Below are 72,089 nucleotides of genomic sequence, written 5' to 3'. Positions count from 1 at the left end.
TCATTCTTTTTACTTCAGACATGCTTATAATTTAAAACCATGTAATATTTTTAATATTCATGATGATTCACAATAATTTATTTTAAAATTTTATGTGTTTTTTTTTTTTTACTTTTTATAAATATAATTATTCTTTTTAATAGGGTATGCTTTATCTTTAATTTTTTTCTCCAGTTTTTCTTATTTAACTTATAGAAATTAATAATTCTTTTTGATTAGGACGAGGGCGAGGTGGAAGTGGTCATAAGGGTCAGCGTCGACATTTTACAAATCCTGATGAGTTAGCCCAAAATTTAGAGAAGAAAGAAAAAGAAAGGCAATGGAGGGTATAAAAAACTATTTACTTCAGATTGTTTTTTTATTATTTTGACATTTTAACTGGACAAATTCTTTTTTTATTACTTTGCTATATTATGATGTATAAATATTGTATGTATATCACTTGATTAAAAGTGATTCATCTAGTGTATGGGTCATTTTGTACAGCTTATTTTCCATTTCAGGACTATTTTCAGGTAATAATAGCAAGAAAATAAATTGTGTCAGAAATTTCTTAATTTTATAGTAATGAGATACAGAAAAAGGTAACGAGGAGAAAAGCAGCAGTCACACTTTATGTTTAGAAAAACCTTTTTATTAATATGAGTTAATAATAACATAATATGAGAATAATAATTTTAGTTATAATTATGTTTAAAGTAATAATTTTACTGAAAATATTTCAGTATATGTCCATCCTCAACTGCTTTAAAATATTAGTTCCTGGAACAAAGTATCGTTTTTCGACTAGTCTTTAAAAATATTAGAATCAATTTCTAACAAAAGTGTCATTCTCTCATAGTGGGGGAATGAGAAAATATTTATTTGCTTTTGAAATTTTATAAGTGAAATTAATATAACTCTTTAAATATCCCGTAAGAGAAAACAAGTTAACTTCATTCACACATTTTAAAACAAGTTAACTTCTTTAATTACAAAACTGCCATTCTCTCATAATGGGAAAATGCAGCATTATTAATAAATATTATTATTCATTCCCATAAATTAAATAAAAATTACATTTTATCAGGGTTCTTACTGGGCAGCATTTGCGAGGTGGGTTGCCCTGTTTGCCCTCTGTCTGTTGCTCTGCTTTGTCTATTTGCGCTTGTCCTATGAACCTGATTACGGGCTCTGACATCTTAATTTCGCATTGTTTGATGAAAATTTTCCGAAAGCTATAATTTTTCGGCCTTCTCACTGTTTTTCAAATGTAAATTTTTATTTTTTATTTTAGCGTTGTTACACAATGTGAATTTTGAATTCGCGTTATCACTTTTTCACTTGTTGGATTTGTGACGATTCTATTGCAAGCCTTTGATGTTAACTTTTTGGAATTTATTCATAAGTTTTTCAATCTTTTTTCAGGGTTTTTTAAACATTGATATGTTTAATAGGATGTTCAAAATTCAAATTTGACCACTATTTGATGTGTTTGATTCGTGACGATTCTTCCCTAATTTCTCGCTGTTATCATTTTAAAGGCCCCTTTGGCTTGATTTTTCGAAATCAGATATTTTTGATACGATGTTTGGTTTGTGATGATTCTATTGTCATTTCCTGTCATTCTAAAAGTACGATTTTATGATACTAGATAATGTATCAGCATGAACTTTACAAGCAACCTAATAGTTCTTTCGTCAGTTATGTATAATTTTTCACATTTCGACGAGTCTGTCATAATTGGCATTCATTGTTTGGTGATTGAATTGGCATTCATTGTTTGGTCTGTAACATATGGTTTTTCAAACACTGATGTATTTAATACAGTATTACATCACATAAATTTCAAATTTGAGTTATCAAAGTGGTTAAGTGGTTTGTTTCACAATGAATACTATAAAGCCATGTTGTTTAAGGCCGTTTCCATTTATTTTTTCTTATTCTGATAATTTTTAACATATGGTTTTTCAAACTCTGATATATTTGATACGTTTTTACGACATAGAATTTCGAATTTAAGTTCTACCATTTTTTCACAATAAACTACTAATTTTTTATAGAAAACATTGGAAACTTATTTGTACTATTAATATATTATTTCTCATAATATGATTAATTTAAATATAAATTTTTGTTTATAAATTTCTTGTTAGGTTTTTCCTTATTTAGTTTATACTACCTGGTTTAATTAAAAGTAATTTTAACTTTATATGAACCTGTATGGTTATTGTGTCTAAGTTAATAATCTTTATTTCTGACATTCTTCATTTGTAACTTGGCAACTTTTTCTGTTGGGAATACAAAAGATCTGTTAAGCATTTATCTAAAGATAAAGGTGAATAATCATCTCTGCAAACTCTGCAACCAAAAATATGCTAATGGAACAAGGTTTGAAAATATCAAATTATTTTAGAAAACCTCAACATCAGAAATAAAAAGTGTTGGAAACACTCTAAAGCTTGTTAGTGAAACTTTAACATCTAAGCACAAAATGTGTAGAAATTATTTCAAAACCTATTAAATTAGTAACCAAGTATATGGTATGCAGGGGTAGCATTCCCCCTATAATTCATAAAATTCCTAAAACTATGTGCAAACCCTAAAATTCCTAAAAATCTGATAAAATTTTGTTGGTGTTCCTAAAAAATTAGAGTTATAGGCTAAATATAAATAAAAAAGCAATAATCTAAAATATAAGAATTTAACTACATTAATTAAAACTGTTTTAATTTTGCCACATGGGAATTCTGATCCTGAGAGAGGTTTTTCGATAAATAAAGCAATGCTTAATGTGAGTCACCATGAGAATACTATTATGTCTCTTAGACTAATCAAAGATACCATTCAAAATTATGGAGGAGTGTTGAAGATCACCACAACACTATTGAGGGCAGTAAAAGAATCTCACAAATCATATCAAGAATATATTAGAAAAATGATCATGATTAATTTGTTTTTCTCTAACTTCTAATATAAATTGCTGATTTGAAATCTAATAATATCACACAATAGTTTTTCTTAATAAAGTAAGGTAAAGGGTAATAATACAGTTTTGATTAAGAAGGTAAAAATTAAATAAAAATTCAATTTGGTGTTAATTTATTTTTCTCTTGATTTATTCTCACTTTTGCCTGTTCCTGAATTATGCACTTAATTTCTGATAGGTAATATGTGAAGTTGAAATTTCATTTTTACACTTTAGAGATTTCATTCTTGACTTAATAAATTTCAGAGCTTTATTTTATGGCTTGCAATTATTTATGATATGTGTTGATGATTTGTAATAATCTTCTGTTATGTAATAAACTACCGTGTGATCTGTTTTTATCCTAACAAAATCATATATTACCCCTAAAATTTTTGAAAAAAGTTCCTAAAATTACCCTAAAATTTTAAAAAACTTTGCTGCTACCCCCTGGGTATGTAATACATATTTTCAGGAGTTATTACATTAGTCCTTGACATTACTAGTTTCATCTTGTCTATTGAAATAATTAAATCCTAATAACCAGTGATTAGATGGGAGTTTTCTTGTGTGAAATAATATAGGGAGTATTTTGTTTATATCTTTGTTTCAATTTTTTAGCAACAACGGGGAGAATTGAGCAGTAGTGAGGATGAAGAAGGTGCAGAAAAAAAAGAATCTTCAGAATCTAGCTCAGAAGAAGAGGAATCTTCTGAAGAAGAAGAAAGTGGAACTGAAGAAGAAAAGGCGGTATGAAATTGTTTATTTTTCACTTATAAATCAAATGTAGAAACAATTTTATAATGCTCTAAGTAATAAAAAATGTAAATGTACTAATTTTTTTAAATAAGTATTAAAGTAGACTATGAAATCTGCTCAGTTAAGGAATGATTTGGATGTTTTTTATATTTTGGAATTTTATAAGCTAAATATTTCTGAATATGAGGAAAAGCTTATCCTTAATTTTTCCGAATGTCATCTACTTAAATTTTTAGGCTATCAGATGTGCCTTTTTTTTCCCACGCAATTCCTAATTTTTTCAACTTAATTTTAATTATAAACTTAATAATTTTGAAATTGTAAAAATTTTATATGTTAAATGAGATGAACTATTCACAAATCGTATAAAAGTGGTTAAAATATCTTATCTGTTCTATCTGATATGTTTGTTCTGAATTTTTTTGTTTCTTGAATAATAAATAAAGAAATTTTCTTTAAAAATTTTATAAGAGTGACATCTTTACTGTTATTAGGTTGATTAACTATTTTCTATAGAAGATTACTATTTTCATATCTTTTTTGTTAAATATTAGTTGTTTAAAAAAAATGGAATTGTTTCCTTTTCTTTCTTCATTTTAGTTAAAAGGATTTTAGTCCATTTAACATTTTAATCAGGGTTGCCACTCCACAGGGAAAACGTGGAAAATGCAGGGAATTAAAAAATCATCTAAAATAACAGGGAAAATGCTGGGAATTTCTTTACACACTGATAAAATACTTGGAATTTTTTTTCTTCCTGTCTTTATAAAGAAATAGTCATTACTCAAAGTGCAAATTATTTCATGTACTAATGGCATCATTTAAGTATGTTCAGCTGATCATTTTTTCTCTAGGTTTTTGCAGCAATTAAAACTAGTACAGTTACAGTGTTTTCATTACAGAAAAAAAATGGGAGAGAATTTCTCACTCTTTCTCAAAAACAGGGTGAGATTTCAAAAAGTTAAGTGAGATTTCTAAAAATGAAAGAAACACGAATAGACTTGGAAAAAAAAATTCTTTAATTATAGTACATTTTAAACATCTAATTGCATATTTTTGCTGCATCATCATATGGAAAATATTCTATATCTACTTTTTCATCAGCTATTATATTTATTTGGCTGAAAAAATATCCGTATTTGTTTCGTTTTGACCGTTTCTACCGACATTTGTTTAATTTTCATTTGTCCATGACGGAGTAGAAGATGTTGCCTTAACAAAGTATTTGTCCATTTTACATTCATGCACAAAAAATGTAAACGTCTTACATGAAGAAACCTTAACTACGGTGAACACGTGGTTGCAGAGAAATGTGTTCTAAAATTGGTTCAGTTTCGGGGGGTGGTCTGCTGTTCGCACCGGTTCTGAATACTACTGGTAAATAGGGAAGCTAGATAACAAAGACTGATGATCAAAATAAAGAAAGATCAAGGAAGAAAAGTGAAACGGATTTTATTCAAAATGGCAAAAGACTAAATTTTTTCCAAAATTCGAGCATTTTGAAATTGATCAATAGAGTGCACGAACTTCTCGCGTTAATAATTTTTTGTTGCGAGAAAAGAAAAAAATATGCGAGGTTCTCGCGTTGTATTGAAAACACTGCAGTTAGTTCAATATAGCTTATGCAAGAGCACAGTGATTGTGTTTCATGTTAATATATTGTGCATAATGTGTACAGGGAAAGCACAGGGAATTTTTTTTCCAGATTTGAGCAACCTTGTTAATATACCAAATCTTAAAAATGATATACTGAGGACATTCATTAATTGTTTTTTCTTCTTTTTTAATTAAAATCTTCATTTGGATTAAAAGCCCGTGAAATACTTTAATTAATAATAAGCCGTATTCTACTTTCCAAAGGAATATTAAATCTTTAGATTGGCTTTCAGTAAAAAAACTATTCTAATTGTGATAAGTAATGGTATTTTGAAATGACTAACAGAAAAATCTTTTAATTTTGAAGTGAATTAACTCAAAATTTCTGTAAAAAAACTATTTTCTTTAATAAAATTTATATTTTATTTAATAAAATAATTATTTTAAATTGCAGTTTTTAGTGCAGTTTAATCTGTAACTGTAAAGACCTGTTTCTAATATAATGTTAATACGCAATGTTCAGCTTTTTTTCTTTTCGAAACTGCCATGGTATATACCCTCAGAACATTTTGTAGTTGTCAGAAGTCTTCTTGCAAAATGTTATATATTATTCTGCTCTTGGTTATTAGTTTTTTTTTACTCTTTCCTTAAATGCATCAACATATTGTAGAAAAAACACTCGGTCATTTTGAAAATGCAAGTGTGAAATCCAAAGAAAAACATTGTTTTTAGTGATTTAGATTGTGGTGGTGTATATTATAGGTGTGTGCCACTATTATCTTCAAATTATTGTCAATAGTGCATTAGTGTAATTCTAGTGCAAAATTATATACACAAACCAAACTATCGTTTGAAAATTATTCATAAACCATTATTGCAGTTTGTATTTTTAACTGTATAACCTAACTTTTAGAATGGAGCTATAATCCACAATTGTTTGTGTTCCTAAATTATTGCAGATTTTAAGAATCTATTTGAGTTTACACATATTTATAATAATTTCCTTTTGATGTAAAGACATTTAATATTTTATAAACAGGTACAATACGCAAATTAAACTTGGTGTTGGTGATAGGAAAACACATTAGTCCGCAATTTCCCATAGTTCAATAGTACAAACTGACATTCTTTCATGAAAGTCTGTGTTTAATTTTATTAATTTTCATTAGATAATAATTTTCCTTAATGATTATTTAAAACCATTAATTTATTTATGGGTTTTGTTTTGAAATTATTTATTTTTTATTGATTTTAAATTTTTTTAGATTGCTGTATAAATTTTATTTAGCAAAATTATAATTGTGTACAATAAATAAATTTGTACATTTTGGACTGTTATTTTGAATACTGTTTAATGCCTTCTTATTTTTTAGAATGCAATTATAGAATAAAATGAAATTCTACTGTTTTTTAATTTGTATGTAACTGTAAGTGCATTTATTGTGGAATTGCATTATGATTTGCATTTATTTTTGAGCTCTTTGTTTAAATAGAACAAATATTTCACTATATAATAAAGTCTACCTACCTATGTCTACCTTTTATATTTATGCTAGAATAACCTCATAACTTTTCTTAGTTATATAGAAAGGTTAATTGAAAGGGGTTACTCTTGTTACCTGAAAAAGACATAAGGTATTTGCTGATTTACATTGTTGATTATATTTTCAAAACTATGCAATAAAATCTTATTTTAAATTGTGGGAAGGGAAGCATTACATATTAAATGATAATCATTAAAACATTTTAAATTAAAACACATTATTTTAAACAGGTTACACTTATACAAAATAAATTGGTTACTCTTGTTTCATTCCTTTTTGAATGTTAAAAAAAGCTATAAAAAAGGTAGTCTAACTAAGTATATAAATGGTACATTTATTGAATTTGATTGTAAGAGGTCCAGAGGGATTTTTTGAAAGAATATATATTAAGACCTTTTTTATTCTGGGCAATTACAACAAAAATTCTGTAACCCACACACTGAAAAGTTTTGTCTTTAAACCTCTTTTTTTCTTAATTCAGAGTTTTTCACATGTAAGACAAGATTGGTATTTAACAGACTTAGCCCCTATGTAGAAAACATCATTGGTGAATACCAGTGCGGTTTTAGGGCAGGTCTACAACTGACCAAATATTTTGCATAAGACAGATTCTGGAAAAGACCAGGGAATTTGGAATTTGTACCCACCACCTATTTGTGGATTTCAAAACTGCTTACGACAGTGTAAACCGGAAGCGACTCATTGAAGCTATGCGAGAATTCAATATTTTGGACAAGCTTGTACGACTCACCACACTTACAATGTGTAAGACCATGCAGAAAGTTAAAATCCAAAATGACTTCTCGGAACCAATGGAGGTAAAAAATGGTGTAAGGCAAGGTGATGCATTGGCATGCCTGCTCTTCAATTTGGCATTAGAAAAAATTATCAGAGATTCAGGAATCAATACCAGAGGACATATCTTTCATAAGTCTGTACAAATTTTTGCATTTGCCGATGACATTGACATCATAGCGCGAACACAATCTGACTTAAAGCAAGCTTTTCTATCCATGGAAAAAGAGGCAGAAAAAATGCATCTCACTATTAACCAGGAGTAAACCAAGTATATGCAATGCACCAAAATAACTTATTCTACAACTCACTTGCAAATTGGTGAATACAAGTTTGAAAAAGTAAACAGTTTTGTCTATCTTGGTTCTGAAGTCAACGTTAATGGCAATATCGCACCCGAAATACAAAGAAGAATCAATAGTGCAAGTAAATGTTTTTATGGATTAAAAAAATATTTAAAATCAAACCTACTAAAAAGAGATACTAAACTGTTAATTTATAAATGCTTAATCAGACCTATCCTAACATATGCCTCAGAAACTTGGACAACAACACAGAAAGATGAGAATTCCTTGGGAATCTTCGAACGTCGGATCCTAAGATCCATTTTTGGGGGCACACAAGTTGATGGTACTTGGTACAGACGTTCAAACTCAGAACTCAATCGGGCTTTTAGAGAGCCTGATGTTGTCAAGTATGTAAAAATCCAAAGAATTAAATGGGCTGGTCACATCATTCGAATGAACAGAGCGTTCGACAAGCATAATCTTTTTGGCTCAGCCCATCGGATCAAGGCCCAGAGGTCGACCAAAACTGAGATGGGCCGACTGCGTGGAAAGATACTTTTCAGTCTTGAAAGTCTCAAACTGGAAGACAACTGCCAGGCGGAGGCAGGCCTGGAGGAAGTTGATTGAGAGGGCCAGGGCCCACCCGGGGCTGTCGTGCCATTGAGGAAGGAAGACAAGATTGGTCAAATTTTAATACATCTATAGAATCAAAACTTTTTAATTGGTTTGGATATGCAATATTGGTACTTATTTTATATAGATTATAGATCAGTTAAAATAAATTTGTTTTTAAAAATCTTTAAAAAATTTTTTTAATTTAAAATATATATTTTTAACTTTTTAATTTCTTTGAACTAGAATGTTTTTGACTGCTTATTAAAAGTTGTTTCAAGTCATTTACATGTTTTTATTATTTTTATCATGTCTGCAGGACATCATAGTATCTGTTTTTCTTCAAATTTTAGTTCTTAAAAAAATTAAATTTTAAAAGTTTTTTTCATTGTTTCACAAAAGGGTTTTACGTATAAATAATATCTGCTTACATTGAACTCTATTAAAAAATTCAGAATTCTATGTTAAAATTTAGATAAGAGGTGGATTATAAATTTTTTTTTAGGTGCCTTGAGGCTTTCTCAATGAGATCAAAAGCACCTAGATACTTTTAAAATAAAAGAAAAAATGATTTGTAGAAAGCCAATTTAATTTCTTTTATATTAGTATATTTTTCATAGAAACAAATGTGAAATGGATTTTTTTGACCATTTCCAGATTTTACTCGCAGAAACTATAACATTTAGGCAGTAAAAGGTATCCATTTTGTTTCATCTAGACAAAATTTTGCCTAATATTCTCCTCCGACCCATTCTCAAGTACAGTGTTTCCCAAATTTATGACTTTTGTGCACCCTTTCTAAATTTTTCGTAACGCTGTGTAATTTTTCGTAACGCTGCACACTGTTGGGGAACACTGCTCTAATATATTAATCGTCTATCTACAGGAGTGTCATTAGTCGTTACCATAAAGCCTGCGGATTTCCCATTTACTACTAAAGAACAGCGAATTTTGCTTGTGCTTGTAATTGGAAAACTTACATTGAAAATAGATCTACGTTCAAAAAACCTGTTTCTTTCATAAATAATTCAGGCTACTTATTTATTTATTAAATCAATCTTCATTGAATCATTTTCTTTGGTAAAATTAGAATCATAATGGAAAACAGATCACCAGCTCTTCAATTTAATTTAGATTCTGTCCCATTTATTATGTTTGGCACTGTATACTGTAGGAATCTTGAAATGTAAAAATTGTTAGATTTCATATATTTTTGGTGTATAAAAAGTTATTTTGTAACCGTTTTATCCATTCCCTTGCACAAAAAAAAAAAAAAAAAATAGTATTCTATTATGAAAAATCATTTTATTTTTCTTCAGAATTTGTATCTAACATCTATTTGTTATGATTAATTCATTATGTTTTATCTAAAATGTTTGTTTAATTAAAAATATTTGTCTAACTGTTGTGAAAGTAAGTTATCACTTTTGTTTAGCAACACAATTTTATTTTTTTAAAAGTTGAAAAACGAAAAGATTTATTAAATTAACTCGTTTTTTAGTTGTTAATAATGCCAGATGTATTTCTCTTTCATTTGCAGGCATTAATTATGTTTTGTTATAATTTTTTTTTTATTGAACTCTGGTTGTTATTATAAATTGAACATAAATGTGAATTTTAAAATAACTGATTTGAAGAATCAAAAGTTTTACATTTTTAATGTCTTTTTATTTCAATTATTAATCCTTCTGAAGATTGCAAATTCTATAGTTAAGGCTTTGGAACTATCAAATAATTGCTTTTCCCACAGTATTCCTTGTTTTAAACTTTCAGTCATTTTTATGAAAAAGAAACTCAATTAACAATTTTATGTAAGGCAACGATATAAATATTTTCTAATTACATAAAGTGATCTCGAGCTATTATGAGTTGTTCTGTGCTAAATTAATAAAATTGCATTTAAGATATTATCGGTTCTAAATGAAAGTAATTCTTAAAATTCTGATTTTAAAAAAAATTTCTTGATATTTTCTTTAGCCCACTACGAAGCTTGTTTTCATGTCTTCTCCCTATTAATCATTCTTTTTTTTCTAGGCTAAAGCAAAAGGTGTACAGCATTTAATAGAAGTAGAAAACCCCAATCGTATTGTCAAAAAAGAGAAAAAAGTTGAAACAATTAAGCTGGATGAAACGCCGACTGCACAACTGTCTCGTCGAGAAAGGTAACTAGCCTTCATTAGTTGAATTTAGTCTTGACTCAATTAATAAGAATTTTGAAATTTTTTCCTTTGCAGCAAATGTTACACTATTAAAATGTTTAATATTAAACTTCCATAATCAGAGGTATTAATTTCAGATTAATTGCATTTTTAATATATTAAATTGCATTTTTAATATATAAGAGAATGGTTATTCAAAAGCTTCTCAACTCAAAAAGATGATACATAAAATGCTTTATTTTAGGGAAGAGTTGGATAAACAAAGGGCCAAGGTGCATTATCAAAAAATGCATGCTGCAGGAAAGACGAATGAAGCAAAAGCAGATTTGGCGAGATTGGCTATCATCAAAAAGCAAAGGGAAGACGCTGCCAAGCGCCGAGAAGAAGAAGCAAAAGGTTATTAAAAATCATTTGATTGACACTTGTCACACTTTTTTTTATTGTATTATTAGATAATTCATTTTTTAATTTAAGATATTTCATAATTGAACCTGATATTGATTGATTAATGAGTTGTGCAATTGTCATGATAGTAAAATTTCAAGTTTAATTATTTCCCATTTTATTGATCCATTATAAGTCCTGTTGCAAGAAAAATTTTAATTTGAATTTTTTAGTCTAAATGAAAAAGGAGTTAACTATGAGTGCGTATTAAGCATTTTTCATCTTTTGTTGTTATTTTAATTGAGCTGAAATTCACAGGCAGCTTATAGTTAGAAAAGTCTAAGAAAATTAAAATAGTCCAAAAGAAAGGTCCCTTAAAAAAAAAAAGGAATTTTTAAAAAATATATATGTGCTTTACTTACGCATGCATTGTTTTCCTTACTACTGGTAATATTTTAATTTATTATTTTACCTGATGCGAATATTTTGTAATATTACTATTGCTGTCTACTTGTAGAATCTTGAAAAAACCCAACCCAGATATTCTTGTGGCCACCAGAGACTCGCATTATTAAAATATTGGTGGGAGAACTTAGCAGAATACGCATCGTACAATAGTACTCATGGCCTGAAAGAGATTTCCCTGTTATTACGTGCGGCAATCGACGTCACGTGTTAAATGATAAAAAAATTAATAAATATATAAGATGTATTGATACACTTAATTTTTCATGATATTAAACATTGAAAATATTTATTTTCTTAATTTTGTTTTATTGCTTACCACAAAGGGAGTTCTTTTTAGGATAGTTAATCATAACTATACACTAGACGAGTGGTGCAATTAACACCCGAAAATAGTAAACTATAATTTAAGCACATTTTATGCAAAAGGTTTGTTATCTCTGATCTAGATTATTTATATTGATAATTAATTTAATTCAAAACTTCACAAAGTTGGATGCCTTCCTGAACATCACCATATTTATATTATTCTTCACCAAGATATCTTCTTTATCTATAGTATGAATATCATAATTAACCTACTATTAAAATTTTTTCCTTTCTTTAGCTAAAGAAGCCGCTGAAGCAGCCAAAGCCTCTTTGACAAAAAAAGCTCTCGGAAAGAAAACATGACATTTCTACTTTATTTACAAATATCTTCCACAAATGATGGGTCAAACAAAAGTGGAAGATTTACACAACTTGAGTTTCATGTAATTTATGTTTCTTTTTTCACATACTGTATTTAAAACTGTTTGTTTGTAGAGCGAGCTGTAAAAATTCATTAAGCTAAATTATCAATGATAAAATGCCTTTTTGTTAACATTGGTAAAGTTGTGAAACTGGAACTATGATGAAATAATAAAATTGTTTGCTTTTAATTCTGTTAAGATTTTCGTTGTATGCAATTTTGAACAAAATACATTTTAATTTAAAGGTTTAGAAGACTTATGATCACCATCTTGAATTTTCTGCTAAGTTGATTTTCGTCTTGATATATTTTTTCTTCTTTTTTGTACTTAGCAAAACTTTTGATGCTATAGCCTTTTTTGAGAGAGAGCACAATACTTTTCAAAACAGGTGACATTTATTAGATTTGAAGAAATAGCTTTTGATAATTTTTAGGCCTATGAAATTTTCTCAAAACTATGAAAACAAGCAATTTGTGAATTTTAAACTACACGCCCTTGGCAGTTTTTTAATTTTAATATAGTGTAAATTGATAAAAACAGATTTAGATGATTCTAAAAAATTACATTAACGTAAATTGCACAGAAACAAAGATAAATTGCACAGTAACAATGTCAATCTAAAAGCAGACAAATGAAATGTATACTATTCAACAATCTTTCGAAAATTTCTGATTGTAGAACTTGATAATCTAAAATACCACATGCTCAAATTCTGATTTGGTTGCAACCTTGTATTTTACATATATAGAAAGGTACTTCCAAATAGAGTAAATATCCAGTGTTTATTTTCTTTATATACGTTGTTGAACAGTTCCTCATCCGTTGTTGCTCCTCAACAGATTTAACGTGCATCAGTTACCATTTTACTGCAGAGGGTCTTTGGTCGGCCTGGGATCGAACCCACAGATTCTTGGACATGGGTCAAATGCCCTACCAACCTGCCACTGTTTAAAAAAAAGCATATATAGGATTTATTTAGGCCTTCACCTTTTCCCAGTTTGGTTGGATAGACGCTTGTTACGAAAATAAGTTGTAAGCCATATTTCTACATCTAACCATCCCTTTGTATTGTTTTCAACAGGTACGTCACATATTCCTAACACACACAAACCTACATGGAAATCTTAGTACTTTTTTTACCAAAAATGTTTTAAATAAATTTAAAATATGGCTTGTTATTATATTGTCACATCCACTTTGATTATAATTGGGACATTATCATTAAAAGTATGAAATTCCACAATGGGCTGCGGATCAAGCTTCTGTTTGATTTTGAGAGATGCGTAGTAATGGCCTTTTTTAAGTAACACATACAAATCTACATTTTTTATAAACCTTGGCATTTTTATATTAATTACTTATCTTTTTATGATTAGCTCTCTCCTTATAGTACTAAAAACTACTGGTAGCTTAGTTAACATACTCCTGACAACTAAAAATTAATAATTTTGGAAAACATTAAACCTATTAATGCTTGAGTCACAATTCTTTCATTGTTATAAAAATTAAAAAGAACATTGAAACAAATTGACGGACATTAAAAAAAAATTACTAAAAAGAAAATGTATTAAGTTAAGAAATGTTACGATAATAACACTGGTAACATAAATCCTTGATGTTTCTTTCGATGAAGAGGATTAATACACATCAGATATTGATCGTTTATATTGTAAAAATGCATTTTCTAATTATTTTCTTTAAAAAAAGGTAGATCAAAGGAAGATCTAAAAAAAAAGGTAGATCCAATGCAATGGAATGTGCTTTTGCTGGATTCATAAAAGCTGCAGTATTTTCAATATTTCTATTTTTTTTTGTAAAATTAAAATGTCTACTTTTTTTAAATTTTTCTGAGTAATTTTTAAGTTTTCCAGTGCATGTGATCCTAACTAGTGAAGACTTTTTCTAGGAAAAAAATAATGCATTGAAAAAGTAATGCATCTATGAACTTCAATGTAAGGTATTCAACTAAACAATCTTAGAAGAAGAAAAAAAAGAGAATGGGGCTGGGAAGCAATAGTTGTAACAAGTTTTAAAAAAATATCAAATCTTTTTTTTTTAAAAAAAGAGTTTTATTTTAATTAACAGAGGTTGGAACGAATGCAACTGCATAACACCATTTTTCAAAATGCATAAAATATATGCATTTTCAATTCTTATTGGAATATAATGTGCTACAAGTGGAATATAGCTTTTAAAAACAAGCTGCTTAAATAAATTCAAAATATATCGAAAACATCTATTCTTAGAATATCAATGAAGAAGTGCTTAGTATCTTATTACATCAATAAATGACCTAAGTTTAGTAAGTCAGTTATAACTAAACTGCATTTTTGTGTTATCACTATTAGAATTAGATTTAAAGATGAACAATTATCTTTCATACATAAAATTTGTTTAGGGCAATTAAGTCACAACCAAATACAAAATGATTACATTTTTCTACAATATTCGATATTTTATCAGCAAAATTTAAAAATTATTTTATGCTGTTTTGATTTCTTTAAGGCATAAAAAGACAATTAGTCATTAAACAGGGTTTCCACTTATTCAACAAAGCAAAAATTAAGTACTTTTTTAAATATTAAGGACTTAATAGCATGATTGTTTATCATCGAATATACATATGCCACCAATGCAAATTATTTTAACTTCCTAAAAAAATCAAGAAATAAAAAAAATACTAAAAAACAATTTGATTATAATGTAAGCACTTATATAATTGTATTAATTAGCTGGGCTCACCAAAGAATTATGACGTAATTTTTGCAAACCCAAAACGGCATTTTTTTAAAAAACATTTTCAAATTGTTTAAAGTTAACATCATTCAGATTGTATAAGTTAATGTATAAAACTAATCTGCATTCCATTTTTAATGATTTCATTGAAATTGAATTGTAAAATTAAGTGCAGAAATTAAGATTCACAATTTTTCTCATGTATATTAAAAAAAAAAGTAAATAAAAAAAATTGTCTAAAACATTGAAAAAATTATTTCAATAAACAAATTCATTTCCAGCCAAACCTGTTATTACGGATTAACTTTACATAATGTAATGTAACTAAACATTTTGACGAAAAACATGTACAAAATTTAAAAACAGTACATGACTATCAAAATCTATGGATCTTTTTAGTTGAGTAGACTTAAACTTTTATGTAACAATTTGATTATCCTTAAGAAGTAAAATTAACAGCCTAACAATCTAAAAATTAAAATAGTTACCAAATTTTTAACTTTACAGTACTTTAAATCTAGGTGGGCTGGGATTTTTCAAACCCTGTTTCTTACATATCTGCTTAATTTTTTAATGTAATCATGAATTTTTAAAAATGTTATGCTCTCTATAAATTTACAGTTGCTTATTACATATTGAAATATTGTACAAATTTATTTAATTCTTCAATACTTTTTTCTGATACATACTTCTTCTCTTAGCATTTTACTTAATTCCTATAAGCAGATGCATTACAAGTAGAACTGAATTTCTTGAAATCTGTCAGTTTTGAAGTTTGGTCTTCTACTTAGATATTTTAAAACTTCACCCCTCCCCCCCACAAAAGCACAATCTCTGCCATACGCAGTATCCCCTTTGTCCACTATGTTCTAGAATGCTTCACTCTCCTCATAGAGTATTATTCAAGGGCAAAGAGCAGAATAAACTAAAGAAAGGACATGCTTCCTTTGCTTTACCCTCGATGCATGGTTTAATTCTAAGTGATAAAAGAACATTTTGTTTCAAAAAATTGTTCCTATCAACCATAGTGATGCTAAAAAAAAAAGGACTTAAAAACCTTGAATCAAAATTAAGTACTTTTATTTTCCAAAATAAAAATTTAGCAGTTTTTAAGGACCATGGGAACCTTGTTAAAATATTTTGTGTTTTCCCTCAAAGTTAAAAAAATGTTTCTTTTCTTTAAAAATATGTGGTTTTTAATATTTTAAAACTGTTTAATACACCCAAAATTATTGCTATTGATCTATTTAATTTTTTTTGTTTTGATATAAAGTTGCATTCAATTAATTTGTTTTTCAAATGATAGAATAGTAAATCACTGAATCATGCTTTGAAATTTCAAGGAAATTGAATTAGATCAAAGATTTAATTTATAGAATCAATATTTAAAACTACTCAAATTTATGTGATCAAACTTACACCTTCTTTCTTTCCCTTTGAAATCTAGTTCAAATTTCTTTTTTATTTGATGGAATATAATCAGGGCCAGATTAACCTATAGGCACGTGCCTAGGGCCTACGAAAAACTTGGGAGAAAAAAATTTAAAAAAAAAAAAAATCTAACGTAGTGGAATCAGAAAAACAGTTTTGTTTTTCTGATTCCACTACGTTTGATTTTTTTTCTTCTTTTCACGATAAATTTCGCACTCAATAAATTCTTTTTATTCAGTAACTTTATCATTAGGTTTTTTTTTTTCAAATTCCGTTGATCTTGCCTTGTACCGGGTTTTAATATTTATGCTAGTGCCTTTTTTAACTAACGTTTCGATAATTTTCAAGTGTTTTTATTTAGTTTTCCTTTTATTTTATTGTTCCCCCCCCGTTTAATTAGGTATGAAATATATTGCGTTATTTAATCATTGGTTTTGTTTATATAAGTTAATTTAGGAATTGTGATTATTTTTAAAAAGTAAATATGAGAATTTTGTATTTTTTAAACTTGTTTTTCTTGTCTAAACTTGAAAATTTTTTTATTCTTTTAAATGTTATATTTCTACCATTTTTTTTCTCTTTAAAGTTAGGAGTACCTTTCTTTTTTCTCTTACTTTATGCATTACTCTTGTCGGTATTGCAGATAAAGTCCGATAAACAAATTCGTAAATTAAAATCCATATTAATAAAAATGTAAAAAAAATATGCAAGAAAATTTTAGCATATATTTTGAAAAGAGGGGAGGAGTGGGGAGGGCCCAAAAACGGCTATGCCTAGGGCCTACGAAAGGTATAATCCGGCTCTGAATATAATATTTAAGTTATCAAATTAATATATTTCACCATTGTACCCAATTTGTAATGAAAAAATTCCATGCTTTTAATTATTATAATTCATTATTGTTTCTTTTCTTTGCTTCAAACATGTGCAGATGAAAAGAGACTACAATTTATAATAAAACTGTGGGCCCTTTAAATATATATAAACCAACATTTTAGGATCTATATATAAATCTCAAGATAATAAAAATGAAGCTTTAACTAACATTTAAGGTATCAATTAGAATTGCAATATATAAATTTACAACACTTTTAAATATTTTTTGTACATTAGTTAAAAATTTTTTAAGAAATCTAAAGCAGAGAGTAAATTATAAATAATCCGACCAAAATAGTCAATCAAGGTCAAACCTTGCCAACTAAAGAAGCAATAAATAACACTTCAAGGAAACAAGCGTTGTGAAACACTAAGTTGGAAAGTTCACTGAAGCATGCCTCACCCAGACTTCAATTGGTATTAAACAGGTTTTCCTGCACCTCAACAACAACAGGGATAACTTATTATTCTGGCTGAACTTTAAATTTCTCTACAATAGCTTAAAAACTCAGATATTAATGTGCAATATCTTGTTTACTAGTATAAACTTTAAACCCATGATAAAATAGAGGAAGCTTGTCATTTCATTAGCCAAATTTGGGTATAATATCTGTAAAGAATTTTTATCTTCAACCCTTACTGAAGAACTTTAAATGAAAGGGCACATCATTTCTTAAGAATAAAAATAGCTTTCATGAGATCACAGTACTAAGCATATTATTTAACTAACAGGGACCCAAAGAGAGCTGTATCATCCTTGAAGCTTTAAAATGCTCTATGCCTCTAGTTTTTAAGTAATAATTTTTTCATTCTAATATATTACAACATACTAATCACACAAATATTTATATTTCTTTATAAATACTGTTTACTTTAAACAAGAATTAATGCTGATTAAAACTTTTGCATTTCTACTGGACACTTAACTTGTTAAAACTTAAAAATTTGCCAATGACTGGCTTGCTTCAGCTAGAATTTTAAATTGATAAAAAAAAAAAAAAAATGAATAATAATTCTGGAATCACATAAATTTAAAAAATACTTCGCTCTAGAAATGTTTTTCTTTCATTTTTCAAAACAGAATTTTTAAAGAAAACGATAAAAACTATTTATATTTTTATAAAATATGACTCAAGAGTGGGGATCTTGTTACAAATTCAGAACACCATACAGATACCCTGTAAATTGTGATTAAAATCTAGATGTCTTTTAAAGCCAGTAGTTTGAACTATATAAATATATATTTAGAGATATGGCATGAAGTCGCATGGCGAAACTACTCTAGTCTTCCTTTTTTTCCATAATTAGTAGTATAAGTATTATTTTTAGTTTATCAAAGTAGTAGTCTAACGACTCCCTGCAGGAAATAAAGTCAGTGCAGGAATGAAGAGTGTCATGAACTTTTAAATTATAACATTCCATCAAAACAATATAAATTTATAAAATTTAAATAAATACAGTGAGAAAAGTTACATATTGCTACATCATTGTTGTTTAAAATAAAGTACTTCTGTTTCGTGAGTTAACATAAAAATAAATAAAACTTTATTTCAATCAAATAAAATATTTTCCCTGCTTAGCTTTCAATAAAACTTCACCCCCTTAAGATTTACAGATCATAGTACCTCTAATCAGCAGAAATAAAAATTACTCAATTGATTTTGTTTTTAAAAAAAATAAAAACATACAAAATGAAAAATCTAATGTTCCATTAAAATATAAAATTTATTTCTACAAAGAGATGCATTCTTTCATAATCAACTAACAGTTAATTGTGACCAAATCCACTTCTATATGTAATAAGTGCAAAGAAAACATTTAATCACTGAAACCTTAGCTTAAATAAAACAAAATATAACACTTGTTTACAGCACACACTAGATACATTTCTCACCGGATAAAACAATTATAGACTCAGTGGAAGAAAAGCATAACTTGTTTTTCACGAAAAAAGTCACATAATCACAATACGATAGCAAGATACACAAGTTTATTAATTAGCCTATTTACACAAGCATAGAATAACAAGAAAAAAAATTTAATAGCTCATTTCCGATATTTTTAAATCCAGTTTAAGAAGTAAAATAATTAAAAATTTAGAGACCTTTTAATTTTAAATCCAGCTGTTAAGAAATGTTTTTTCTTGTGCGTTTAATAAATGACACTGTAACCTGTTAATTAAAAAAAGCAACAACATCGGAATGTAATCATTTATTTGACCACAAACTAATTATGCCTACGAAAAAAAAAAAAAACAAATACTGCCATTACATATGAATTTTTAAAAACCACAATGGTAGTTAAGAACATGAGATGGAGTGACTAATGTTGTGAAAATAAATGGGCTATGAACACAAATCATGCTGGCAGTGTATGCAGTAAACATGGACTGTCACAACTCCTTTTGTGGCACACATTCCTTTGTAAAAGAAAAGAAAACAAGCAGCTGAGATTAGGGGACTTAAAAGCCACACACAATATGACGAAGTGAAAATGAAAACGCTGGTTAAAAACAGATTATATGTGACACATCTACACACAATCTAATAATACCAAACTAACACATTGATCCCGCTTTTCGGCTGCTTGTAACAAACAAATAAGTAAATAACTTAAAGATTATCTGAAACATGATTTTGTGATGTTTTAAAATAATAACCAGTCAGTATATATAAAAGGCTATAGTTCATGAAAGTTATACACTTGAGATGAAAGTGGATATATGCAAAATGTCTTTTCAAAGTTTATGCACGTTCACCACGGATTCGCCGAGCCAACTGGATGTCTTTAGGCATGATGGTTACACGTTTGGCATGGATGGCGCACAGATTTGTGTCTTCAAAGAGACCAACCAAGTACGCTTCACTAGCTTCCTATATAAGGACAGAAAAACTGACATTAGATCTGACTTCATATAAGATATACTCTTATCAATGAAATTTGAAAATGAGATTACCTGCAGAGCTCCAATAGCTGCACTCTGGAAACGAAGATCAGTTTTGAAATCCTGAGCAATTTCTCTTACAAGCCTTTGGAAAGGCAACTTCCTGATTAGCAACTCAGTAGATTTCTGATAACGACGAATTTCACGAAGAGCTACAGTACCGGGCCTGTATCTGTGAGGTTTCTTCACACCACCTGTAGAAGGAGCACTTTTCCTAGCGGCTTTGGTTGCCAGCTGCTTACGAGGAGCTTTACCTCCAGTAGATTTACGAGCTGTTTGCTTGGTACGAGCCATCTCACTTAGATTTTATCTAAAATGGACAAATAAAATTGTGCTTCAGGAAATCAGTGATTTAAGCAAGAACTAAATAGCTTAAACCTAGTTATAAATCATTGCCAACCTTTTCACAATTAACAAAAAAAAAATTATAGGGATTCCTATAAAAAAAAAATTATAGGGATTCCTATAGTCTTACTATCAATTATTGTATCAGATCAGTGTAATATCAATTATTGTATTCATTCATTCAGGATTTGAAATGTAATTAAAAAGATTTGAAGTAATCTAGCATTGAGGTGGGGATTTTTTTTCCTATTTACAATCTATTTCTTCAGCAATGCACAGTATACTAATTTTTTTTAAACTTAAAAACATAATTTTTGCTTTAAAACCTATTCAACTTGGAAATTTATTCTTAATCTTCATTACGAACGAATATATGATAAGAAAATATATATATTTTTACATTGTATAAATTTATTCAATGACATTTGCTAACATAAAGTGACAATCAAAAAGTCTAAAATTTCAAAGCACAAATTTCATTTTACTAAGTGACACAAGGACATGGTTAATTTTTCCGATTAAACATTTCAGAATAGACCAACTACATTTATAACATCACACTGTAATTATTATTTTAACTAATGCATTATCTTCACACACGTATGTGGATGGCAAACAAATTAGGCACAAAAACAGAAAAATTTCCGAATCCTGAACAGACTAATACATAAAATGCCAAAGGCTTCTTTCTCATTCAGCAAATTTTTCACAGAGACCAATTATAAAGTAAGGTGTAGTTAAAACATATAAGGTCTGAAGGTGGATATATATGTATTGAGTAAATGTTTGGTATTTCCTAGAACTCTAAGACTATTATAGTATAAAAAATACGTATTTAAAATCCAACAAAAATTTAACTCAAAATAAATTTATACTTGATAATTTTTATGCCATAAAAAACTGAAGAAAATTAATCTCCTTCAAAAAAGTATATACACAGGTGAAATCATTAGTGAAACAGGAAATGCAAGGTATTTAATAAAAATCTACTTCGCAGTTGTATTCCGTAATAAAATTATAAACAAATAGCATGCATAGTTTCTAAATAAAGAACAGAAATGCTACACCTGGAATTTACGTGTAACGGTACCTGACAAAGGAAAAAATGGCGGAGTAACGCTTTCCGGGTTCACAAAACTTTTGAGCGTTATAACAAGTACCTACATTTGAACAACAGCAGATTAAAGATTCATTTGTCAAACATAGAAACTTAATAAATCAACTTACTCGGTTTAAAATCTAGAAATCAAATTTCAATAGGTAAAAATAAACCCCAATATTTTAGCAAATTTTTCACGATAAAACAAAATACTGCACTGACCACAAGCGACTCAGAAACCTTGCACATTACGTCACGATGACCCGTTTTAGTATTGGCTCTTTGTCATTTTTCCTTTCTCCCCATTGGATCTCAGAACGAGTTTTCCTATTGGCCAATATTGAGGACATACGCTTTTGTCATTGGTCAACGCACTGTCTTCTGATTGGCTAAAAAATATCTCAGAAAATTCACAACAAACGCACGTTTTTACTTTGATTTCAAAATAAAAACACTAGAAGTGCATTTAGTCTAGAATCCTCAAATGCAAAAATTAAGTGTAAATTTTTAGTTTAAAAAATTAGCAGAAAGGTTCCATTTTCCAATTCTATATCGCCCTTATATAATTATAAAAAATTTTTTGAAGGAAAAAAAAACATTGAAAAGTAAGGTCGTGTATTAACTATATTAAGATGCAAAATAATCTGCATTAAATAAAATATATAACAAAACGTTTATTTTGATCCAATCTAACTAGTTAAAATACTAAGTTAATTAGAAATTTAAGAACATTGTTTCTAAAAAAAAGATAAAAAAATAATTGGCAATAGCAGTTAAATTTGATATTTTTAAAAACAAACAAACATTTGATATTCTCAGTGAAACTAAAGACAAGGTTTAAAACTAACTTCATAAAGAATTTTCTTTTACATAGGAGTGTGTATATCACTGGACTCGTTTAATAAAAAATATAATTAAATACATTGTACAAACATAACAGAAAATATACAGTATATACTTTACTAAGTGTAAAAAATTTACATTTTAATAAAATTTATAGAATTAATACTTACTGACTTTATGAACACTAATTTATGACTGAGATTAAATTTAAAAGAAATTTCAATAACTTTTATTATGAATGAAATAATCTTAAGATGCATTTTTATTTAAATAAACTTAGTCACATATTTTCACTGACATGTAATAAGTAGTGATGCAACGAATAGTGATGGGGCCCGAATATTCGGCCAAATTTTAGGCCGAATACTTACTTTTTAAAAATTTAAATTAAAAATGAAATAAATATTAACAAAATTGCTTTTTTAATCTTTGTATATTTAAAAAATTTTAACTTTATTTTTTGTAATAATTTAAATATCTTGATGCCAATAACAAGGTAATATTGCTTTTATAAATCTAAATAATTAATAGCATATTTTAGTTACAGTTATACTTGTAATTTATATGCTATTTTATTTAAGATAAGAACTCATTACTTACTACTGTTAAATGTATTCTTAACTTTCTTTTTCGTCAGAAAATTTATTAAAACTCAGAAAATTAAGAACTTTTTAAAAAGTTTCACTTTTGAAATTTTAATTTTGTAATTAAATAATTTTCAAATTTGAAATTAAAAATGAAATAAATATTAACAAATTTTCTTTTTTAAACTTTCTATATTTTAAAAAAAGATCTAACAACTAGATGTATTTTTTATAACATTTTAAATATCTTGATGCCAACAATAAGGCTTTCACAAATCTAAATAATTAATAATAGCATATACTTCATTATTCGGCTGAATAACTTCAGTATTCGGCAAAAGGGCCGAATATTCGTTACATCTCTAGTAATAAGTACAACAAAAAAAATAGAAGTGGAGGAGGGGGAGGAAACAGACTCCTGATCACCACCAGTCTGAACTGTCTACTAAAGTGATGCATTGCAAGCTGCAAGTAGTTGTTAACTTACATAGGTTATACTGTATTTTTCAATTTTAAATTCAAAAATTAAATATATTAAGAAATGTTGAAAACATACCAGACTTTAAGTAAAATTGTTTTGCTACAAATTTTGGGCACTATTTTAAAGACAGAGCATCATATTTTGATAAAATTACTGTCTTATGAATTTCTCTTAAATTCATTTAAAAATTTGGTTAAGTGTGTCAACTATTGTATTTAGTATTTCTAATATTAAAATTTTATTTTTAATACAGCTAGACTTCTTTTTTTTTAAAAAAAAAAACTAATTAAAAGGTAAATTTTTACATTTGGCATTTAATGTGCCAAACTTAAGATAAAAATAAATATGGTCTACTAGATTTTAAACTAGACGTTGGTTACAAATTCAACATTTAATTAATTCAGTGAATGTAAAGAAAGCAAGGTGCTTTGTTTATTTAAACTCTCAAAGAAAATCTTTCTGATGGTGCTTTCTATTATATATACAGTATAATTTCGATATCTAAAAACATTGAGATAATAAGTTCAGAATTAAAATAGTCAACTATAAGTTTAAATACAACAACGATAATTTTATTTTTAAAAGTAAGAAAAAAATAATTATGCATTAAATTGAAAAGAATTTGTTTACAATGAACTTTATTATTGTAATTAATTGTGATTTTATCGAAAAAACTTATTATCTACTTTGAAAAAAATTTGACATGAAGGTTTTGAGAAGAAACTCTTAGAAATATAAATTTAAATTAACATTAAGTAAAAATGTAATGCAAAGGTGAAAAAAATTTTTTTTTTGGCATAACAAGGTTTTAGAGATATCAACTCTTTACATATATTATATATATACTCTTTACATTATTTATACTTTAACATATTTATAATTAAAAAAAAAACTGCATTTGATCCTTCAACGAATTTGCGGAAACAATTGCTGAAACTGATTTTGATAGATGCCCCAAAACAAAATAAGGGTACGGCATACTAAGAATCAATATATAGCTGTGGGTAGTTGAGAAAGTTAGTTCAGAGAAAAAGACTTACGATACCCAATGCGAACTTATATGTCAATTAAATTAACAATCAAAGAACAGGAACTTTTAAAGTCTTTTGGCTAGAGCCAGATTTGGTAATTCTTTTGACAAACACGAGTTCTCATTTTGCGGGATTGTCATTTTTAAAACTCAAGAGCAATTTATTCATTAAGTAGTACAAAAACAAATCTTTATCATGAAAATTGGTATAGACCCTGCTTTTGTTTAAACTAGTGCCCTAAATGTAAATTTTACATCAAAAAGTGATACATGCACTTCAGACATTTTACATAAAATGAAAAACTTATAACTTGTTATGTTAGTTACATTATAATTAATTTGCACTTAGAATGAAACAAAGATTCAATTAAAACAAGTTGTTTTTATTTAATTAAATCATGAATTGGGAGAGTCACTAGTCCTTGAAAAGTTAAGTGTCACTGCTTGAACCAACACTCATAAGAACTCCATCTTCTTCAATCTGAAGAGTCATTTCATAAATATCAAATTCTTTAGAAATTTTCTGCACGGATTTTTTTAAGACACAAGTTGGATTTGTACCTTCTCTAATGACGATATGAGCAGCAAGAGCCACTTTATCCATTGTTAATGACCACAATCTCAGATTATGAACTTTGACTATTTCTGGTATAGAAAAAAGCACCTTGCGAATATCATTAAAGCTGATGTGGCTGGGCACGCCTTCCATTAAAACCGTCAAGATGTCTTTTAAAATTTTTAAAGTTGTACAAAGCACAACAAAAGAAAATATAAATGTACAAATTGGATCTGCAATTTTATATTCTGGTTTAAAATAAATAATAAGGCTAGCAATTAAAACACCTATCCCATGCAATAGATCACCAAATACATGAATGACAGCAGATTTCACATTGATGCCAAATTTTCTAGGAGTTACTAGAGATTTTAAGCAATCCTTATGACAAAGTAGAGCAAAAGCTAAAATTAAATTAGCAACTATAGCTAACACAGCTACAATGAGCATTAAAAAAGCATCAATTTCAAAATTCTGATATCTAAGTCTTTCTATAGCTAAATATAGTAATATTCCAGTAATTAACCAAATAGATAGTACTGATATCAATGCACCAATAACTTCAGCACGGTGATATCCAAAATTCATTTTTTGCGTACGGGATTTCGTGGATATCCAGATCGAGAGCAAACTAACCATAAAAGCACCAAAATCAGTAAGCAAGTGTGCAGCATCTGTAATAACTGCAAGACTATTAGAGACAATACCTCCAACCATTTCTGTTATCATAATGGCTAGACATACTATAGAAGCAATAATTAATCTATTTTTATCAGAATTTTTTACGGAATCGGATGAATCTTTTTTTCTAGGAGGACAACGTTCACTTAAAATAATCGGCAGATAATTATCATTATTTTGAGTATTTTCCATAGTTCTAACTAAGATTTTCAATTTAATGACACAAATTTCTATGAAACCTTAAAATCATAATTATGTCAGCTTGTTACATTTTAAATGAAGCGATTTTTTTAAAAAAAAGTTTCATGAGCCTTGTATCTATAAAGTGGTATTGGATCACGCTCAATTATTTGAATAATTAGCTGATTATTTAAATAACTTTGATTATTTCTCATAGCACACTTCAATTTTTTGGCAGAAATTAAATTATTAAGAATTTCTAAATAAATCTTTCTTTTGGTAGCTTATGAAAGCTTTTAGTAATACAAAATTTTATGCTATACAATAATTGCAAGGCAAAAAATAAATAGAAGAAAGAATACCTGAATTCCACAAATTGAAGTAATCTGCCGCTCAAATACGAACTCTTTCGCGAGGGCAAAGGCAACAATTCACAAAACGTACAACAATCGTTTGAATGAAAAATTGAAATAAAAATGGCTTTTCTCCTTTTCGCTTTTTATTCGAATTTCAATTTTGTTGCCAAATTAGAAGTCAAAAACGAATTTTTACTTTTAAAAATTTAACTTGCTTTAAACATATCGACTGAATAAGTTATCAAGTTGTTTTATTTTTTTCCTTAATTAAAAATACATCATTTTTAGTAAATTAATTCAATTTAATTCGACAAATTCCAAATTTCAGTAACTACATATAGAAGCGAATCTGGCAATGGGGAAATTACCGTCTGTATTTTGTAGGTAATTTGATGCGCTTTTTGAATCTAAAATTATCACAAAAGGATAGTGTTTCTTATCCTTTTTTTATTGCTTTATTTAATTGTTTCAGCGAAGAAATATTAACAATGACTTAATTTATGGGACGATTCCAGTCTCTTTTCAAAAATTCTTTATATAAAAATAAATTATGTAAAACAATATGACTAGAACTCCTGCTGAATTACATACCGCTATAACTTTTAAAAACTTTCTCTCTGTTTCTCAGATTGTTGAATCAGGCACAAACATGGATAAGCTGTGGAGAGGTAACACAGCTATTAGTTGTGCTGTTTACAAAAGAGCATACGGTATTTTAGATTATTTAGTAAGGAAAGGTGCAAATGTAAACATACGCACTCGAGATGACAGAATGGAACCACCCCTATTTGCAGCTTGTAGGCTTGGACAATTAGAGGCTATAAAAATTTTATTGAAATCAACAAATGTTGATGTGAACCAAAGAGACTTTTTCAACCACACACCTCTTTGGGCAGCAGCAAGAATAAATTCTTATGAAATAGTTGAGCTATTATTAAATAATGGAGCTGATATTTGTGCAGCTCAGCGCCTTGTAGAGTGCCCACTAATTGTAGCTCTTATTAGACGATATACGTCTGTTGCTCACCTTTTAATACGTAGAGGATACAGAGTAGATATAGATTTTGATTCTGCTGAATTACACAGGAAGCCACTTTACATAACAGTTCAACATGCTGATTTGGAAACATTTGTTTTGCTCATAAATGCTGGTTGTCAAATAAAAAAAGCAGAGTGGCTTTCACCAAATCAATTACCGCATGACTGGAAAAATGACAAAAAATTGTGTAAATGGATTGATACCTTACAAAATACTCCAAGAACATTGCTCACTTTAACATCCTGTTCCATTCGTCAAATTCTAGTCAAGTGTCACAAGAATATTTTTTCGGAACATGTAGGAGAATTACCGATTCCTAAGGAATTAATTAAATTAATCTTGCTTGTTTAGTAATTTTTCTTATATTTATACTTGTTTTATGTTAAAAAGCCTTTTATATTTAGTTCGTTTTAATTTGTTACATTTATACACAGAATGTTATTTTTCTGTCTTTATGTTTCATGATGAGGAAATATAGAAAATTAATATATTTGCCTCGTTTCTTTATTTGAATGTTTAGTGAATGTCTTAAAATTTTGAGTTAATTGTAAAATGAATGGGTATTTATTTTTCTTTAATCCTAGTTTAAATTAAGCTCTAATGTGACAACTTTCATTTTTCTTATTGAGAATTTTCCAAAAAACGTATAAAACTGTAAAATTTTCTGAAAAAGGGATATTTTTCTAAAAAATTTTCAGTATTCGTAACTGTCCCAATAAAGTGTTTTGTCCTTAATTTAAGCTTTTTGTGCTGCTATTTCAAATTTTTGCTTATTTTCAGAACATTTTTGATTTTTTAAGATTGCAACTACAGATTTTAAAATCGATTTCAAGAATCAAAAGATTTTGAAATCAATTGTTTTAAAAATCAAAGATTTCGATTTTAAAATAATCGATTATCAAAAGAATCTAAGATTCCAAGATTTTGATTTTCATTCCAACAATTTAATTATTGATAGTAAAAATCACAAATTTTGCATATCAGGCATATAGCCTTTCCTGCTGGATTCATTATTTCTAACTTTTTGGTAATTCACTCATTTTATGTCAGAAGCTCAATAATTTTACATTAACAAATTTTTAGTGTGTTGAATTCAGGAGTCCTGCTTTTTTATTAGTATCCAGCAAATTGTGCAACCAAACAAATTGTGCATTGTGGAATTTTGTAGTTTCACAATTATTGAAATATCTCTTTATTTTGATTTAAAAATCACAGATTCCAATCAATATGTTATAGAAATTTTAAATGGGTAAATTGAGGAAATTATATCTTACCTTTTAAATTAATTTTTCTCAAAAATTTTAAGTGGAGCCTATTTACTGTATTTTTGTTCTGAAATTATTGAAACCATATTTTATAATTATTTATTAATTTTATAATTACCCTATTTTGTAACTATGTCTTAAACTTATTTACAAAATTTTAATTATTTATAGGTATGAAGGAATATTAACTAATTATATTTTAATGTAAACTTATTATAAAAATTTTCAAATTTTTGATCTCAAACTATTAAGAGTTGTCCAGTATTACACAAAAAATATTATACTGAAAATTGTTATAACTTTGAAAGAAAGTATGAAATAAAAAAATTTATTAGTCTTTTACTGTAAAATTCACCTTTATGCAGCCAAAGTATAAAAAGTTTTTTTCCCTTCTTTTTGTCTCACCTTTATGCATACGATTTCAAAAAATGTTCCGACTTCTTTGATCCACTATGAAGCCAGAGTTCTTTCTTTTCTTACAACCAAACAATGTATATAATTTTAAAAATAAATTTAATTCCTGTTTGAGCTTGTATTCTACATTCAAAATTAAGTTTGCCATTGAACTAGTGTGGAAAATATCAAATTAATAGATTTGCGATGAAATTAATTTCTTGCTTGAAAATGCATTCTAGATTTTAAGAAAGTATTTATATTTTGTCTCAATATTTGCGTGTGGTAAAATACCATATCTGAGTGAGTATCTGCATGTTAATTCATAGAAGGTTAACCGAGTGTAACAAATAAAAAGATTCTCCAACCGAAATGTGAAAACTTTGTTGTGTATCTCGGCTTATGTTAAAAAAAATGTGTGCTAAGAAGCTTGAGACTGTATTAAAATTTGCATGTAATTTTTACCACTCATAAGGTTCTTCCGCATTTTACAAATTTTTAAGGGTGAAGATTGTGAGCGAGGAAATTATTGAGATTAATTACGTGTAAGGATTGCCATGTTTCGAGTTATCTTTAGTTTGCTATGTTTTTAGTTAGAGTTTATTACATTTACTAATAAAGTCATTGTAAGCATCATAAAAGTAATAAAGGATGGTGAGTTTTCTTAAGCTTAGACAGGAAGATAAAACAGAATTAAAAAACCTAGAATTCTTATTAATAATTTATTCGCAAGTGATTAGCTTTATATGGTTAACCATCCATGGTAGCAGTCATAGCTATGAAATATGATATGAAGGTAAATTTGGTCCTTGAAATTTTGCACCTCATTGTGGCAAATTTTTTACTAGAAACTTTTAATAGTTTTTTTTTTATCACGCGAAGAACATTGTCAGAAACTGAATATTGATATTTTTTATTTAAAATAACACCAGGACAGATAACTTAACTTATGCCATTAACCATTTATTTGTTATTTCATACTGAAATTAGGTACAACTAAGATACTTCAATATTTTTTCCTGCATTGAAAAGAAACAAAGAAAAGCATGTGTAAGAGTTAATAAGTTGAATTATATCATTGTTTGTTTTAAAATATTCTGTTCCCCCACAGCAAAATTAAAATCCATAAAGTGTACAGGACATCAACAAAATGGTAACTTTGAAATAAACAAAATTTGTAAATTTAATTACCCCTTTTCAATTGAAAAGTTACTTAAAATTAACTTTTAAAGCAATTTTTGAAAGCATCAAGAATAAAGAAAAATTGGTAGCAATAAAATATTTATTTACAAAAACTTCATGCATTTTTTCATTTCTTTAGTTTGTCAAATATAAAGTCAACACAAATATGTATTTTACAACTCATTTTAGCATCATTGTGCAGTGTTCTCTTCATCTGTTTCAGAATCTTCACCAGAGGAAGGCCAGTCAATTTCTCCTAATAATAAATAAATTTGTATATAAAAATAAAATAACAATAGTTTTGATTTATAATTATTATATATAACTGATAAATAGAAATATTACAACATGTTTAAGTTCGAACTAAAACATATTTAAAATAAAATCTTTAAAAATCTTAAAATAATCTAATTAAAAAAATTAATATAATATACATAAAGTATCACCAAGATGCCCCTACTCCTACTTGTTATGCTCTTCTAACCCCAAAACAGTTCCCAGTTCCCTTCAGATTGTTTCGCAATTCAATCTAGCTTTTTCGCTCATTGGATACTTATTACTTATCTATTTAAATTGAGCTTTGTATGTATGCTGGTACTCCTCTTAAAATGAAGTCCGAAAACTATGCATCACATACATTCAGAGAAATTTTGATTTATATACATTTCATTCAATTTATATAGTTTGCAAATAACATACACACTATCAAATTTGAAACAAAACTACTACTTACAATCAATACTCGGAAATCACGCTTGAAACAAACAAATTTCTCCATATATGCAATTACAAATTTCAGTGTTTAGATATTAGTTTTAAGCCCTTTATTCTAACATAAGCTAATACAGTCAAACCCCGCTATAGTGAACCTTCAAGGGATCTAAATTTCGGTTCACTATAACCGGGAGTTCACTATATCCGCTACGCAGGCAATTTAACTGATGGTTCCCAAACTCCTCCCTTTTATTACACACTATTCAAATAAATGGCTGAAAAATATTATTTAGTAGCAAAATATGTGCTATTTTTCATTACTCTTCGTCTTGCGTACAAAAAAAAAAAAAAAAAAATAGTAATCTTTAATTGATGAGCAATCCTCAACATCAGGTATGGAAACACTTCCAGACTCTCAGATAATTTTTCCTGAATTTCTGTTATTCCACTTTTTAAACCTGTCTAACCTGCCATTCGAGCACATGAAAGTAGTCTCATAAAATCACGTAGCAAATTCAACGACATTTGTCCAGACACTGGAAGATTGCAGCTTCTTCTATTGGTGAACCACTTCAGTAATGCTTCTTCATCCTTGTGATCTGCTTTTCTCATCTATCTAAATTTTTTTTCATAAGCAGAAATTATTAATTGCCTGTTTTTCCATATGTTACAAACTGCAGATTTGGATAGTTTATATTCCCTGCAAATATCAGCTTGATTGCATCAATTTTTCTGATAATGCCTATATTATTATCAATGGAGAACGTTTTAAGTTTACTGCTCGCCATAGTTAAATTAGAGACACTTGTTAGCAGGATTTTTTTAACTGAATTGAGAGCAAAAAGGAGTTGAAATGAGGGCCTTATCAATACATATTAGTGTACAACCCTTTGACCAATAATGAATAATTACTCATTCCCTCTGACAGAAAATGCATATTGATCTGACACCTTACAGTAGCATTGTCTGCCTGGGTTGGAAACATCTGCTTGGTTTGTTTAGGGATGGGAAAGTGAGATAAAAGAAGCAAACAAGAAAAAATGCTCATCGCTACATTCCCCTCTATAGAGAGTTTTGAAAATTGGTATATGTATTTATTTTGTAGTAGAAATTTAAAAATTCTTACAAATTTTTTTAAAACAAATCAGTTGAAGACAGAAAAAAGTTCATTATATACAACTTACTCACTTTTTTGGTTAACTAAATAAACAAAAAATAACATTATACATGTATAGCAAGGCTCGGGACCGAACATTTCGTTCACTATATCCGGGAGTTCACTATAGCGGGGTTCGACTGTGTATAAAAAATATAAGAACATTCGCCATAATCGAGAGGCATAATTTGTATTGATTTCAACCTTTCATTTTTGCCCAACTTATCATTGAAGCCCAGTTAGTTTCAGGTATTTGTTGTCACCCTGAGAAAATAATTTTTATTCAGACATTTTCAAATATGAGTTCTTAAGAGTTCATGATTATGACTGCTTTCTCACTCAATATTTCAGGTCTCAACACAAAAAAAAAAAAAAAAAAAAAGTTTCTTTTACATTATATATGCATTAGTATAGTATATCATACAAGGAAGCCCACATCCTGCTTGCCAAGAAAATTGCATCAGAAAAATGGTGTAAAAAATAAATTCATATATAGCATAAAAACTATATTATAGCTCTTATTTCTGTACAGTATAATGCAAAATTAATAAATTTTGATACTGGCCAGATGTAGCATTTTTAACAGAGGCTACTTTTTAAAGCATATGGCCACGTTTTTGAAGATTGAAAATTTTAAAGGATTTTTTTTAAAAAACGAAGAGAGAGTCATGTAAAGCACTTCTCAAAAAGATTCATTCTAAACATTCCTTTTTTAAATTGAAGAAAAATGTTAAACAGTTTAAAAGAAATTTTTTTTAAAAATATTCATACTAATTCCATATTTATTAAAAAAAGTAATAATAACACATAACTTGAGAGCACATAAATTGCATTTATATATATATATATATAAAAAATGGCGATTCGCAGACAATTTTTTTAATCACTATTTGTCATGTTTAGTCGCCCTGTTGTGGCTGGTGTAGCAGCCATTAATTTTGCGCTATACCATATAGTACAATATATATATTTATTAGTTTTAAGACATTGCAACTTTTTATTAACGAAATTTTTACTCATATCAAATTAAATTCACTGAAAGAAAGATTTATCATTTTTTCCATTGAATCTTGTAACATTGCACTGTAGTTGAAGTTCTCAATTTGGTATCAGTTGTGAAGCAGAAAAATTATTTAGTTAACATTTCTAATAGTGATACATAGTTTTGGTTTCAAACTATATGAATCAAAATTTTAGAATTTCAAAAACAGTTGGAAAAAACCAATGAGTTATTGAATTCGTTTATAAGCAAAAGATTTGATTCTGCTGAATTAAAAAAAAAATGCCAGATGAATAATTTTTTATAGGTAGCTAGAGTGGTTTACTGGTTAGCTTTAATGGAGTAAAGTTATTTTTAATTTTAGTTGTCACTAAAGCATAAAAACTATGAAAAAATATTTTAAAATTTATTTCACCACAATATCTATTCAAAAGATATATACCCTTATCGGCATCTCGTTCGGCTTGGAGAACTTTTAAGTGGTTTTCTTGAACAGCTAGAATTTCATCAGATGATGAGCATGATGAATATGAAGTTAACAATTCTTCATTCAATGATAGAAATGAATGACCCCATTTGAATTGTTTCAAATAGGCTTCTGCTAACTCAGAGTAACCTATAAATAAAAACAAATCCAGTGATTAATTTTTTATTTATGTACAGGGTCTTTATCTTAAACGCACTGATCACTATCCTTAAAATTTTGATTATTAACAAAATGGCAGCTGTTTAAACCTGATATTTAAATCTTTTTCCATTTATAAAATGAGAAAATTCATCACTTAATAAAGTCAAAGAAAGTATTTCATACAAAGTTATTGTTTGATAGATTAAGTAAAAAGAAGATTATTGTATCAGTAATATCAGATTATTGTAAAATTATCGAATTCAAGATTATTGGTAATATGTATTCTGATTATTGAAGTTAAGCAAATATGTTACCAGCAAATTTAGAAATAGTAATGGAAATCCAAAAATTAACTTTTTTCAATGATAAAAATCAATCAGCAAAGTATGAAATTATCAGATATTTCACACACTGCCTATGAATTGAATAGAATAATAAATTTAATCAGTGTGATTATGATTTATTAGTATTAATTTAAAGTAATCTTTTGATGCAACAAGTGAGTTTATATTTAGTTGGAATAAATTTTCAATAATCACCATGTAATAATAATAAACAGGGATAATAACCCTGCAATGATATGCTAGCAATTGCCTGATATTCTCAACATAGATTTTAATTTTAAGAATTAGGAAACAATACATCAAATTAAAAAACAATATGATTTTATGATTATGATTTATTCTCCTTCTTAAAGGCACTACAGCCTGTTACAGGCCAAGTCTACCCCTAGCAGTTTTTGTCATCTGGTCCTATTCACAATAAGGCTCTTCCTATTTTCCTTATTTATTAAAGGCTCTCTTCTCAGAGTCAAGCCACTTAATTAGTGGTCTTCTGTTTCCCATGAGATTAATGAAAATGAGCTTTTTTACTGGGTTTGTATTATCAGATTGGAATAGATGTCTGAACCATTGTAATCTTTTGCATTTTATGACTTTAACAATATCAGGTTGCTTGTAATCTTATGATGTTCTTTGTTTACTTGTAATCTTTTTTAAGTTCATACTTAGTTTTCTTCAGTATGAAAGGTATAAATGTTCACCAATCGCCATATGTTATTAATATCTACCAGATTAATACAGATATTAAACTTGCAGTGATACGTTGGCCAATGCCTGGTATTCTCAATATAGATGTCATTTTAAGAGCCATTTCTTGAAATATATTTACCTAATATTTTATACGCTGGTGAGTTCATTGGATCAGATATTTTCATTAACAACCAAATAACTGGTTAAAGTAAAATTTGTGTTTCATAAAAAATAATAATAATGGTTTACTGAATAAAAGAAAAAAACTTTTTTTCCAAGTTATCTTAACAGTATATTTTTTTTTTTTAAAAGAAAGAAAGGAAAATCATGAAGATTAAATAATGCTCTGTTACCATTCTTTAATTTACATCTATTCATCATGGTTAACCAAAAAAACATTTAAAACTATATACAGTCAAAATAAAAAGGTGAAGTTTTGCACACCATTTTTTATGCCTGTTATTTTTTTAGGATGATGTTCAAAAGTAACACACCAAAAACATCAACATAGTCTATTTCATATGTTCGGAATCATACTTATTTCTCAACCTACACACCAAATATCAGTACCCAACTATTTGTAATATGTTTAGAGACAGTTTATTTTGAACTATATGTCAGCACTCTTTCATTTCAAGCTAAATTCAATTAACCCAAAAATGAAAACATATAACATACAATTAGTTTTATATAATTTTCTTGAATAAAAAGAAGGCACTCTATTCAGGCAATTTTGGATGGATTCAGTTTTCAGTGAAAATAAAAATTAATTCCTTACAGTCAAAAGCTTAAAACATAATTCATAAAGTGATAGCGTGAGAAAAATATGAGAAAGAAAGAGTATGCTGAATAAAAGGATGTACTTTAAACCAATGTACCTGTTATATGAAAGACTGCTGCTAGTGCCTCAACACACGATAAACTACATGGTTTGCCAAAGTTTACAGGATTCGCAGCAACAAGGTATGGGAGGAGTCTTAGATGATGACCTTTCATCCTTCTAAAAGGGGTTTCTTCAATGCGAGCCCAAGAACAATCAACAACAGCGGCCCCCCATTCACTAATAATGTCTCTGAAAGAAAAGAAAAAATGTGTATCTATTTTTTATTACTAATAGTTGCCTTGTGGCTTGTTTAGCAATCTCCTGAAATTGAATACAAAAGTTAAACAGAATTAATCATGCAGGTTACCAAATACTCTTTAAATGTAATTTTTAAAAAAATAAAAAAGTCTAATTATTTAATTAAAAAAAATGAAACTATAGGAGATAAATATATTGTTTGAAACTGTTCGAACATTCCTTCTATTCTGCCTTTTTCTCCTTTTGTCTGTAAGAGAGGACAATTTGCGAGTGGAATCTTTTCCAGCAAACTTCAACTTATGAATCTTGGAATAACCTACTTATTTTAAAAAAAAAAGACTAAATAACTGGTTAGGTAATCATTTCTTTTTCTTGATTTCGGTAACCTGCAAAAAGATTTTTCTGAACAAAAATAAATGTTTTAGAAGTTCTGAATCTGATTTCTGCAGCTTTGCACAGAGATGACTAAAATATATTATAAATGGGGGTTTAATAAAGCAGGCTTCTTAGGATCCAATAAAATTGTATTCGGAATAAAATTGTATGGCTAAAGAAGTCAATGACATGTAGATCGACTGCAACACACATCTCATTACTTTTCAATTCCTTCAACATCTGATTTAATACCTGCTCCCGATGATAGTGAAGAAAACGATGAAGATGAGCAAAAAATGTCAGAGGATATACTCATAACTTATCAAGCAAGTTACAAAGCACAATAACTCTAAAAGAACATTTATTTGTGAAAGTAAATCAAAAAGCAAATTTGTAAACAATAGCAAGTACTGAGAGGGATATTGTATCTAAAAACAAGTAAAAAGTAATAATTTTTTCTAATAGTTAATCTCGTAAATGTCAATTTTTGAACAAAATACATTTATTTTCTTACTCTAATTTTACAGTTTTCCGCTTCATGTGTTTTTTAAAGTCCTGTTGGATGGAAAGCGTAAAATCAGGGTTCTGTTGTTTAGATAAATTATATAAATCTGTTAAATAATATTTACCCTGAAGAATTGATAATGCTGATAATATTATTTTAATCTTTTGACTTTTAATATTAAAAAAGAAAATATCTGCATTGTTTACATATGTGATAAAAGTAATGATTTTAAGTTTAATATAAATAAACTAATGAAATGGAATTCTATTGTTTGTAAACACATTTATTTAAAAGAGAATAAAACACATAAAATTCTTACTTATCTTGAGGACCAATGCATTTTGTAGCAATAGGACTTAATATTATCCCATTGAATCTTTGTCCTAAAGTCAGTGTTTTTACCAAACCTAATCTGGAAAGTTTTCGACCACTACATTTCTTTGGATCACAATGTCCTAAATCCCACATTGCAACCGGAAAAGGCACATCGATTTGATGCCGGAAATCTTCTGGCAGTTGTAAGCGTCCATCTACAACAAATAGTTAAAATGTTTAAACATTTTGATGATAATGAAATACTGTGAGGGTTTATATATATATGTATTTAAACATAGTTTGAAATATTAGGTAATTTGGACTTACAATAATTCTTTCAAATTCAAGCTTTCCATTGACTAAAATTTTATTGTTATTTTGTATATATATATATTTTATATTTAAATGGAGGTAAAACAGAAAATGCAATATTGCTTTTCACTTACCTCATGGTTGCAATACTTGTTGCTATTATCATTTCTATTAATTTATTGGTTGTTATAATCATTTCCATTTGTGCAAGATCCATGTAATCAAAACAAATAAAAAAACAAGAAAAAAAAGTTGTTTAACAAATAATTTTATAGAAAACACGAGAAGTAAGAATTGACAACCTCACATTACCAATGTCTGAGAAGAAGTAAAAGACAGGAAATAAAATGTAGGTGCAATACAATTATAAGTTCAGAATTTATAGCATGCCTACAAGCTGCCTTGAACACTATTAAATTTATTTTTTATTAGTTATTTACAAAATATTAGACAAAATGCAAAAAAAAAAGGCCTTAAAATGAAATACAGTATACTCACTTTTTCTTAAAAAATAATTTAATTTGAACAAGGGTAATTCAAAGTATTGAAAATTCAAACCTTTCTCTACCATTATCGTTGATCACAACGTTTTATTATTAATTAAAATTCTTTCCTTATTTGTGATTAGGAGTAAGGTTATAATAACATGCAACCTTTGACCTTCTACATGGCTGCAATACTTAGTATCTCATTATAATGTACTTACTAACATGTAAAAACAAGATAGAAAAATGCAACTAAAAACTAAAAGAAATGCTGTATGAAATTAGTTTCAGAAGCACTTCATCTATTTTTTTAAACATTTTTATAATTATTTACACTGATTAAAAAATAATTTGAAAAGAATGATTAAAAAAATAGCTTATGTTAGAAAGAATTTACATAAGAGAGTTTTACCTGCTTCTTCATTAATGCTCAATTCATTGAAACTATCTGTTACATCTTCATCTTGAAAGCTATCAGTTTCTTTGCTTTTTCTCAAACTGGATTTTCTATTTGTTTTATTTCTAGGACCAGAGTTTCTGCTTCGTTGTTTGCTCATTTGGCTGAAATAATATTAAAACATTTAGATAAAAGTATTTTCTTCTTCTTTTTATAATTTTACAAAAGCTAAATACATGAAATATAATTTAAAACAGCTAAACTTTGACTTAATTTTAAAATGTTTAATAATGCAACCAAACTAATAATTTCAATACTGTATAGTAAAAACTAATTTAAGAAATTTCATTTTGTATCGAGTATTGCGATTTTAAAATAGTATACTTGAAAATATAAAAGAAAAATATTGTAATCCTAATAGAAAGTAATCATACAGTTGTTAACTATTCATAGCATATAACAAACTAGAACTTTTCTGTTAGCCAGACACAAATAAATTCAATTATTATTTTATATTAATTTATTTTTTTGAGTGGCGAACTTTTTATATTAGAATAAATAAATAAAAAAGTTTAATTAACTTGATCCCCTCTAAGGGAAAAGCACTAAAAACCTTTTGGTGCTGTATAGTCAAAAAGCATTAAAAAATTGTAGAGCTGTATATTAAAACAATAATAAAGTAGTATAATTTCTTAATAAATATATATGCATACTTGTAAATAGTAAAAGTATTAAAACATTATCAATTTTATAACAGTATTGCCTTAGGCAACTAACCTCAGCTAGTACAAGCCTTAAAAATTAATTAGGAATATTAATTTAGGAATAAATGCATTTATATGCAACTAGTAAAATGATAATGAATGATGTAGATCAGGAGTTCCCAATGCTCCATCACATTGAGGTGGTGTGCAAATAAAAAAGGAGTAAAATACACATTAAAATATCATTAGTAAAAATTAATTCTTGAAAAATAATAAGCATACATAAGCTACAGCTGTTCTTAGTTAAAGACTTCTTTATCAGAACAATATTTTCAGCAGTTAATACATGAAAAGAAATCACTAAAAAACTAATGCTAATAAAAAATTATAAAAACTTGCTTTGAGTGTTATCCTGGAATTGCACCTGCATTTATTAAGTAAAATATGACAAATTCTGTACCAATTGAACAGCACAAAAATATGATATGAACAGCATAATAGTACAAATCCCGGGATTCTTATTATTATGCTGTTAGTAGCAGCCTCACTTATCAAACTAAACAGATGCATATCGCCATGATTATATATAAAACAATTTTATTTATATTATACCCATCTTTATTGCATTTTTTAATCTTATAAACTTAGTTCTTTCTAATAAATTACAAATGAATTGTAAGAATTTTAAACTAGAGTAATAAACCAAGATTAAAAAACTACTACATTTAAAGAAATATATGTTGGTATGCATAATAATCAATATAGAGTTTTATAAAATCTTAAAAACACTTTAAAAAAACATAAGTGAATTTCAAACAAATTTTTTCAAAATTAGGTGGAAACGAAAAGGTTGAAACTAGGTATAAGAGTCAATAAATTGCTTGCAGAAAGTTTTTTTAACTGAGATTTTGTATTTGCAGAAAGCTTTTCTCTTTATTTAAGTTCGACCTTCACTTGGATTAATAGATATACATAAAATGGAACAAAACAAAGAAGTAAAGCAGTCATTGTATTAGTCATTATCGAGATAATTATTTAATGTAAAATTATTATAGTACACAAGCAAACTATTTTCTGAATTCTCAGCAAATGTTTTTTTACTTCAAATAAAAATTAAAGATATATATTATCCCTTTATGTTCAAGTATAATGATGTAACTCATATTTTAATACTCTTGGGAAAGAAAATGTTAACCTTATACACATGGACAAAATTTTACTGAAATCTTCCAGCAAGGCACTTCTTTCTCATTTAATAATACGGGGAATTTTTAACTTATTTTATGCCCCTTCCCCCCCAAAAAAACTGCAGCTTAAAGTTTAAAAAGCTGAGATTACAGAGTCATAGGGTGAAGTGTACAAGAACCATTTTAGACAAAGGAAATAATATTGACAAGAAGATAATAAAAATTATTTATTGATTTCTAAACAGATTTAAGTGTTTGAGATTCAAAATAAAACTGAACATGTTGATGCAGTTGAAAAAAAATGCAACAATAAATCACAAATACAGAAAAAATAAGTATTTTACACCAGTAGAAAATTAACAATTAAGTATTAGAGATTTTATAATATGTATACAGTTATGATTAGCTATTAAAATAAACAAACAATTTAAGTAGCATATTTCATATTACAATAATATTAATTGCAAATTAAAAAGATTTCATTGCATAAAAAAAAATCAATTAGCCCATTTCACAATAAATTAAAACAATGGATCAAGAAGTATAATTTTTAAAATTAGATATGTTATGCTTAAAAAAAGATTTTTTGTTTATAATCAAATTTTTTAACATCAATCCTATAACTAAAGTCTATGAGGCAATGCAATCACAAGCCACACTTTTTTCCAAGATTAACATTTTTACCTCAAACTTCTTTTTAATGTGATTTCAATTAATATGTTCTTTACAAATGTCTAGAATTTATACTAGATTGGACAACAATATACTAAATCATCAAATTGACCACAAGGAAAATGTGGTGTTTTAATCGATAACTGTCTTCTGAATAGTTTGAAAAATGTGGCTTATTGCCCAAGCCATTCAATTAAATTCCAAAAGAGAAATGTTCAACCCTTATTTGAGAAATAAAGGCAAATAATTTAATAAAATAATGACTGAATAAAATTTTGATTTAACTTTCACTGACATTTAAAATTTATTTAAATGTATATATACTTCCATTGATAATATTGTATGATTCTATTTAACCAGCATAAAAAATTCACTAATTTTCATTTATTAGCAAATATATTTAACTATATAATTTAAATGATAATAAATACTTTTGATATTAATTGAAATGTATAGTGAATAACACAATAAAGTTCTGAACACCTCCTACAATCAGAAAAACATTCAATTGTTTTTCAGAATAATGAAAGAAGAAATTTAAAAAAAAATCAATAAAAATCCAGGGAAAAAAAAATCTTTTTATCAGCTCACACGATTATGTCCGCAAAAAGGAGTGCTTTTTAATATGGTATCAATATAGCCAAAGCAAAATATATCAATACAATAATGTAAGAAGCACTCAAAAATTTCTTGAAAAATTGATTTTCTTAATTCTCTTTGTTTTTCTCTTTATTATTTTTGTATTTATTTATTGTGCCATACACATAGGATTTTAAATGAAAATAAGTATAAATCTCTTTCAATTTGACCTTTTCCATATTTTGTAACTATTTTCCTTCAAAATTTAGCAAAGATTTTTTGAATCCTATATAATGCAGAGGAAGAAAAACAATTTAAATTAAAATACTGCATTGTTGAAATTTTTTATCTTAAGTATAACTTCATTAAACAAGACATTATTGCATTCTACTTAAATTTCAGAAATAATGAAATAAATAATCAACAATAATGACATCTAATATTAGCTAAAAGGTAAAAATAAATTGATAATTATTCCATAGATTAAGTAGAATTAAAGTAAAAAGACAGAATAAAATGTGATACATTTTTTAAAGAAAAAAAATTTATAGCTACCATTTCTCAAATCAAAAAAGGGATTAAAAAAAAAAAAGCAACCAAAACAGTGAAAAGTGGTAAAGGAATGGAATGCATTAAAAATCTTCATAGAATTATATTTATAGACATTATATATAATTAGGTTATAAATTAAAATGAAAAAGAAAAAAAATTAGTTGTTTCAAAGTTTCATTATTTATTTAATCATTTATTAATTTTTTTCTTCAAAAATTAAAAAATAAATTGTTAGTTTTAATGTTTCCGAACTACAAATATTGTGAGTGTATATTTAATAAATATGGAAAGCGTTTTTGTATTGTGCAAAATTAATTTCATTTTGTGGATGGTTCCTCAGTTTTCCAATAAAATTTTTTAGTGATTTTTGAAATTTATAATTATGAAATAATTATTTTTTAATACCAAATAAAGAAACAAACCATAAATTTCAAAACTTTAAAGCTTTATCCGACAAAATTTATAACTGAATTAGTTGAAAATTATAAATAAGTCAATAGCTCCTTTAATTCCACACTTTAAACATTTAAGATTATAAAATAGTTTATTTATTTTTCCTGTAAAATCTCTCAAGTCACAAAATTTCTAAAACAGCATATGCTGCAGGTAAAATCAAACATTTAAAAAATCTGTTTATAATTAAATGACATTTTATGAACTATAATTTGGCAACTTGAGATTATTTAAGATTTTATTATTATATATAATTAATAATAGTAATTCAAATAAATAAACGTTGTATGAACAATTTCAAAGTTTTGAAGACACGTATATGATAATTAGTTGTAAAATTCGAAAATGACCTCTTTCCACAATTAAGTTATTAGTTTAATTAAATGTTTTGAAAAAATTAACATATGTTCAACTATGAATTAAAAATTGAGTGTTAAGTGGTATAAATGTTTAATATGTTTTTTGAAAACTTTTACTGAAAATTGAGTTTCTATTTCAAACTACACTTTGGTTCTCCAATACAAAAAATTAATTGAAAACAAATAGAATAGTTACAACTGTTTCTGCAGTGAATTAAAAAGATAGGGAAATAATTCTCTGGAATTTTTATTCAGTTAAATTTAAGGGAAAGAGATTATCTGGTTCATTTATTTTAATTGAAAACTACAGATGATTAAAAATTAACACAAATAATAATAAAAAAAGCTTGAGGAACTAAAAAAACTGGAAAATAAGATCAAAGGGAAAAAAATTTACTTAGGGGTGAAAGTGGACTTATTTTATTTGGGAAAGCTGTTATTGTTTAATAAATAGTAAAATCTACGAGCACAATGTTAAAAATGTAATTGACCATAAGTTTTTTTAATTTAAAACTTATCAAAGAGGCATTAAGATATATTTCTACTTTTTAAATATTATTACTTATCTTATATTACAAGGATTATAAGTAAACATTTTATGTCATAATAAGATTTGATTAGATTATTAATTAACTGTACATCACATTACCATATTACAATTGAATATAAACAACATAATACATTATTTTAACCAAAATATAACATGTTATAAATAAAGGTAAGACAAAAACACACTACAAAGCAGATAAAAAAAAAGAATGCTTGAAAAATGGCACCAAAAAGTTTAATGACTATTTTCAAAATATAATTTGACTAAATGAATTTCTTTAAACATATTATGTTACGTAATTCTAAGGTCAAATATGTTCCAATAATTCACAAAACTCAAATATTTTATGCATCAAATATTAGGTTTTTGTCCAAGATTGAAAAAATTCATTAAATATACAATAAATTCAAACAAATGCCTAAACTTTGTACTTGCTGATGTCATTATTATAGCATTTATCCTCACAAAGATAATTAAAATTAGAAATTTTTCCCCTTAAATGCAGAAAAATGAAAATCATTGTTGAAAAATTGATTTTCATTGTGTATACTCCAATAAGGATTATTGCTATATTTTTGGTGGAAAAAGAAAAAAAAAAACACTTTAGATTTTACAAAAATAAGGTTATGCAAACTTATTACTAAGTATGAGGAGAAAACATTGTTAAAATTTAACAAAATGAAATACAGTAGAAAGCCCCATATCCAAACTTCAGAGAACAAATTTTTCTGAAAAATACTTTGTTTAATGAAACAACAAATTAATTATAAATGATGTCAATATTTATATTATAATGTTTTGTTATTAGTTAAATGACATTTAATTAACAAGAATATTTAATATGATAAAATAAATGTCACGAAAAAAATGTTTAAAAAAACATAATTTGAGGATACACAAATTTAATCTTCTCTTTCATATATAAACAGTTTCTCTACTTGTTGGTTGTTTCAAGTATTATTAATATTAAGCTTCAGTTATATTCATAGTTTAGTTTATTCCTCTCACTGAAGTTTGTTTTTCTGTAATTCATTTTGTCTTTTCAACATTTCTTTTAAGTGAACTCATTAAAGCAGTATAATTGTTGAATCATACTTGATGCTGCTGCAAGAGGATATAATAAAAAATTATTTTTATGCATAGGACTTTAAGACAGACCTGGAAAATGCAGAAAAAAGGGACTCTTTTCTTTTGAAAAAAAAAAAACAAAAGATTTTGATTGTTAAAAAGTGTTTAGAAAATTGATTTTTGCACTAAAGGGCTGTTCGAATATGGGATTTTGCACAGTATTTAATTCTTAGCAAAAATTATATAAAATTCCCAGACAAGTGACAGAGTTCACATTTAGCCAAAAGCAAATCAAAAATTAATTATTGTTACATTTTGCTAATGATATAGAGACTAGAAAAACAATGCATAATTTAAAATATGAATGTTTTTAGTAACTAGGTAGTTTTTAATTTTTCATAATTTTTTAAGACTTGCACCTTTTGGTTCACACCATGGCGTTAAAGTCCGATTACAAATCAGTTTGACATTATGCATTATAACAGGTGCTTGATCAATCATCAATTGATGAGTCTGAATCAACTGATATTGTACATTTGAAAGGCCAGTTACTCGATCTCTTTTTCTTGTAGACTCTTTCTGGTTATATAAGCGGGCTGTGTCGCGGCGGCGTGCAGAAGGATCATGGATATGTTTGAAAGTATTATGAATACCACTGTTCACATTCTGGGGTCGGCTTATGTTCAGTTTGGCTTCACGCATCCTAGCAAAAAATTCATCATCCTCAAGACCCCATCCCCAATATCTATTCGATAAACCATTAACAAGTTCAAACTGTTCATTGGATAACAGTAGAATTCCACCTACAAATGTAGAATAATGGTATTTGGGGTGGAGCTCAGGTGCAGCAACATGAAATGGTCCATTCCTAGGATATTTATAACTTAATTTAGGGTTCAATGGTAGTAAATCAACATCATGCATGGCTATGTAGTCACAATTTTGACGAGCTAATAGATACCCCACATTTATTAAAGACGCTCGATTGAAACGTAGTTTGTCCACTTGATTAATCACATGTATATAGTGTGGAATTTTTTGTTTATTTAAGAATTCATGAATATGAGGAGCGAATCGTAAGAGCTCGTCAAATCTATCGCGAAAAGGCACGATAACAGCAAGACGATGCTCGCTCCAAGATTTTTGGCCAAAATCTACCTTTGAATAAATGTTCGATGAGCAATTAGATGTTAATGAAGACATAATTAGAAATACAGAGAGGGTTATCGAGCATGCTAAAAGCAATAAAAGTCCTATGATTATTTTCTTTGCTGATCTCATGACGACAGGTTTTATATTTATTCATATTAAATTCTATGTATATTTACACTAAACAGCATAATTAGTAGTATTAAAAATTTAACATTTAGAGACTTAACACTATACATACTTAATTTATGTCCAGAAAAATTAAGAGTTTTTTTTTCTTGTTTATCTTGCTGTGATACGACTTTGTCGTTCATCAATGTATCGTTTACGTCCGTTTAAACAGTTTATTCTGTTTTGAAAACGTAAAGTACTGAATCAATATATTTTTTGCACTTTTAACCGACTATCAGTTGAAACTGTACCACGGTTTAAACGTAATAGTTAATATGACTTCTTAAAAGTAAGCTTTAAATATTTTCTGCTTATGCCAGTTTCATTATTTGAGTTTGTAATGTTCTGACATTTTTTCGAAAATCGAAGTTTTCTACTGGCGAAAATCGAAGTAAATAGAAAGTAAATACGTAAATATTGCGTGATTTTTTGAAATAAATTAACTTTCTGTTCATAAGCAATTTTAATTCATCTACCGTGTTGGCATCAATATTTCAGGAAACTTGTTTTGGTTTCTCATCAGACTTATTTACTAACAAAAGTGTTCATTGCGGAACTACTTCATAAATTAGGAAATTAGAAACTATAGAGATAATTTTTATTTTGAAATATTTCTTCCGATAATTCAAAAACAAAAGTTTTTGAGGCATTTGTGTAATTTTAATTGATAAAATGTCTGTTAGTCACCCTTTACTCAAACAACTGAAAGGTGAATTTTCTTGTTTTTAACTTAATTTAAATAGTTGTTCCCGTCAAAGACTGTTTATACTTGTAGCATACATCCGAAAGAAACTTTAAAATACCGTTTCCCTATTTTGGAAGCATGGATATAAGTATTCTGTATAAAAATCCTATTGCTAGTTAATTAGCTGATAATTGTACTTACTCTTTGAATAAATTTGGTGTTTTGTTGAATGAATTTTAAATCAAAATGTTCAGTTATTGGAAGCATTCAACATAGTGGAAAAATATAGTCAGTTTTCGAAAAAGTTTTGATCGAATTGTGTCAAATTAAATTTATAAATACATTATTGAATATTAATGTGAAAAGATAACAGAGAATCTCATTTTTCCTAGACTTTTTTGTTCTATTTATTTTCATGAATAAAATTGAATTATGAAAAAAAAATTCAATTTAGTGTCCCTCTTATTTTGGCGATTTTTTTTGTATTCTTACTGAAAACAGAAAATTCCTTGAAAGTGAGATTTAGTGACATGCTAATAATAATAAGTCAAGATAGAAATATGGGAAATTTTATGTGCCTAAGTACAATAACAAAATATCCCCCCTAGGGGAACCCTATTCTACAATCCATGTTACATTGTTTTGTTGGAAAGCTTACTTTCTAGAAGAAATATTTTTAAATGAATTTAGATAATGACCATTAAGCTGTTTTTTATAGAGGGGAAATGGAATTATTCAAAATGTGTGAAACAAGATTCTTTAGAATGCATAAATACACAAAAATTTGTATGGAGTTAATTTAATTAGTAACTAGTATCTTAATATGTTAATGAAAGGAAGGTTAATTTCCAAATTTTTACCATAATTTTTCTAAATTACTTTCTTGACTCTCTGCTTCTGGGGGATTGTTTCTTACTAAATAGTGTTCAAAATTTCAACTGGAGGTCTATACCAGAAGTTATTGTATTCCGGATTTTTCGTGTCATTCTTCGTTGTCTGGAACAAGAAGCAGGACCAGTGATTTTTTGCTCAAAGATTGCATTGTATCTTAAGACCATTGCACTGTGAACTTTTGCGAATTAAAATTTTGAAACTCATTGCTAAATTTTGTTAAAGAGACTCTTATATACATGTGATTCTTCCTCTTATTTGATTCTTTTGGTTTGTCAGATTTTCGCCATTTTGTATATAATATCACGATTTCTTTTCATGCAATTTTAATATAAATTATTGATTTTCATATTTACCTGATTAAAAAGTTACGCGATGCGAATCATATTCACTCAATTTAAAAATCCTACATCAGGATTTCTACTCTCACGAATTTAAAGTCCAACGCTGCGATTTGTATTCACGTGTTTTTAAAATCTAATGTTGCGATTCATAGTCACGCATTATTAATATCAAATCTTGCAATTCGTATTCACACGGTTGTAACATCAAGCATCAATTTTACATATTTATACATGATTTGCTGTACATTATGATTCCTATTCACGCAATTCAAAAATTATGAGCCACAATTCGTATTTGCGCAATTTAAAAATTCGATATTGCAATTTGTTATTTCTCCTTTTCAAAGTCCAATATCTCAATTCCTATTCTCGCGATTTTAAAATGTTATATTGCGATTCTTGTAAGGAGTAATTTTTTTCTTGAAGTAGTTACTATGAAGGTATGATATTCTTCATTAGTAGATAATTTAATTATGTTAAATATGAAACATGTATGGTTGTATCATATATTAATTATTGTCTCAATATAAATTTTTTGCACATAAAATTTTCAGGGTTTTATAATTTGTGTCACAATTACCCTTGCTGTGCATAATGATGGTGTAAGTTTCCATTTCTGGCGACCATTTGCATGGTTTTTTTTCCAATCAAAATTTTACCCAATTTTTCAACCTGAATTATCAGACACAAGACTAAAATAAAATTTTTAAAAAGAAAAGTAATAAATTTATAATAATTTTTAAAACTATAGATGACTTAAATTTTTATTTAAAAAAAAACTTTTTTTCACAATTTTTATTGTAAAAATGGTTTGTTTACTACATGTAAAATTTTTTGCAGGTTATGTTCTTGATATAAGGAATGAGAGTGAAACAGAAATCCGAGATTTTCATCCTACTGTCTTACCTCTCTGTCAAACTTTAGAGGAAATTTTTCAAAAAGGAGTAAAATGTGTGTGTTGTTTTAAACATATTATAATACTGATGTGTATTTTTATACTTTTGTTTAATAAGTACACATTCTTTCAAATTCAATATTTATTTAATTTAATTATGCATTTTGTTCAATTTATGAAATTTTATTTTTGATTATTTTATAAAAGGAATTTGTAATAAAAATCCATAAATGAAAATTAACACCATGTGAATTTTTTTAAAAATCTAATGTATAAATGCTTGCTTAGAAAAGGTTACTGAGTATATTAATGTTTTCTGGAAGTTTAAAAAATATATTCTTTTTTTCAAAAATTAATAAAAGTATATTTTCTACTAAAATGTGGAAAAATATAATTATTTTTATTTTTTTACGTGCCCTTTCAAAATATTAAAATTTTAATTTTTAAAATTAAAACTTTTATTTAGGATAAAATGCTTAAAGGTTTTTTAATTTCACCTTTGTTCTTTATTTTATGTATCTATATTTTACTTTTTCAAAACAGTTTTATTACATTTTAATTAATAAAATAAGTCTCTTTCTCAACAAAGCCATATGTAAGAGGAATTGTACAGTTTCTGTTGAATTGGAGCACCAATGGGCAGAAGATTGTCTTAGTTCCTTTTCTTGTTAGCATTAGCTGAGTGGTCTTCATGCCTTGGGTGCCCCTACCAGAAGAATAATCTCCGCATATTTTGCTCACCCCTTGTCACAGTGACACCGCTAATAGGACTTAAGGGGGGACAGCTATAGGACTTAATTACAGACAAATTATCTTTTAGCCCAACAAAATTAGTTGTGACCTATTTTTTTTAACAACCGAATTGTCTGTATAGTTACAAAAACTGCTCTTAAATGAACATTTACTCATTTATGAACACCATCTTAAGTATCTAGAATTCATTCTAGATTCAGAGGTTGTAATCACCATATTGAACATCTTGTTGTAAAAGCTCGCAAACTGCTTAATATACTTAGATGCATAGCTGGTAGAGGCAGGTACACATATTCTACAAACTACTTATAGTATTATACATATATCAGGTCTATCCTGAAATATTGATTACTAATATACTTCTATGCTTCCGAAACAAATTTTCACGAAAAGGAGCAAGTCCAGCTTAGTGTCGCTCAAAATATCATGGGGCTTAAAAATAGCTGTTCTACCAATATTTCCATATACAAGGCTGATTTTCAGCCTCTGTATATTCAAAGGAAAGTAAATCTTGTCAAGTATTTTAATAAACTTTACATTATGTCTCACAAAATTATACTTTTTATTTGCATGATTGGCAAAACAATCAAAGGCTAAAAAAGTATAGACCTTTTTAATATGGCATGATCCCAAAGTCAGATTTCTCACAAGGTTATGCCTATTTTTTTTAAAATTTTTTTTATAAAGAAATTGCATTGTATTGCAATATTTTTGGAAGTTCTACCTAGAGCATTCTCTCACCTCGATCTTAATACATCTGTAAATAAGAAAACCGACCTTGAAGTTCATTTTGGACATATGGCTTTGGAGATTATTAAAAATTCTCCAGAATATGCTATTCAAGTATTTACAGATGGCAGCTGCACAGCCATTCTTAGTAGAAGTGGTAAATATATTAAGACTCCTTCCTACACATGAATCTATACTACAATGAAATTCAGATACTTGCTATCTATTTCAAAGTGAATTGCTGGTAATTAATAAGGGCTTGCTGCTGTTTTAATCTATGATAAGGACTTAAATGAACTGCGGATTTTTTATTTTTATTTCACTGCAATTCCTGAGTGAGTGGACTTCAGTGAGTGATGATACTAGCATTTCTATTCTGCTCAAATTGAAATCAATTACCCAACATCACAACAAACACCTTCAGTGGATTCCTTGCCACGTAGACGATCATTTTCACCTGATATTACAGATCAGGTGATATCTGATATTATTTATCAGGTGAAAATGATCGTAATCTTGCAATTGCAGACAGATTTGCAAAGGAAGATTCAGAGCACCATCTCTACTTCTCTAAAGTATTAAGTGTCTATTCTAATACAGTACAAAAACTCAATATGTCATGGCGCTTTAAACCTAAGCATCATTAGTATAGCGGAAGTTCTGGTGTGGTGTTGTACATTAAGTGTGACAGGAGTTCACAAACCGCGTCGGCCAGATTGGCAAGAGGACATGTCAAGAGCCTTTCCATTGTAGACGGATCAAAGAACTTTCAGACCCGTAAGAAATGCAATATGTCACAAGCGTTATCTAAATACATCTTGTGGTGTCTTGAACTTACAAGAGAGGATTTAACATCAATTCCTTTGACTGTTATTGACTTCTTAAATATAAACAACCTGATGAAACTTACTTGACTTCTGTCAAAAGAGGATTAGAAACAACAGTCTCTTTTTTTTGTTTTAAATGTACAGCTAATCATTAGTATGGATAGTGCTTTTTAATAAAAAGGTAATTACGGTCGAAGATTGAGTGAAAAGTTGCTTTGTTTAGGATACCATTTATTTTTTTATCTATAGTGCAAGCACTTTTGAGAGATATTTACAAAAATTCAAATTTGGACTTTTTTATGTTTAAGCCACACTTGAAAAAATATCTGCCTATGCCTGGTGGGCTTAGGCCAGATCTTCTAACTAGTTTCAATCAATCTGTATTTTAAACATTTCTTTTAAAATGTGGTTTTTATTTTATATTAAAATTTAGTAATATTTTAATGTTATTTGTTTATTTTAATAATTGGATATCTTCAATTTTTGCAGCTAAAATCAATACACCATTTGGATTAATGCGAAAAGACTACTGGTTTTGGATGTATCTATTGTATGAGCAGAGAGATCAACTTAGGTATTGGTTTTAAAAAAGTTCTCTTTCTTTAATATGTAATATTAAAGAAATATTATATGTATGTAAATATTACAAAGATATTTTATTTTACACCCATAGAATTCCCTTCAGCTTAACAGATGCAATAGAAAATGTACATATCTCTAAAAAGGTAAATATTAATATAATTCAAATAACTTTGCAAGGGTACACAAGCTCTTTTTAAAAAGGGATTGTAAAAAAAAATTTTACATGGTTAAAATAAATGTGTATATATTAATATATTTATATATTTTAATATATTTTTATATTTTAATATATTTTCGTATTTTAATATATTTTTATATATTTTATATATATTTAAATTACTTCTGGACCTGAATAATATATGCAAATGACGTTCGCGCGAATGACACCACCATCGCGGATGAGTTTTTACTATTACTGAAAAAGAAACAAATAATCCGCCTCTTCCGGAAAAGTTTGTCTTTTTCAAATTACCTAGAATAAAAAGATTGGTTTTTGTGCTTTTTTTTTTTTTTACAAATGCAAGCATGATTTAAAATTACATTCACACTCTTTAAAATCTCACATTGAGATTCCTATTAGTTTAAGATTACGCATGGTGTTTTGTATTTTTACAATTTTATATCAAATATCGCATTTCGTATTTACTCGATTTAAAAACCACTTTAATGATTGATGTGCCAGTGACTTAAAAATTTATGCATTGAATTCATATTCACAGTATTTAAAAATTAAACATTGAGATTCATATTTACGCGATAAAATATCGAGATTCAAATTCATGTAATTTAAAAATCACACATTGAGATTTATATTCACACAATTTAAATAAATAAATAAAATCTAGCATAGATTTTTTTAATAAAATGTTAAAAACTTTCCTTGGATGAATATTTCCTGCAAACACTTTTTTCTTGCTTAAATTTCGAGTATTTTTTCAATTTTGTAAAAAGTGTTTTTGCACATAATATTTTTAAATTTTAGCTTTTCTGTTTTTCTTTGTCAAACTCATTCCTATGATATAAATCAATATAGAGTTTTATAAAAATTAAATTTTTTTTAAAAAAAATTTGATTTTTCAAGCGAATTTTCCGAAGTGAGGTGGCGACGAAAGGATTGAAACTAGTTACAAGAACTAATGTGCCCAGAAAGTTTCTTAATTGAGGTTTTGTGCTCGTATAAAGTATTTTATTTTATCTTAGTCTGATTGCTTCCTTTTATTTGATTCTTAAGCATAATTCTATAACTTTAACATCTTATGTCCATATTTATTTTTATGTTCTGATTATCTTTTACATTTTCTTGAGCAGTAAATGTATATTTAAAACATGTGATATTAGTTTGCAATTATTATCATGTATTTTTATTGCAATCTACTGAGCAAATAATATTTTGTGGTAGGTTTTCACAAATGTTGGAAGAGGCAGGCTATTTATTAGAATAGCATTATCCAAGAAACTTCTACAAACTCTTATTCAACTTCTGTGGAAAGATGAAGTGTTTCTATTTGTAAGTATAAAAAATTTTGACTGTAAAAAAGTATTTTATATACTGTTTCATAACTTAAAAAGTCTATTGACAATAAAAATTGTAATTAATACAGGATAAATAAAAAAGTATTTATTGATAATTGTTTATCAAATTAGTTAAATTTAATTCTCGCAGATAATGTTTAAAATGGTATAAAAGCTCTTTTATAATTGGGTAATTTTTATTAAAAAATTAAGGTTAGCTTCAAATAAAAAAATGAAAGCTTGTACATTTTTTTATGGGATTTTACTAAAAGTACTTGTATTTCTAAAATTTTTATCCAGATTGGTTTCAAAACTTTTTAAACATGAAAAACATTAAAATTCATTTGTTTAACATATAATTTATGTTACACATAACTTATATTAATTTAAATTTATGCAAGAATGAGACAGCTGTATGAAAAATAAAGGAAAACTAAAATTATATTATCTTGTTATGAAAATCAGCGTCATTTAAGAGGTGATAATGGATTCTTTACTTTTAACAAATTTTTCGCTACGGCTTAAAAAGCCATGTAAGAAATCTTGTTTTTTCAACTTGGAAAAACTAGGTTTTTGTGCCAAAGTGGCAAATATAGAATTTGCATTAACAATTCCACAGCAATTTTGTGCCTCAAAGATAAAAATGTTTTAAAATATTAGATGAATTGGACTTTAATATGTTAAATTGAATTATGTTTTAGCTGAGATTTAAAATCATTGCTATTACAATTACGATTTTTTCATCAATTAAAAAAAATCAACTTAATTAATAAAAAAACAAAACAAAAGTCTTTATATAGGTGTATTATTTATATCATTGTTATTTCTTAACCAACAGAATTTAGTACAACACTATTTGCTATTAAGATTACTGTTTCTGCTGGTTTTTCCATTTTCTACTGTTACTGCAAAAATACCATTCCTGAATTCAAAACTTAAAAGGAAGTTTAAAAACTCTAAAATTTTAATAGATAGTGAGTATTTATTTTTGCTTGCAAACTAATAAATATTCTAACCTTTTTTTTAGTCTGTTTATGATCCAAAGACATCAATTCTAGGAAATGAAATCATGTTTGGTAAGCAGAGTTTGCTTTATGTTATTTTATCTTTTGTAAAATTTTAAGAAAAAATCATTTAATTTATTCAATTTTATATTTGTACTATTATTTGCATAACTCTAAAAATGTAACAAGTTATAAAATAGTGTGAGCGGTTAACAACAAGCTCTTTAAAATATTTCCAAAGCATGCTGTCTTTCTTACGTTCTGTGCATTTTTTTCAACAAAAATGTTTAACTGAAAATTAGTTTTTCCCCTTTATTTCCAGAAATATTTTCTTCTCTTCTGCATGAACTGAATAAAGTTGAATTTAAGTTGGAATTGAAAGTAAGTTAACTTAGTTTCTATGGTAATAGTAGAACTTTAAAATTTTGTTTTGTATAACTGTTTGAAGGTCGGTATGTGTATTATCATTAAGTAGATTAAATTAAACCAAATATTAAAATATGTACAAATTTATATGCAATAAAATAATCTTGGTAAATTTTTAAAATTTTATTAACTACAATTATTCTAAAACTGTTTTTAAAGATAATTACATTTTTATTTGTTTCCCTTATTGCTATATAAAATCATAGATCTATATTTTTATTTGTTTGTTTATTTCTTTATTATTTGTATGTAACAAGATAACATTTTGGTCAATATCAAATATTATGCTCCACTTAATCATGTATCTTGATGGTCAGATTGTTACTTGGTTATGTTGAGTCTTAGATAAATATTTTTTAGAAGTCAAGAGTAAAGTGTGTGAAGTTTTTTTTTTTTTTTTTTCAAGTTAAGATATAATTCATTTTAAAAATTTAAATGAATTAACATTAATTTCTAACTTTATTTCTAGAATGCCAGTTTTCTAGATGAAACATGGCAATTAGGTGTAAGTATAAGTTTTATTTTTTTACTTAATTAATTATTTGTTTTTATCTTTAACATATTTTTAAGTGGTTTATTTTTAGGAATTAATTATGTTATTTTACAGGTTTATAAAAAATATGAATTTGTGCCTTGTAAAGAAATGGGTATAACTTTTGCGTGAGTAGAAAATTTTGGTTACTTTGTAAATGATTTTTATGAAATTATTATGAATAAATTTAAATTCTTTTTAAACATATTTTCACTTTAATAAAATACCAATTTAGCACCCCTTCAAATTTTGGATGAAAAGTGTTAAGTCAAGCGGTTTAACTGTAAATATTGTAAAATATGATTATAATATCTGATTACAGAAATAAGTTTCTGAAATATGTTTTAATTTAACTTTTGATAACCACATTATTTATCTATTTATTTTTATATAGAATTTCAGAATGCTTGTTTCACATGTAATCGATTAACAATAAACAAATAAAAAATAAGTTAAATGGAAGATTAATATTAAATTCAATGTATTTGTCACAAATTTACAAGGAAATTTTATCAGAATCAATATCAAAAGCACTTCCTCTTCTAATTTCATGCCTACCTTTTATATAAATAATTATATTAAACAAATATTCCAGCTATTGATCTAACAAACTGATCTTAGAGATATTCTTTTAGAAGTCTCATTAATAATTTTTAAAAATGTCATATTTTTTTTACCTTTGAAAAATTAAGCATGTTTGATTTAATGTTGAACAGTATTTTATGTGCTGGATGTTATAAATTTTAGCAAATTTGAAAATAATTTCTAAAATTTTAAGTAGTTAATTACCTATAAATATCTCAATAAAATTATTTAACTATTTTAACTGTATTTTATTGATCAATTAATTCTGTAAAAATAACAGAGTTTTTTTAAGCAGGGATTAAATAAATGGTTAAAAGTTATTATCTACTCTAAGAAGGTTTACGTTTTTACAATGTCATTGATCTGGAAGCACCCTAGTGATCTTTTCTCTCTCTCTCTCTCTTTTTATATACTATGCATACTTTACTATTTGATTTATCTATCTTAAATTTGTTTGGTGCTTTTCTTCATCCATTGAACTCTATATTCAACAGTGGTGCCAACCATTACAATTTATCCATAATATTATGAGATTACAATCGTACTGTTATACATTAAAAATTAAAGTTTTTGAGAATATACGTTGTAATCTGTTTAAGATTTTTTTTTTTAAAATTTCCCTATTGTATATAAATTGTTTGTAAATAATCCATGATAATTTTTTTTATTTCTTACACAGTTCTAAAAACAATAAATAAAAAAATAAAAAAAAGCAGTTTGATAGAAATAAGAAATGAAAAAGCAAAGAAATCATATCTTTTCCCTATTCAACAAGTTATTCTTAAAACTGACAATAAACCGAATTCTGAAATGCTGTTTGCAAACATTTTTCATGATTCAAATGCAGGGTGATAAAAAAGCAATAAGAGCTAGTTATAACTTAATCAAAATATAGAACATTAATTTCAAAAAATTAGTTTACTTTTATCAATTTATATTAAAGTTTAAAATGTCAGTGTTGTGTATTTTTTAATTTAGTACCTTTTTCCAAGTGTACTTTTTAAAAAAAAATTTCATGCTTATTTTTATTAATATTATAACCTACATAGAATTATGTAGTATATGCACCTTAAAATTGCCCAAATTTGAATTTCATAAATGCTTACGGTATATATTTGTGGTGTATTGTACTTCTAATTTCTAGTTGCTAGTTCGAAAAGTCACTCCAATAAAATCTTATATTTCAACATAAATTAATATTGCTAAAATCCTAAAGTATGGTAATATCTTTATATTTTAGTTTTAGCTTATCATTTTTATGCTGCATTATAACTATTCTGTGTACAAAAAGAAAATGTTTGTTCATTTGTTTTCAGGTATATTAAGGGAAGAATTGTGGTCGTTAAAGTAGATCCTGGAAGTGTTGCTGCTGAAGAAGTATGTATTTCTGTTTTTTGGTTAATATTCCACATTATGTTAGCTTTTTTTTTATTTTGATAACTTATGCTTAAGTTTGATTGAAATTAATAATTGCTAAATACAATTTGGCATTGAACCAAATTCACTATATTATTTTATAGAACCAAGTTGAGCCTGGTGATGTACTAGATGAGTTATATGGACAAAGTCTCTACAAATGTAACAAAGGTTTAATATCAGCTTTGGCAAACAAATATCGTGGCCTTCCTATTTATCTATCTGTGGTTAAAGTACGTATACTTAGAGCTGTCAGATTTTTTCTTGTTAAGTTTTTAGCAAATACTTTTTTTGCATATTGCTAGTCCTTTCAATAGTTGTAGACTATTTTTAAGAATTTTCCATAATCAATTTATATTCTGTTATACAAAGAAATTTATTATAGCATATAAGTAGAAATAGGGCTTTAGGGTTTATGAAATGTTGCGCAAATAGCATTTCAGTAACAAGTAACTCTTATTTTGTTTTGTTTTTAAATATCAATTTTTCCAACTAAAAAAAATAAATGTACTACTAAACTAAGAATTGTTAAATGTACTACTAAACTAAACTAAACATAGATCTATAAAAGTTTTTTTTAAAAATAAAATTTAAAAAAAGTAATTTAAACAATTTTATGCTGAATTATTAAAAAATAAATATATGCTGATATTTAAATTACTGAAGTCACTTGTTATATAGTTATCCTATAAAAAGACAAATATTTTATTTTATTTTTAAATTTACTTATATGGATTTTAATATACTCAGTATGTTTTAGACATTAAAAATGGAGGTTAATATGTATTTTTAATTTAAAGGGTTTTTATGTGGGAAGTATTTATTCTCCTTTGAAGCCTATCTTTGAAAAACTTCATATTAAGATAACTCCTGAAAAGAAACAAGTCAATAAACCAGAATTTGTTCAAGAGCTGAGCTCTGACTCATCCCATTCTGGTAGGTAAGTCAAATATTATTTATTATTTTTTTACTGTACACATTTAACATTACTGTACACATTTAACATGTCATTAAATCCAAATTTTATTTTTACATCTTGATGTGAATATTTGATCCATTTTAGTTTTTACCATAATTCAGAAGCAAAGGCGTAAAAGCTCCAGATACATTTGTGGATTTATAAAATAATATTTTGTCTTGTTTTTAACTTTTAGTTTAAAAAATAATAAAAAAATTAATTTAAAATAGAAATAAAACTATTGACACAGTTAAAAAGAAATTTTAGAACACTGTAGTTTACTGGTTACAGAATGCATTGAAAATATTTTTGTACTTTCTCTATAAAAGAATGTCAAAATTAGAGCATATGTTCTGTACAAAATAATAATGAATACACTTTTACGGTGATTCCGCTACTCTTCAAAAGCTATGGTTTCTTGAGACCCAGGACTTCCATATTTCTGATTCCTTTTTACTAAAAGCTTGTCCCTATTGAAAATATAAATTCTCTACCTCTTTGTCTATTTATTAATGTTAGCATTCATAATTATTCTATCTATTTATAGACTAAACAACAAATTTCTAAACAAGAGTTATATTTGAATAAGGAGGTCCGTATTGAAAACTGAATTCTTACCCTTTTTATCCATTTATTAATATTGGTGGTCATAATTATTCTATTGATTGATAGATAAAACAAATAATTTCAGAACAGGAGTTATATTTGTATAATTTTAAAAGTTTTTAATTAGGGCTGATCAAACACTTGCATCAAGTAAAATTTAATTAGGGCTGATCAAACACTTGCATCAAGTAAAAGCAAGATGCAATTTGGTATTTAGAATTATTCTAATTGTCTCCTGTTTATTTCTTTGCTATTAATAATAGGGGGAAAAAAGAAATTTTTTCTATAAATTTAAAGTTTGGTTAAAACTTTGTCTGCATAAATTTGCTAGCATGCTATTTTTTTCCCACATTGAAGAATTACGCATCAACAGGTATGAGTAATAAGTTATTTTTAGCATTCCCTCTACATTTTTTGGTATATTTGACGTGTTATAAAATGGAAGGAAAATCAATGCGTTTAATTATAGAGAACACAAATAATATAAAATCACTTACTATGTTGACCTTATTTCCATAATTGTTTCTCTTTCATTGTGTTTTAAATCTTTTAAGCTTTCTTGAAAAATGATAATGCATTTATTTGATTTTTTTTTTCAGAATAAAATTCGATGTCTCACTACTTGGCAGGTTCCAAGTTCATAATGTAAGCTTTTTATTTATTTTGATTTTAACTGTTGCCTAAATATTTTTCTGTAATGGTAATTTTAAATGAATAAAAATTAATAAATATTATAACGATAGATAAATAACATATACCTATAAATAACATAGATAGGTTGTTATAACAGCAAATGATAAAACAAAACATCAAGAACTTTGTGAGTTTGAGATAAATTTAAATGCACTTGTTTACATTAGTTCTGACTATTTTCAAATTTCGATATTTGTTACTAATTTTGTAATGTAATTCTAAAGCTGTATTGTACTGCGCTGTTATGATCTCATTATTAATTTCTTTTATCCTCACAGCATAGCTTATTGTTTTATGTGTGTCAATGTTGTCTATGACCAATATTTATGCAACACTAATATTACATTAAAAATGTGATTTTTATGCATTTTAATTAGTATCATTAGTGATGTGTAGTATAAAAACAGTTTGATTGCTTGTTAGATGTTTTTGTTTTCATATAAGTTATACTTTTTATTGTTTTCTTAACAATTTTAATGTGAGGTAATTACAAAGTTGCCCTTTATTAAAAATTTTTTTAAAAAGTAATTAGATGTTTACTTTTTGCCATAAAAGTAAAATCATATTTTTGTATTACCAAACTCTTGAAAAACAAGAAACAGTTCATAAAAAAATTATTTTCATAGTTTCTGATTTTTAGATTTTATTATTTTTTTTTGCTTATTAAACAATATATCCTAGTTAGGAAAAAAAGCGTTTGTCCATAAAAGGAATTACTACATTTCTTTATTTAAAATATAATCTCTTTAAAGGTCTATTTATCATCATGTACAGTATCAACAGTTAAAATAATTTGTGCTTTGTTTGTGTCAGATATTGACGATTTGAAATATTATGATATTATAGGATGGCAAAGCTCAATGCATCGATCAAGCTATTAACAAAGCAATTGATTTAAATTTGGAGCCTAAAGCAAGTATATTTTTGCATTTTTTAACTTTCCTTATTTATTTTAAAAAAGATTTCTATTATTTCCTGTTTTAATTTTCTAAATTTTAAAATATTAATAGGTTGTTAAAAGTGCTAAATATAGCTTTTATTACTCAAAAGAAGAAAAAAAAAAACACAAATGAATTGAAATTTGTGACTTTTACTATAAATATAAGATTGAAATCTAAGGAAAAATTGTAATAACCTAAACTTGATGTTAGATTTGGGATTATACAAAATTTGTTTTTTTTTTAATTTTGTGTTTGTAATGTAAAAAGTTTTTTTTTTTTTTACACTCCAAATGAGTGTTGCCAAATGAAACAAAGAAATTACATTCTGCATCCTGACATTTTTGAATTATGTTTAAATATTATCTGAAATTGAATATATTTACACAACTTTTAATTATTGAATTTTTTATTTTGCAGGAAGTGATTTTACGGATATCTGAAAGAGATCTTACTATTCATAATAAAGAGGACACAGAAGTAACTTTCAGTTTTTAATATTTGAGAATGGAAATTCAATTAAAAATTTAATGTCTAAACCAATTTTCGTACAAGTAAAACATAATGTTCTGTGAAATATTATATTTTTTTTAACTTTGCATGTTGGTAGGTTTTTTAACTGTGAAAGCACGATTTTAAATTAGATAAACAATTTTTTATTTATTAATCAGATCTCTATATTCTAGTATAACATTATACTAGTATCCAACTTAATATTAGTATATATAGACAATTTTGTTAACACTGCTTGTAATCTACTTACTTCATTTTTACAATGATTGAAAAAAATATAAATTCAAGGTGGTGATTTCAGAACAGTCTGTATTTATGATCTGATGTAATATTATAAATTTTGTGCAGTGATATATTATAATGTTTAACCACTCTTTAACATTGCGGGATAAGAAATAATTATTCAGAATTTTCAAAATAATTATTCGAATTTAACTAATACACCATCTAACATTCATAACACATTGTTATGAATGTTAGATGGTGTATTAGTTAAAACATATATTGATAATTAATTTTTTAAGCTCTAAAAATTCAAAAATAAAAATACTATTGTTTTTTGTTGTATTTCTTAAAAATATGAATTTTCTTTTTTAATAAATATTAATTAATTTTTTTAATAAATTAAATATTAATTTTTGTTATAAATATTATTTTAATAAATATTAACTTAAAAATATTAAATTTCTTTTTTATTATGAATTATTATTTGTTAATGAATAAATTTTTTTCTTAAAACTTCGTCACAGGTTATTCTTAATAAACATTTCTCTGAAATATCTGCTTGTGGTCGCAAGAAAATTTGCCCAAACATCTTTGCCTTTATTTTTGGGTAAGTTAGTGGAATTTACATATACTGCTTGTAATTATAACCATGTGTATAATTTTTACCTTTTTGCTCTTTCTTAACGACTATTTAACTTAGTGGTATTAAAATACGATTTCACAGATAACTTCAAGTAGAATTTTTTAAAATTTTATCAGCGTCTGAAGTCTGAAACTGTATTAAATAATTATCAAGTATTTTATATTCAATGTTTAAATTAACTAAATACAGTGGTGATCAAAGTCATTTTAAATCGAATTTATGAAATCAGATACACCATATTAAAGCATAAGTTTTGCTATGACTTTAAATGTAATAATAAATTTTTCTGGAAAAAAAAGAAGAGTTAACAGCTATATATTTTTAAGCATTATTATTAATTTTTATTTCGCAAGAAACCTTCATTTTGTGCATCTCTTAAAAGTTGTTTTTGAATTAATTTCAGTTAATTAATTTTAAATTTAACTATGCATAATTAGGCATTATAATTCTGCAATCTGCAATATAGGTATTTACAGTAAAGATATTAATGTTTAATATTGTATAGGACGAAGTTAATGTTTGCCACTGATGACTAAATATAACAAATGTCGATTTAAAAACTGTCCATCAGTCTTCACCTTATTGCCACTTTTTTACTAGAAAGTTTACCCCATAAGTATTTTATTGTTGTGTTTTTAATAAATATTTAATCATTATGACTTTTTTTATAATATTTTGAAAATTACTCTATTTCATGTTTGTTTTTTAAAATATTTCTTCATTTCAAAATAAACCTTGTATTGTTTACCACACTGTAAGAAATTTTTCAAAAGAAATACCTTACATTATTAATACCAGCTTCTTTAATTAATTGAAATTTTCAATGTTTTTCAAAAGTGGCCACTGTTAAAGGTTCTACAACTGGCTAACAAAACAATTTCATAATTTTGCTCCATGTAATATTGCTATAATTCTATAAAATTATATTTTTCTTTTCATATTACTTGTGATAGTATAATATTATTATTTATTTTGCTTGTCTTCCAATAGAAATACAAGCTGTACTATTGCTGATGAATTTCAATGCTATGTAATGAAAGCTTCTTCAGAAACTGCTGTAAGTTTGCTAATGTACATTATAAATTATTTATGTGTTATTTAGATTATCTTTAAAATTCTTAAATGTACCCTGTCAGGTTTTCTTTTTTCTTTCCATTTACTTCTTCAAAAAATTTGATTAAACTGTACTAACTAGCAAAGGTTTAATATTACTCACAGATAATGGTCAGTTTTTTGTTAGTCTAGGCTAAAGGTGCTTATAGTTTTGAAGTTCTCGAATTCCCTCTTAACAACATGTCGTCTCTGAGCTTTTTATTCTGGACCCAGCTCAAAATGTGTGTTTAAAAAAATGAACACAGCTCAAAATGCATGTTTAAGAAAATGGACACAGCTCAAAATGCATGTTTAAGAAAATGGACACAGCTCAAAATGCATGGCTAAGAAAATTGACACAGCTTGAAACGTGTGTTTAAGAAAATGGATGTAGCATTTGATTCCATTTTTTAAACTTCCCTCTGGAAAATTTTTCTTTTTTTGAAGAATAAACTAATGAATTAAACAGATTCCTAATGTCCGAAGTAAATTTTTTAAAATTACGTCTTTTTTGGAAAATATTAAAAGTTAACAGTGTTTTTCAAGGTTGTTATAGGTTATATGTACTTATAATAATGGTATTAAATTAACGTGAACAAATTTAGATTTTTTAAAACCACTTCATTGTTTAGTGTTTTGCATATAAAGAGATGCCCGAAAAGTTTCATCCGTAATATCCTGCCTTCTGAACACCAAAATATCCTAGTGTTTTTGCTTAATGTTTAAAAAAGTAAGGAAAAGTAAGTAAGAAATTCTGTGTGTAGTTGTTAAATTTAGGTTGAACATTAACAAGACTCATTTTTAGCTGTGTGTCTATTTTCTTAAATATGACCTGTGTCCATTTTCTTAAATACATATTGCAATATGTATCAACAAAAAAAATTTCAATTTTATTTTTTTCTTACCCTGTTGCAACTTAAAACTTTTTACCTCATTTTTGGAACTTAATTTCTAGCTAAAAAAAATCTCATTGTTGACTCACTCTTATGCTGACTTCTGGATCTCTGTCTTAAAGGAATATACTGTTTTGCCCCCCCCCCAAAAAAAAAAATCATAATGATTTTGATTACTTTTTGCACAACATTTGAGAGATAGACATAAACTGATTTAAGAATATAATATGAGACTAAAATTGGCAAGAATTGAATCAAAATTTGAATAACCAAAAATATCCCATTAAGAGTTTTTTTCGAATTCAACTTATACTTAATTTAGAGCCAATGGGTTTCTTGAACTAATTTTGATTTCATCTTCGAGCTATCATTTCTAGTTATTAAAAGATGTTTTATAGGTAGATTTTAGCTTTTTATAAACTATTTTATAACCAGCATTGATCAGCTGACATAATTCTTAGCTTAATACTGTCATTGCTCCACTGCATTGGTTTGTAATTTTGAACGTAATCCAGAAGACAAGGAAACTCCAGGATCAAGTATTGTGAAAAATTTGCCTTTGTGAAAGCCTTTTAGATGGAACTAACCTGCATTTGTGTTACATGGAGACGAAAATCTCTCACAGTAATTCTAATGACATGACTCTTACCCATGATTCGTCTACCATTGAGGATATTTTACGTCAACACTATGGTCGATGCAAGACGGGTGTGGAATTCATATCGACCATCCATTGTTGTGATTCGAACCTGAATTACCTTATTGGTAGGTGAGCGCTTTATCCCTCACGGCCCTCATATGAATCATTATGCATCATCAAAAACAAATATTGTATGTCCTACCAAATTTTACTATTTTCTTTCTCGTAACAACGAAATTTCGCAATGAGATTCGCCATTTTCTTATGGATTTTAGATGAGGTTCACAAGGGGAAAAACGTTTCAGAACCACTTGTTTAGAGGATGAAAATATATATTTGAATATATATAATATATATTATATATATTCAAATTTAGTTCAATGTTTTTAATTAGTTTCACCATTGGAGAGATCTGTGGAACAACATATTAAATGCTGTTTTTAAAACAGTCAAAAACAATTTTATGTTATGTTTATCTATTTAATGTGCAAAGTCTTTGAATAAGATAATATTTAATTGAATAAAATGTTTTGTTTTCTTAGTATTTATATGCATAATGTTCTGATTTTTTCAAGTGACCACTTTATGTTTTGAAAAGTTTTAAGTTCTTTATTTTTGAATTCTATTATTTTTTTATCACTCTTATACTATGTTTTCTGATCTATTTAATGATTAAGCTAAAAATTATTGCGGCTAAAAAATTTTTACTGGGGACTTATAAAAATTGATAATCCGATAATAACTGTGCTAACTATGTACTATTTAAAAAAAAGCCTTTTTAAAATATAAAAATAATGCTCTATTTGATTTAAGATAGAGGCCTACAATAAATTTTGCCCTGGGGGTTATATAGCTTGTATCAGACTATAGCCGACAATTTTTAAAAATAGAGCCCACTAAAAGATAAATAAGGTCAAATAAAGCACATTGAGTATATTATTCAATAATGAAATTTAAAATTTTTGTTTCATGTACCTATTTTAGGATTCTATGTTATTCTGAAGTTATAATTTTATTTGTTCAATTTATTGCTATTTATTGTTGCAATGCATTTTTCAACTCATGGTTTTGAGAAAATTGATTAAATATAACCTTTATTTTAGTTTTTTAACTAAATGAATTAAAGTATTCTTAAACTGAGACAAACTAAAACAAATTAGAACATTCCACTTATTCTAGTAACAGATTTTAATATACTGTTGTATAATTTTGTTTTGTTTAAAGATTTCTTAAACTATTAAATGTTATTTTTATTGACAGATAATTTTGTTAATATAATGTTGTGCCATAGTGTTTTATTTAAACTTTTTTCTATTGTCATAAATATATCATTTACAAATTAATACATTTTTATTTATAGATATCAACGATACTTTCACTTGTTGCTCATGGATTTGTAAAAACTCATTGGGAAGTATGATTAATCATTTCCTGTGGGAAATAATATATTTTGCATGTGACGTGTCTTAAACATTTCTGAACAAGATTATTCCTTTGATGAACAAAATGACTGTTATACTCGACATTATTCCTTTGATGAACAAAACGACTGTTATACTCGATATTGTTCTTTAAAGTACTTTAATACCTGTTCTTTTAAACATTATTTAAAGTTCAGCTATTCAATAAATAAACATTTTCCTCGTGCAATATATGATAAGTTAAGCAATGAACATGTTAAATCCCAAAATTTATTTGGAAGATATTGTGATTTTAATTTGTCCTTTACATCAATACAGTTCTGTCTAAAAATGTATCTTTATCATATGTATTATGATTATTATAACTATTTTTTTAATATTATTTAATTTCTTTTATTTTTTTAATTGAAAGTCATTTATGAACAGATCACATTAAATTAAAAAAAACAACAACAACTTAAGATTGTATTTTAAGTTTATTTTTAAATTTTTTTCCCCCCAATTTCACTTTTTTCTTTTTATCTTAATATTGATTATTTTTATAATTTTGTGTATATTAAAAACTTCATTTACCTCGTTTACAGTTAATTAACGTGAAACCTTTGAGGTTATATCCTTTCTAATATTGATTATGCTCTATTAAAACGTCTAATAATGTTTCGTTCATATTTTATTCTATTTTACTTCAATTCAATGATGAATTCTTACCTTATACAAAAATGTATTTTTGTTGATACTCTATTTCATAAAATTATTATTCAAATAGCTTATAACATGAACTTTTAAGGTATTGAAATTGACAATTCATGTTTATTTCACTAAATACTTTCACTCTTTTTGATCAGTTATTAAAGGTATTCCCTAAATAAGAAATAGGCTTAATTGTTTTTTAAATACCTTTCTACTTTATTCTTAACCTTGTAGTTAATTTTTAATAATTAATTTCTTTATTAAAGTTTCTAAATTATTATAATTTTTTCCATTTTGTTTAGTTTTGTATTTATAAATTTTAAAATTTTGTATATTTTGTACTTTCATAAAATTTTTTACCACATAATTTTACAATATTTTAAATTATAGTAAGAAATTTTTATGTATTTTGCTACGTATGGTATTATTTTACTCTAAATATTTCCTTTTTTATTATTTATTCTAGAATGTGTTGTTTTTATAATTGAAATTTTTTTTTGCGTGATTAAGTATGTTTTGTAATATTTTGTTAATTTTTAATCAAATCTCCTATATTTTGTTCTGAAATGTTTGTTATTTATTTAAAACTATTGCTGGTTTAAAATAGAGTGCATATCATCACTGTCTATCAAGTTTCCTATTTAGGTACTAGAAATGAAGGTTGCCTAAAGTGCACTTTGTTTTCCAATATACTATAAGTTATGGAACAAAAATTATGAATGATGTATTAGTTATCAATGGGAATAATATTTATTTATTTAGCTTTATTATTCATTTTTATGAAGTTAACATTTTTAAACTTACATATATAGTGGTTTATATGAATCTCAGTGACTATACAGTCTGTTACATATATGTTGAAATGTTGTTATATTTCAATATAATTTGTTAACATTGTCAGTAATAAATTTTTTTTTACCAATAAGAAAATCTTTTTTCAGAATTTCTTTGCAATTTTAAAAATTGAGTTTCAAAAAAAAAGAAAAAAAAAAAGAAGAAAAATATGCATGTTCTTGAACTTTCTTATACAACATTTGCTACATTATTAATGTAAATAGAAATATGAGATTTATAAATATCATTACTAATTCACAAAAAATTTTAAATGTTTATACTCTTAAATAGTAATTTTAAAGACTACATTTATCTTGAGTGTAATTTAACTTTCCAAATACCTTTAAAGTAAAAGTGCTCAAACTATTCTCTAAATCAAACCTTAGTGCTGATAACTAAAAATTAATTTACTGTATGATATTTAAATAATATATATATTTTTTCTTTTGTTGTTTACTACAATTGATGTTTCTTAGTCATTTTATATGTATTTTCTAGTCCTTTTTTTAAATGTTAGGTATTATCTTAAGTATATATTTGTTTTGTTTATGAGTTAAAATATATTATACTCTTTCATACATTATTTTTATTTAAATAAAATAATGTTGCATTGCATTTAAAGACTCGATATATTTAAGAATGTTGTTCATTTATTTATGGAGATCTTGTGATGTTTCTTATGATAAACTTTGGTATTACATTTATTTTATTATGCTTCGCTGTTTTTTACTATAAAAATTAAAAGGAGTTTTAATGTAGTAAATAAAACAACGTTTTTTCCCCCACTTTTTATTTTTGCTTGTTTTTATATTTTTTTAATTTTTTGCTTGTGATATTTATAAAAAATATTGTTCAAATTACTATAAAAATGGTATATAGGTTATTTATAATCCTTTTATTCTTCTTTCTATTTTTTATTTTTGTATTACTACTTTCAAAATTAAAATAAAAATCAAACAAATTTCAAGTGTCTTAAATCAGTTTTTCTTCCCTAAAGTTATGGTGCACGTCTACCATACTACCATATATAAATATAACACGTCTACCATATATATATATATATATATATATATATATATATATATATATATATATATATATATATATATATATATATATATATATATATATATATAACGTCGTTGCCGAGTGGAAGGATTAAAACAGGTCTTAGGTCGGGAAGGAGGGTACAAAATTTATTTATAAATTAATAGACAACAGCAGTCATGAGAGTGAGTAAGAGTGAACACGAAAAGTTGTGCTCCTTGGTTATATGTTAGGGAAAAGCTTGCAAAGTAAAATCCGTAAAATGTCTTAATTTAGGGAAAAAGGGAAATCTTAGTAGTTGCTATTGGTTTATGAAATAGACCGAATGTTTCCCTCACAGAGCAAAGGGAAATATGTCCTGCTTTTAATTAAATGCATACTTGAGCCAAAAATAGATTTAAGAACAGGATGTGGCTTTTAAAAGTGTGAGAAAGTATTTCGATTAGAATAATTAATTAGGATGAAATTTTATAAAAGAAACTAACATAAAAAGATTAATTGAAGCTTTTTATGTTACATATATATATATATATATGTTATAATTTTTTTTTAAAAATATTAAACCTAACATTATGAAAAGATTTTTTAGCAGTAATTCAGTAATTATTAAATACAAATATGTAATAACATTAGTTCCTACATAAAATTTATTAATACTGGAAGTACTATCTTTAATAAATCAGTACATATTTTCTCATATGCTGATGATGTAAATATTATTGCAAGATCTGTCTATGCATTGGGTCAAACCATTTTTGAACTGAGGAAATCAGCAATAGAAATGAATGTGGAGTAAAACATTATATGTATTATGGTAAAAAGGAAACGATTCCTAAAATGTTTGAAGTTATTTCTTTTAAATTCGAATGTGTAACTATTTTTATCTGTTTTGGATCAGAAAATCAAAAATAAGAAAAAGGATTAGCCCAAACAATCACTGTTTCTTCGGTGTAAGATCGGTTACTGAAATCCTATTTAGTAAAAAAGACAGAGATCTTGCTGTGTTGGGCATTGATAAAACCTGCCTTGAATTATGTCTTAAAGACATGTATTTGAAGATGACCTTGGCTATCTTTGCAAGGAAGGTTTCAAGATCCATCTTTGGTGCTGCTCTTGATAATAATAATACCCGGGGAAAAAAAAGATATACTTTCTAAATTTTTTAAAGTTAATTCGCAAAAGTAAGTGGAATGAAATGAGCAGGGCACTTAATAAGAATGAGTCCATAGTGAGCAGCAATCCCCTCCAACAAAAGACCACGAGGAGGACCCCAAAAAAAGTGGAAAGACTATGTGGATGAGGGCATTGTCATGCTGAGAGTAGAGTGAAGATCACTTTCTGGGAGAAGAGCTGATTGGGGAAGGATTCTAAGGAAGGCCTAGGCCTTTTAAAATTCTTGTCAAACAAATGTTAGAGTATTCTATAAAAAAAGTTGTTGTAAGTTTATATCTTGTGAAATGCTTGAACTTCAGCTTTCCCTATATCATGCAGGCCAGTTTTAAATCGAGATAAATGTAATTTAAAGTATCAACTTGTGCCGAGAGTCAAAAAATCACATTTCATCCAGTAGTAGATTAATAATACAATAATTTTAATTCTGCTTTTTTATTTTTAACTAGTCACAATGATCACTACAAATAAAAAAATTTTTTTTTCTATTTGTTTATAACTTGAAGCTTTCAAAGACATTTTGCAAGATCACTTGTATGTTTAAAAAAGAAAGAAAAAACTCATTAATTAATTTTTAACTGTTAAACTGTTATTAATTAATTATTAACGGTTAAACTGTTATTAATTAATTATTAACTGTTAAACTGTTATTAAATAATTATTAACTGTAATTATTAACTGTTTAATAAACTGTTATAAATGAAAAAAAAGGTTATACTTTGAAACTTTTCAGGCATTTTGCAAGGTTTTTTTTTTTAAAAGAAAAAAAAAAACTATTATTAATTAACATATTAGAATTATTATTTTACAAATTAACAAAAAATCATATTTTTATAAATAAATGCACTTTATTAAGGTTGAAATAATATACTGTAAAATTAAGTATTAATAGTAGAATTATTAACAGTAAGTAGTAAATTAAGTGTTAACTGTGGAATTAAGTATTGGGTTGAGGCAAAGTAAAAACAGCTTAGTTATATTTCATTGAACCTAATTAAAATGTTCTAAAACTAATTGAAATTTTTTTAATAATCAAGTTTGATAAAGAAAATTTTCAATTGACTTCATTTTATGAAATAAAAATGTTTACATTATTTTAAACTTCAGAAATTTGAAACAGAATCGGTCTCTACTTTTTTGAGAAAAACAAACACTTTGAAATATGCAGAAATTTCTTCAAAGTTGTATTACTCAAAAACTATTCAACTGATTTTTGTTTTTTTAAAAAGAAAAATCAAAAAACACTGACTAAGGGATTGTGAAAAATTTTATGCCTTACAATTTAAAATTTTTTTTTAAAATCATTATTAAGTAAAATAATAATTATGAAATTTTTCACATGGAATCAACAATAGACTTACAATTTATTTAATTATAAGCAATTTTTTTTATTTTTTTTGACTGAATTTTTTCAGAGATTGGCGAAAGATTCAAAAGAGAAAATTTGTATAAAAAGGGTTGAACTTTGCATTTCAAGGTTCTAATGTCTAATATGTAAACTATTACAATAGTTTAGATAGGGCCGTGGTGGCTCAGGGGATAGAGCGCTCGCCTCCCAATGAGGTGAACCGTCTTCGAGTCCCAGCGATAGCTGGTTTCGAATTCCGCATCCAGCTCGCACCGACAGTGCTGACGTAAAATACCCTCAGTGGTAGGCGGATCATAGGTTAGAGTCCCCTTCCCGTCAGGCTAACCGTGGGAGGTTTCTCTCTCCATGTTACTCAAATGCGGGCTAGTTCCATCAAAAAAACCTCCACGAAGGCAAATTTCTTCAAATACTTGATCCAGGAGTTCCCCTGTTTTCTGGATTGGGTTCAAAATTACAAGGCTACGGAGTTGAACATTGGTAGTCGTAAATTCAAAATTGGGTCGGCTGTTTAACGACGGTTATAAAATAAAATAGTTTAAATAGTTTTAATTTGGTAAATCTAGATGTACAGGACCATATTTTCCAGATGATCTATTTCTTAGAATTCCATCCAAATTTAATTGTTACTGTCAGAAAATTACGATCCCATGAATAAATTTTTTGAGGGTCAAAAAACTGAAATCGTCTAAACAAAGGTACGTTTTTTTTTAAGAATGTGCGCCACTGTGTCTGATTTTGTAACTTGAAATGTAGCCCGCACTAATTAATCAGCAATATTGAAATCAATTATCCAAACCATTGAAGACTGCACTTGTCATTAAATTAAAAGTTATTCAATTTTAAATTTTTCTTAAAATTTATTTGTTTGCTTTTGCGCACTGCACAATAATATTCTCTATTATAGAAGTTAAAACCCGAATAAATGCAATGCAATTTTTACAGGCGCGTATATCGAAGATACGATGCATTCACCAGCATTAAATGACATTTTCTTATAGTAGTGTTTTTGTAATTGCTGAATTAATAACTTCGTAAGTTTTCACCCGATTTATTTACAAATTTAACAGCTTGCTCTTTACGCTGGACACTCCCGCAAGTCTGATAATGACTCCCCTAATTTCAAAAGAGAGAGAGAAAAAAAAACCCCGCATGAAATGTTAATTTAGATAACAATTTTTTAGTTCTTTGCTTGACATAATGTAAATCTCTATGTTATTTAATGGTTCTTAATATTTTGAAAAACATTTTCAAAAGATTTATCACACATTTTCCAAAGATTCAATGTAAAAAATTTTCAGAACATTTTCTATCTTTTAATTCAAAACATTGCTAATATTATACAAAATCTGAATATAAAATTTCACGGAATTCTGTAATAAGCTTTTTTAGTAACGTAAGAAATTTTCTCAAAATCAGTTTTCTTCAGCATTTAA

The 72,089-nt window shown here is 26.7% G+C and overlaps 7 protein-coding genes across 12 annotated transcripts in view; 3 read left to right on the top strand and 4 right to left on the bottom strand.

The window, feature by feature from the left end:
- LOC107447868 (uncharacterized) overlaps nucleotides 1-12,468 on the top strand; it is a 14,580-nt gene extending 2,112 nt beyond the window's left edge. The window contains exons 2-6 of the mRNA XM_016062903.4: nucleotides 220-326; nucleotides 3,569-3,697; nucleotides 10,575-10,702; nucleotides 10,944-11,095; nucleotides 12,156-12,468. Coding sequence (XP_015918389.1) covers nucleotides 220-326; nucleotides 3,569-3,697; nucleotides 10,575-10,702; nucleotides 10,944-11,095; nucleotides 12,156-12,220 — 581 coding nt within the window. The 3' untranslated portion in view covers nucleotides 12,221-12,468. The remainder of the gene's footprint in view (nucleotides 1-219; nucleotides 327-3,568; nucleotides 3,698-10,574; nucleotides 10,703-10,943; nucleotides 11,096-12,155) is intronic.
- Nucleotides 12,469-19,028: 6,560 nt separating this feature from the next.
- LOC107447866 (histone H3.3A) lies at nucleotides 19,029-26,791 on the bottom strand. Of its 6 annotated transcripts, none has more exons than XM_087157080.1 (4): nucleotides 21,933-21,981; nucleotides 21,679-21,771; nucleotides 20,279-20,576; nucleotides 19,029-20,195 (listed from the first exon to the last, which is right to left on the bottom strand). In XM_087157080.1, exons 3-4 carry the CDS (start codon nucleotides 20,558-20,560, stop codon nucleotides 20,067-20,069), a joined length of 411 nt encoding a protein of 136 aa, XP_087013206.1. In that variant the 5' UTR covers nucleotides 20,561-20,576; nucleotides 21,679-21,771; nucleotides 21,933-21,981; the 3' UTR covers nucleotides 19,029-20,066. The 6 variants fall into 6 exon arrangements, with proteins under 6 accessions (XP_087013206.1, XP_087013207.1, XP_015918384.1 ...); XM_087157081.1 differs by having other exon boundaries at nucleotides 21,702-21,771; nucleotides 21,933-21,965; XM_016062898.5 differs by lacking the exons at nucleotides 21,679-21,771; nucleotides 21,933-21,981 and adding an exon at nucleotides 26,428-26,791.
- On the bottom strand, nucleotides 24,935-26,183 carry LOC107447865 (proton-coupled zinc antiporter SLC30A8). The gene has a single exon (XM_016062896.5). The coding sequence runs from the start codon at nucleotides 26,075-26,077 to the stop codon at nucleotides 25,079-25,081; it is 999 nt and encodes a 332-aa protein (XP_015918382.2). The 5' UTR covers nucleotides 26,078-26,183; the 3' UTR covers nucleotides 24,935-25,078.
- Nucleotides 26,792-26,983: 192 nt separating the features above from the next.
- LOC107447850 (uncharacterized) lies at nucleotides 26,984-27,950 on the top strand. The gene has a single exon (XM_043046199.3). It carries the CDS (start codon nucleotides 26,984-26,986, stop codon nucleotides 27,809-27,811), a length of 828 nt encoding a protein of 275 aa, XP_042902133.2. The 3' UTR covers nucleotides 27,812-27,950.
- Nucleotides 27,951-30,382: 2,432 nt separating this feature from the next.
- On the bottom strand, nucleotides 30,383-46,004 carry LOC107447874 (18S rRNA aminocarboxypropyltransferase). Its single transcript, XM_043046205.2, has 6 exons — nucleotides 45,814-46,004; nucleotides 38,315-38,463; nucleotides 37,110-37,320; nucleotides 35,708-35,901; nucleotides 33,613-33,786; nucleotides 30,383-30,556 (listed from the first exon to the last, which is right to left on the bottom strand). Exons 2-6 carry the CDS (start codon nucleotides 38,457-38,459, stop codon nucleotides 30,492-30,494), a joined length of 789 nt encoding a protein of 262 aa, XP_042902139.1. The 5' UTR covers nucleotides 38,460-38,463; nucleotides 45,814-46,004; the 3' UTR covers nucleotides 30,383-30,491.
- On the bottom strand, nucleotides 44,674-45,807 carry LOC107447873 (beta-1,4-galactosyltransferase 7). Its single transcript, XM_016062908.5, has one exon. The coding sequence runs from the start codon at nucleotides 45,702-45,704 to the stop codon at nucleotides 44,820-44,822; it is 885 nt and encodes a 294-aa protein (XP_015918394.1). The 5' UTR covers nucleotides 45,705-45,807; the 3' UTR covers nucleotides 44,674-44,819.
- Nucleotides 46,005-46,235: 231 nt separating the features above from the next.
- LOC107447876 (uncharacterized) lies at nucleotides 46,236-68,042 on the top strand. Its single transcript, XM_043046202.3, has 18 exons — nucleotides 46,236-46,452; nucleotides 48,504-48,614; nucleotides 51,357-51,441; nucleotides 51,541-51,592; nucleotides 52,849-52,956; nucleotides 53,989-54,037; nucleotides 54,288-54,346; nucleotides 54,861-54,896; nucleotides 54,999-55,051; nucleotides 56,825-56,885; nucleotides 57,029-57,157; nucleotides 57,725-57,864; nucleotides 59,088-59,133; nucleotides 60,028-60,093; nucleotides 60,540-60,599; nucleotides 61,382-61,464; nucleotides 62,491-62,557; nucleotides 65,486-68,042. The coding sequence occupies exons 1-18, from the start codon at nucleotides 46,416-46,418 to the stop codon at nucleotides 65,543-65,545; spliced, it is 1,302 nt and encodes a 433-aa protein (XP_042902136.1). The 5' UTR covers nucleotides 46,236-46,415; the 3' UTR covers nucleotides 65,546-68,042.
- Nucleotides 68,043-72,089: the final 4,047 nt, after the last annotated feature.

The sequence above is a fragment of the Parasteatoda tepidariorum genome, chromosome 2 (assembly GCF_982258835.1).
Source record: "Parasteatoda tepidariorum strain Cologne lab strain chromosome 2, Ptep-v5.0, whole genome shotgun sequence".
Lineage (NCBI taxonomy): Eukaryota > Metazoa > Arthropoda > Arachnida > Araneae > Theridiidae > Parasteatoda > Parasteatoda tepidariorum.
The sequence above is the reverse complement of the archived record's forward strand: the minus strand, read 5'-3'. Positions and strand labels throughout refer to the sequence as shown.

What these genes read in the sequence shown, in the direction of transcription:
- LOC107447866 (XM_016062898.5), bottom strand. Translation starts at nt 20,560, where the DNA reads ATGGCTCGTACCAAGCAAACAGCTCGTAAATCTACTGGAGGTAAAGCT. An exon ending in CAGCTATTGGAGCTCTGCAG is followed by an intron (nt 20,196 to 20,278) that starts GTAATCTCATTT and finishes GTCCTTATATAG; the next exon opens with GAAGCTAGTGAAGCGTACTT.
- LOC107447865 (XM_016062896.5), bottom strand. Translation starts at nt 26,077, where the DNA reads ATGGAAAATACTCAAAATAATGATAATTATCTGCCGATTATTTTAAGT.
- LOC107447850 (XM_043046199.3), top strand. Translation starts at nt 26,984, where the DNA reads ATGACTAGAACTCCTGCTGAATTACATACCGCTATAACTTTTAAAAAC.
- LOC107447874 (XM_043046205.2), bottom strand. Translation starts at nt 38,459, where the DNA reads ATGAGCAAACAACGAAGCAGAAACTCTGGTCCTAGAAATAAAACAAAT. An exon ending in GAGCATTAATGAAGAAGCAG is followed by an intron (nt 37,321 to 38,314) that starts GTAAAACTCTCT and finishes TATTTGTTGTAG; the next exon opens with ATGGACGCTTACAACTGCCA. An exon ending in CGAACGAGATGCCGATAAGG is followed by an intron (nt 30,557 to 33,612) that starts GTATATATCTTT and finishes ATTTATTATTAG; the next exon opens with GAGAAATTGACTGGCCTTCC.
- LOC107447873 (XM_016062908.5), bottom strand. Translation starts at nt 45,704, where the DNA reads ATGAGATCAGCAAAGAAAATAATCATAGGACTTTTATTGCTTTTAGCA.
- LOC107447876 (XM_043046202.3), top strand. Translation starts at nt 46,416, where the DNA reads ATGTCTGTTAGTCACCCTTTACTCAAACAACTGAAAG. An exon ending in TTTATCTATCTGTGGTTAAA is followed by an intron (nt 57,158 to 57,724) that starts GTACGTATACTT and finishes TTTAATTTAAAG; the next exon opens with GGTTTTTATGTGGGAAGTAT. An exon ending in AAGCTTCTTCAGAAACTGCT is followed by an intron (nt 62,558 to 65,485) that starts GTAAGTTTGCTA and finishes TTTTATTTATAG; the next exon opens with ATATCAACGATACTTTCACT.